Below are 71,163 nucleotides of genomic sequence, written 5' to 3'. Positions count from 1 at the left end.
TTGAAATCAAAGGGCCAGATCCCCAGTTGGCAAAAATAGCCCTAGCTACACAAGCTGAGGATCTGGTCCTTCGTGTTTAGTGTTTGCTCTTCATGACCTACTTCAATCAGTCCAGCCAGCCTGAGCTGTGGGTTCCTCTGGTGGTTGTACTCCAAGAGCTGCTGATGCAATGCAGGAGAAAGGTCGGGGGGGGGGGGGGGGGGGGACAAAAACAACAACAACAATCTCTGCTCACCCAGAGGTAATTATGTGGAATTAATGAAGGAACAGGCTATTTCAGGCCAGCTGAGGTTCTGGTGCCACTAGGCTTAGCGATTGTAGGTCACATGTCTGTACTATAAATATATCTTTTATTCTGCAATCCCTTTGGGACACCCTTTGAGGCTCAGCCCTGCCTTAATTTTAGTCAAGGGTCCTTCCAGGGATGCTGCCATTGTGTGAGATCGAGGGAGGGTGCTGTTCCCTGAGTTTAGGTTCATCTAGGGAAGGTTGTTAGGGTGGTTTGCTCCAGAGGTGAGATGATAGCTGGGCTCACAGCCCTGGAGACCAGATTCAGCTATTTAGCCCCAGAACAGGGACATCCCAGGTTGTGACCATGCCTGGTGCCTGCACAAACCAGGATCAGCTCGAGAGCTGAGAGGGGCTTTCAGTCTCTGATCCCATTTAGTCCATCATCTCTCAGCCAAGCCTGTCCAAGGAGGGAAGCAGGGAGCACACATCTGTGGAGTCTGCTGTCTGCTAGGAACTGCAGAGAGACCCGGCAACTCAGGAAACAGCTTCTGGATAATATAGTGATGGGGGCATGATAGACAGATGGGATTATCTGAACATTATCTCTCTGTCAGAGGAGGATCAAATGCATCACAAGTTGGGAAAAAATCCACAAAGACCAGCACAGTAAGTTTCCTATTTCAATTAAATATGTGAGGCTATTAATATACAAGGCACATGTGAGAACATAAATATGCATGACAATAGGAACTCTTGAAGAGTTTTACTATCAATTTAATCAAATACCGAGCACCAGTCAGACTTTTTTATTTGCTTATTTTTCAGCAGCAAAAATGGATTGTCCATAGAAATTGTGAAAACTCAAACGTTTGTTTCATCATGGCAACTGAGAAGAAAACAATTTTAACTGAAAACTGAAAAAAATTAACCTCTGCTATCCTTGGAAAAACAAAATATATATTGAGGATAGCAGAGACTTTCCATGAAAATGTGTTCAATTGAAAACCCAATTTGCCTTTGAAATAATTAAAGCAGAAAATGTCTGTCTACCCAGAACTGGAAACTTAGTTTTGCACCAAGGTGGGAAACATTAAGATTTTCCACTAATAACCACAATTTCAAACCCATTCGCTCTATTGCAACTGTTTCAAAGGGATAGCTCCAGGATGGTTAAACTGAATAAAGCAAAGTCGATAGCCCACAGAATATATTTTAAGCACTGTGAAGCTAAAAGACGGAGTTGAATCCCGCAGACAAAACCGTTCTATCTTGACACTGCCCAAGGAGAGACAGAAGGTCAATGGGATTAGAACCTAGATCTCCTGCTCTAGCACCATATCTGCTGTCCGATATTGCTGCCACCTAAATGGCAGTGCTGTTGAGCGGTGCACAGAACATACACATAGTATGGCACGGTCCACCCCTCTAAGAGCTTCCAGTCCTAATGGACAAGGCAGAGAAAGGGAGGGAGGCGAAACAGAGGCACAGGGAGGGGAAGTAAGGTCCAAGGTCACCCAGCAGGTCAGTGGCAGAACCAAGAACAGAACCCAAGTCTCCTGACTGCTACTGACCTGCACAGCACAGACACAAAGTCACAGAGAGAAACAATACAACCTAGCAGTAACTGAGCGATGCTCCTAGCCCATCATCACACTGAGATGGAAGTGCAGCTAGAATTGGTACCAGGAATCAATTGGAAAGAGGTAGCAGGCCGTCTGTGTGGAGGAATCATCACAGACGAGCTGCCACATAGGAAGCTGAGTGAGTCAATGTTGTATTTCTCTGGAAAGTGGGAATCAGGCTGTTGTCATTTTAGTATGTTAGTTTCATGCCCAAGTTGTGGGCTTGCTGTTTGTCACACTAGGAAACCATCTGGGCTAGAATTGTTGGATTTGGATTGTACTTTGTCCCATCCTTCATACTGCATTTTATCGAAGGCCAGAGCCTCAGAAGGCATAAACTGACCCAGCTCCATTGACTTTAAGTGAAATAATCCAGTTTTCACTAATGTGGTAATGCACCTGATTAGTGCTCTGGCTGATGGAAGTGATGGTGCGGTGCACCCTTGGTATTCACATCATGAGATATTACAGAGAGAGAATCAGAATCAATTCCTCTGGCACTCTAATCCTGACCATTGCCCTTCTCCTTCCCTCCCCAGACATCACACTGAGGAAGAAAATGTCCAACCGAACCACCGTGACGGAGTTCCTTCTCCTGGGATTCTCTGATGTTCGGGAGCTGCAGATTTTACATTTCATCGTGTTTCTAGTGATTTACCTGGCAGCCCTGATAGGGAATCTTCTCATCATCACAGTTGTTGTCCTCGACCACCATCTTCACAGCCCCATGTACTTCTTCCTGATGAATTTGTCCATCCTAGACCTCGGCTCCATCTCTATCATTGTCCCCAAATCCATGGCCAATTCCCTCATGAACACCAGGTCAATTTCTTATTCTGGATGTGTTGCCCAAGTTTTTCTCTTTGTCTTTTTTGTTTCAGCAGATCTTGTTTTATTGACCGTCATGGCGTATGACCGATACGTTGCCATCTGCCAACCACTGCACTATGAGAGAGTGATGAACAGGAGAGCTTGTGTCCAAATGGCAGCTGGTGTCTGGATCGGTGTTTTTCTCTACGCTGCACTGCACACTGGGATCACGTTTGCAGTCTCCTTCTGTGGAGGCAATGTGGTGGGTCAGTTCTTCTGTGAAATCCCTCAGCTCCTCCAGCTCGCCGGCTCTGACTTGTACCTCAGTGAAACTGGTACTATTGCCTTTAGTGTGTGTTTAGGCTTAAGCTGCTTTGTTTTTATAATTGTGTCGTATGTTCAGATCTTCAAAACAGTGTTGAGAATCCCCGCTGAGCAGCGCCGGCATAAAGCCTTCCTCACCTGCCTCCCTCACCTCACTGTGGTGTCTTTGTTCTTTTGCACTGCCACCTTTGCCTACAGTCATCCCACCTCCAGCTCAGCCTCAGCTCTGGATCTCGTGGTGGCTGTTCTCTATTCCGTGCTGCCAGCAGTGATGAATCCAATCATCTACAGCATGAGGAACAAGGAGATCAAAGCTGCACTGAGGAAACTGATAGGGTGGAGGTTATTCACCAGAAATAATCTGACCATTTTTTCCCTTTGGTTGTGATTTCATTCCATGTTTCTTTATACATGTAATCCTCTGATGACATTATTATCTCCATGAGAACATGCTTTGCCATTTGCTTATGCAGAAAGCTGTATTTAGACTGGTAAAAATGCAGACAAACACAACTCAAGTCAGGGGAGTTACTGTAGATTTACACCAGTGTAGATAAGATCAGACTCTATCTGTCTATCTATCTATCTATCAAGTTTTTTGTACAGCCACCCATCACCACACTCTCTGAGCACCTTCCACCTCAAATGAATAGCCATAATCAAGTCCCTAGTGGACTTCATGAGGTCTCTGTGTCTTCTCCTTTTGGGGGCATAAACTCTGCTTGGATTCAGCCTGCAACCTCGGACTTACAGAATGGATGAGATCAAACGAGGGGAGGGCATGTCTCAGGACCATCTTGTTTTTGAAGATCTGTAACTCTTGAGGGCTTAATGCATAAAGTTTCTGTGGTTAAGAAATCCCTTGGCTCAACACAGGTTCCTCGCCTTCCTATCATATTCTTCTTAAAGGGGTTCAACTAGGAACCCAGCATGAGCACAGCCTAGGTGAAGCTCTGGCAGAGTGTGTGTAGGTGTCTGGGGGCTTGGGAGAACTCAGACACTGGTTTTGAGTTGTAAGGCAGCTGGACAGTGGGCTCCAATGGCCAAGGGAAGGGCGTCAGACCAGAGGTCTGAGTTTGGCAGTGTTTCCTAGAGCCCCAGAGCTAGTGACGATGAGACTCTACCCAGACGCAATTACCTTGGAAGTATGTGGCACCCAGAGATTGGGTCCGCTTTCACGAGATGGGTGACTGTATAAGTGGGTACCGGGCCAGGTTGTAAAAGCTATCTCGTCTGGCTTTTGTTTGGTTTTATCAGTTGGTCAGTTTGGCTTCAGGGTTGTTTTTTCCCCCTTCTTTGGGGGAAGGGAAATGATTGGTTACATGGCTGTTTCAGTAGTTTGTCATGTATTTGGGAGGCCAATGTGTTCTCTCTTTGACTGGGTTTTCTGACAGATCTGACAGTTTGCTTCCCACAATGAAGGGGTGAGAAAGAGTTCTGTAGCTCTCTGGATGACTGAGTTTCTGCTGAAATTATTATTTTAAGGCAGCTGGGATTGTATTGTATTAGTAATGACATGTTAGGGCACCTAGGGCCTCGGATAGGTATCTTTTAATTATATTAAAGCTAAAATAAAACTACAGCCACACTCCAGGTGTCCAGACACCTGTCTCCCACCTCAGTCCCGGAGCAATTCACCATCTGGAGGGAAGATAGGGTTTTGTCTGCTAACTCATGTGTGGGGCCCAATTGGTACGTGTACTCAGAGACCACCCATTGGATCTATTCCCATTCAAAATGTGGGTTGTGTCCTAACCACTGAGTGTCTAACCCCTGAGCTGTGGGGTATTCTGATGTGGAGCTTCCCCAGTCTCTTCCATTGAACCTGTTACACTTTGGATAAATAGATAAGGAGTCACTGGGTGAGAGAGCAAGTGAGAGAGGAAAGAATAACTCTTCAGCCAGGTGGTTAGTATATATAAATAGCTAGATGTGAATGGGGACCGATTGGTAGTTTCAGGATGTATCAAAACTCATATTCCTCTCCTTGTGTTGGCACATACCAGTTTTGTCTCCTTTCTCTGATACCAGCGCTAGTCACAAATTGTCATCTCTGAGTGTGTGTGTGTGTGTGTATAATTTTCTCATGAAAAATTTAGACTTTTCAAAGAAAACCTCATAACAGTTTTGTTTGTTTGCTTGTTTGAAATCCCAGACCCAATTTTTTGGGGTCAAAGTCTGCCAAAAACTTTAGAAAAACTCTCTCTTTTTTTGCTCAAAATTTTTGGTTTTTAGGATTTCAGTTTTCCAGTGAAAAATCAATTCTCAAGAGAAAATTAGACACTTTCTGAAAAAAAAAATCATTTAGTAAAAAGTCCAATTTTCCACCATAAATCTTTTGATGGAAAATGTTTAACCAGCCATAAGTGCTACTGGTTTTGAGGTACTGACTGTTCTCTTTACTGAGCACTGAGTGTGAATGGTGTACAGCGTACAGTGCTGTGATGCTGTGAATATGTATCTCTTTTTATCTACTAACCAACAGAGTCTGACACCATTATTCACACTGAGAATTCCCTTTTCCATGGGCAGTCCCATTAAAATCCATAGAGCTACTCAACATGAAGAAAGGTGGTAAAATCTGTCCCAAAGTGTATACTCAGTGTCATTCATACCTATTGAATTTAATTTCCCTTACTCCTGCAGAGACAACACCACCCTGGAGAGTCAACTGCAGTTCTGTCAACTATGATCTAATGCCAGTTGTAAATTGCATCTTCAATTACACTTGAGCAATGCGGGTAGTTTGTATTGTGCCATTTCCATTAAAGCACGATTTGCCAGGACCCCTCCCTCATGCAGGGCACAACATTGATGCATGGGGGGTTGTGTAAGCAACCACAAATCGGGCATATTCCAACTTTCACCATATATATATATGTATAATAACAGGGTTTTGGATGCAATTTAAATATATTGTGAAAGCAATCAGTGGCAGATTACCTCACGGGCCAACGTGGCCTGTGCCCTGGCCCCCGGCCAATTTGGAGCCCATGGAAAAATCTCCCCCACTGTGGCCCCTGGGAGCTCTCGCTCCCCATCTTGGCACTGGCATAGAGCTTCTCCAGTCTCGTGGCTGCAGTGGGGGAGCCCCCGAAAAGGAGCAAGCAGGGGTTGTAGCCATGGGGGAAGGGGTGGAACAGGGTGGGGCCATGGGTTGAAGGGGCGGAACAGGGCCATGGTTCCAGCTCCAGGGCCCCCCACTTGCTCCGGCCCAGGGCCCCAGGCAACCTTAAGTCATCTCTGAAAGCAATGATCCAGTGTTCATAGCTTCATAGTGTTCAAGGCCAGAATGGACTGACAGATAATCCACTTTGACCTCCTGTATGCCATAGCCCACTAATCTTCACCCACATACCCCTGCATTGAGTCAAATGACTTAGTTAAACTCAGCATTTCAGTCTTTGGGAGACTAAACCATTGTGTTCCACAGGCAGAGAACAGGAGTGACCAAGGTGCCACTAGAGAATATTCTCATGGAAAATTTTGATTTTGTGAAAGAGAATTTCACATTAGAAAATTGTTCCAGTGGAAAATTCCCAACCAGCTGTACCCAGAACTCATGGAGAGCCTATGGACTCCAGTGGGAAGAAGATTGGGACATTGCTGGGGTATAGCATCTAGGCTTACTCAGGCTGAAAGAAGAAATATTCCCCTAAGCAAGAATGCATTCACATGACAGAAAAGCAGAGATGGGTCCAAATCAAGACTCTAATCCACGCTGGGATCCCAAATTCCTCAACATTCAAGAGAGGAGCTTTTGGATCTGAGGTCATGGATCTGCCCTGTCACTACAAAACCCACCACTAGCTGGATGGACAGACAATGTCCCCATTGCAGGTTGGCACAATCTCTTTGAAGATGGAGGTCATGAGTGTGTTCTGGAGACTGAACTCCCCTTTGCACTGTCCAGATGGGCTTCAAAGGTCCGAGCTGGCTTACTGGTCCTTCAGAAGACTGCCCAGTTGGAGATAATTAGTGACAGCTCAGATGAGTGGAAATCATGAAATCAATGGGAGTTAGGCACATCTGAGGACCCCAGTAGGAACCCAGCTGAGTATTTAGGTTTCTAAATACCTAAAACTTTAGATAGTTTTCCACATCTGACTCCTCATCTCCTTCATTGACCCAGTGGAGGTTTATATCAGGACGTGTCATCATTCCTCAGGACACTTTATCAGGCACAATCTCTTCCCATTCATGTCTCCGTGTTTAAATTCTGCAGAGTGTGTAAAGGCTCAGGGATTCAGGTGTCAATAGAATAGAGGACGCAGGCCATGTGGAGAATTCCCTGGGCACAACGCCGACTGGGAGCGCAGAGCTGTGATTATCCTCAGTGGGCATTGCAGAGGATTCAGTAGTAAAACACTTGAGATTGGGTCAAATTCATCTGGTGAGAGCCCACTGGATTCCAGGGAGTTACACCAGGAATGGATTTCGCTCTGTGGGCTTATGGAGGAAATTGTATGCAGCATGTTGTACACTCAGGGCTGAAACAAGATGTTTTATTGGCTGAAGACTATACACTGATAACACTGAATGACCTGCTTTTTGGACAAAGGGCTTTCTTCCTTGTCCCCTCCCCTGCCTGTTCTGTTTTCCTTCTTCATCAAACAGCCAGATCAGCAGCCCATTGAAGAGGCAGAAAGCTGTAATTTTCAAAGGTGCCTAAAGGAGTCAGGAGTGCACAACTCCAGCTGAAACACTGTGGGACTTGGGTGCCTAAATCCCTTAGGCTCCTTTGAAAACCTCAGCCTGAAGTCTATTTTTCAAAAGAACATGTAGAAGCAGAGATTGTGGCTAGATACACTTCCTCCACATCCTGCCCCTTGCCAATGTGCACCAGTCCTGCCCTGCAGGAACCCCTTTTGTGGGTGACAGGAGAATCCATTCTTATAGATTCACAGATTCATAGATACTAAGGTCAGAAGGGACCATTATGTTCATCCAGTCCGACCTCCTGCACAACGCAGGCCACAGAATCTCACCCACCCACTCCTGCGAAAAACCTCTCCCCTGTGTCTGAGCTATTGAAATCCTCAAATTGTGGTTTAAAGACTTCAAGGAGCAGAGAATCCCCCAGCAAGTGACCCGTGCCCCATGCTCCAGAGGAAGACGAAAAACCTCCAGGGCCTCTTCCAATCTGCCCTGGAGGAAAATTCCTTTCCAACTCCAAATATGGTGATCAGCTAAACCCTGAGCATTTGGGCAAGATTCACCAGCCAGATACCCAAGAAAGATTTTCTGTAGTAACTCAGATCCCACCCCATCTAACATCCCATCACAGGCCATTGGGCCTATTTACCATGAATAGTTAAAGATCAATTAATTACCAAAATCATGTTATCCCATCATACCATCTCCTCCATAAACTTATCGAGTTTAATCTTAAAGCCAGATAGGTCTTTTGCCCCCACTGCTTCCCTTGGAAGGCTATTCCAAAACTTCACTCCTCTGATGGTTAGAAACCTTCGTCTAATTTCAAGTCTAAACTCCCCGATGACCAGTTTATATCCATTTGTTCTTGTGTCCACATTGGTACTGAGCTTAAATAATTCCTCTCTCTCTCCGGTATTTATCCCTCTGATATATTTATAGAGAGCAATCATATCTCCCCTCAACCTTCTTTTAGTTAGGCTAAACATGCCAAGCTCCTTGAGTCTCCTTTCATAAGACAGGTTTTCCATTCCTCGGATCACCCTAGTAGCCCTTCTCTGTACCTGTTGCAGTTTGTATTCATCCTTCTTAAACATGGGGGACCAGAACTGCACACAGTATTCCAGGTGAGGTCTCACCAGTGCCTTGTATAATGGTACTAAAACCTCCTTATCTCTACTGGAAATACCTTGCCTGATGCATCCCAAGACCGCATTAGCTTTTTTCATGGCCATATCACATTGGCGGCTCATAGTCATCCTATGATCAACCAATACTCCAAGGTCCTTCTCCTCCTCCGTTACTTCTAATTGATGCGTCCCCAGCTTATAACTAAAATTCTTGTTATTAATCCCTAAATACATAACCTTACACTTCTCACTGTGAAATTTCATCCTATTACTAAAAAGAAAAGGAGTACTTATGGCACCTTAGAGACTAACCAATTTATTTGAGCATGAGCTTTCGTGAGCTACAGCTCACTTCATCGGATGCATACCGTGGAAACTGCAGAAGACATTATATTCACACAGAGACCATGAAACAATACCTCCTCCCACCCCACTCTCCTGCTGGTAATAGCTTATCTAAAGTGATCATCAAGTTGGGCCATTTCCAGCACAAATCCAGGTTTTCTCACCGTCCGCCCCCCCCCCCCCCCCAACTCACTCTCCTGCTGGTAATAGCCCATCCAAAGTGACCACTCTCTTTAAAATGTGTATGATAATCAAGGTGGGCCATTTCCAGCACAAATCCAGGTTTTCTCACCCCCCACCACCACCCTCCAAAAACCACACACACAAACTCACTCTCCTACTCTCATACACATTTTAAAGAGAGTGGTCACTTTGGATGGGCTATTACCAGCAGGAGAGTGAGTTGGGGGGGGGGGGGCGGAGGGTGAGCTGGGCCCATCTCAAATTAATTTGCAATTTCCTGATAGAAATAGTCTTCTTCTGTCAGCCACACAACCCTCAGCTCTTACATAGCAGGGAAGGCCCGGTCCTGATCCCACTGCAGTCACTAGCAATAATCCCGCTGACTGCAGCAGTTCCAGGGGTTGATCATAGAGGTGCACGCCGTGTGTTCAGTAGAGCAAATTTCTCCGAGGAAATTTCTTCACAGGTTTTTGTTTCATTTTTTCCCCATTCCATGGAGAGGTGGCCACATCAAGCAAAGGACATTTGTATGGATGGAAATGTAGGTGGGGAAGGAAATGAAGTCCAGTGTTGCACAGTTAGGAACGGAGAGAGCTACAAACATGGGCTGGGGCTTCCAAGCTGTCTTACCCCAGTTCAAACAGAGAGACCTTAATGGCATCCCTGTGTGTTCCCCCACTGGTCATTGGTGCTGATACGCTCCCCCCAGGGAAACCAGGAGGCACCCAAATTTCAAAGCTATCCGAGTAACCATTCAGCTTCTAGTGCACTTCCAGAAACTGAGCTTTAAACCATACAGAATGGCGGGAATGGAAATCCTCTAGCCCTCCTTCTGCATTGGCACAAGCGCACAATCCAACACGCAGACTTTCTTAAATTCCATTCTCATTTCGGGTCCCCCAAGATTTCGTGGGGGCCGTGCACTACCTTGGGTAAAATGAGACAGATTGAGACCAGTTTGACCTGCCTCACATCAATAGTTTGATCTCTAGCTTTGAGCAAAATAAACAAAACCTAGAAACTTGTAACTGGGCTCATATCTCCACAACCCTTCGCTCAAATGACCCCACATTTAGGTCACTAATCCTACCCTGCACCCTCCGAAGGCACATTAAATTTCAAAAGAATCTGACTAAGCATGTCTTCTGTTTTTTCCTTTTCTTTTTTTTTTAAGAAAGGAGGACCTTTAAACAGAAGTCATGGTGCAACCTCAACTAGAAGGGCGTTGCTGTGATGGTAATAATATTCATCAGTTCATTTACTGGTTGGGTACCCGTCTTGCAGGTTTCTATGAACCCTGCTATTGGAATATTCCAGGAGCATTGAGATGGGATTGTGATGTTCAGCAATGAGAATCTCAGAGAGAGGAACAAACAAAAGACTCAACATCACGGCACTGATATTTAGCTCATGTAACCTGGCCTAGTTCCATAGCACTCTGCCAATTTACATTCACTGAGGAACTGGTCTAATTGACTTCAGTGGGGCTGGGGCTGATTTACACAACAGCTGTTTGGGGGATCTGGACCCTTTGAGTCCAAGGCAGCTAGAGGTGATTTACAGAAACTGGGGCACTGACCCATTCACTTCAGTGGAGCTACCCTGATTTGAACTTGCTGAGGATCGGAACCACTGATTCCAATCGGTCTCGGGCTGATTTCTACTCTCTGGCTCTTTGTATTTCATCAGTTTCTCTGACATGAATGTCTCGTGTAAATTACACATTTTTAAACAGTGCATCTGTAGCCAAAGGAGCCTTTTATTTTAATATTGTCTGCCGGAAGGAAAACAATGTTACTACTGCGAAAGAAAGAAAGAAAGAAAGAAAGAAAGAAAGAAAGAAAGAAAGAAAGAAAGAAAGAAAAAGACCTGGGCTATTCATCCCAATAAAAGTTGAAGATCAGATGCAGAAAATCTCCACAACACTGTTCCCAGTTCTGTCCCAAGTGGGACTGAATCGCTCTGTCACACTTACAAGTTATACTTGTAATTCATCTGAGTGGACAAAGAGCTAGGAAAGAGGAGCCTGATTACGAATGTTTGACTCTTCTTTGGTTCAGTTTCACAGGCAAAGGATATAGGTTGGAAACTGCGTCATGGGCCAGATCCCCAGCTGGTGTAAATGGATGTAGCTCCCTGGAAGTCAATGAGTCAGATCCCCAAGTGGTGTAAATAGCCCTCACTACTCTGAAGTCAGTGGAAGTGTATCAACTTACACCAGCCCAGGACCTAGTCCTTAGTTTTTAGTGTTTGTCTCTTAGTGAGGAACTTGAAGCAGCCAGGGCAGCCTGAGCTGTGGGTTCCTCTGGTGGCTGCATCCCAAGAGCTGCTGGTGCAATGCAGGAGAAAAACATCTCTGCTCCCCTAGAGGTGACTATGTGGAGTTAATGAAGGAACAGGCTATTCCAGGCCAACTGAGACTCTGGTGCCAAGAGGCTCTTAGCTATTGTAGATCCCATGTCTGTGCTACAAATATCTGTTTTATTTTGCCATCCTGTGGGGACCCCCTTTGTGATCCAGCCCTGCCTTGTTTTTTAGCTAAAGGTCCTTCAAGAGATGCTGTCATCATGTGAGATGCAGGGCAGGTGCTGTTCCCCCTCTGGGGAGTTAGGGTCAACTAGGGCAGGTTGTCAGGATGCTTTGCTCCTGAGGTGAGAGCAGAGCTGGGCTCACAGCCCTGGAGACCAGATTCAGCTATTTACCCCCAGAGCAGGGATATCTTGGGCTGTGACCTTATTTGAAGCTGGCACAAACCAGGATCAGCTCGACAGCTGGGAGTGTCTTTCAGTCCCTGATCCCATTTAGTCCATCACCTTTCACCCAAGCCTGCCCTAGGAGGGAAGCAGGGAGCGCCCATCTGTGCTAGGAACTGCAGAGAGACCCCTGCAACTCAGGACATCCAGCGAAGGGATCTGACAACAGCTGGTGAATACGACAGTGTTGGGGGAAGGAGAGAGAGAGAGAGAACCAAACAATCCTGGCAGTGGGTGAATAGATAGATAGATAGATAGATAGATAGATAGATAGATAGATAGATAGATAATGACCAATGATTCCTAACACAGTCGGATCAAATGCATCGCAAATTGGAATAAAGACCAACAAAGTAAGTTTTCTATTTCAATTAAATATGTTAGAGTATTAATATATGGGGCAAATTTAATATCAGAAATATGAATTGCAATTAGAACTCTTGAAGACTTTTACTAACAAATTATGCAGATATCTAGAGATGATCAGATTTTTTTTTCCACCAGAAAAAATTGACTTTTCATTGAGGTTGTGAGAACCAGTTTCAGCCGAAAACTGTTGGAACCTGAAAATTTTTAGGCATAATGAAAACAAGTTTTCATTGTTATGGATATCAGAGACTTTCCATGAAAATATATTCAACTGAAAACTGAATTTTCCTTTGAAATAAAGTAGAAATTGTCTGACTACTCCTACCTGGAAACTTAGCTTTTTGCCAGGGTGGGGAACATGAATATTGTCCAATAACACCATAATTTCCAACCCCATTCCCTCTATTGCAACCGTGTTTGTCTGTTTCAAAGGGGTAGCTGCAGGATGGTAAAACTGAGTAAGTAGCAAAGTTGGTCACTCAGAGAATGTGTTTTAAACATACTAACCTCTCTAAACGAAAGCCCTGAGAGTCGAAGCTCCCAGACAAAGGCTGTCTTTCTTTATCCTACCCAAGGACAGGCAGGAGGTTGATGGAACTAGAACCCAGATCTCCACTTCTACCATCATAGCCTCTGTCCCACACTGCTGCCTGCTAAACAAAAATACTGTCAACATGTGCACAGAACATGCACATAGGAAGACACAATCCATCCCCAAAAGAGTTCACATTCAAAGTACACAAGACAGACAAAAGGAAGGGGAGGAAAGAGAGGCAGCGGTGACTGCTCCATGGTCACAAAGTGACAGAGGCAAGACTAGAACTGAAGTCTCCTGACTCACACAGCACAGAAATAAAGTCACAGAGGGGAACCACACAACCTAGCAGCAACTGAGCGATGCGACCAGCCCATCATCACCCAGCAATGGGAGTGCAGCTGGGATCTGGTGCCATAAATCAACATGTAAGTAGGCATCAGGCGGTATGTGGGATGTTGGGGTGGAATCATCACAGAAAAGCTGCCATGCGGGAAGCTGGGTGATTCTGTGCTGTATTTCTCAGTTAAGTGGGAATCAGACTGTGCTGGCATTTTAGTAGTTGAGATGAGTTGGCCAAGTTGTGAGCCTGCTGTCTGTAGCAATAGGGGCATAATTTTGGCTCAAATTGTTGGATTTGGATTGTACTTCGTTCCATCTTTCATCCTGCATTTGATCAAGCCACATCTTGGGCCAGATCCTCAGATGGTGTAAACTGACCCAGCTCCAGTGACTTTAAGGGAGCGATGCCAATTTACACTCCTGTCATAACGCACCAGAGTAGTGCTCTGGTTGTGAGCGGTGAGGAGCCCTCACTACTCCAGACAATGGAAGTGACAAGTGCTGTGCACCTTTGACATTCACATCATGAGACATCATGGAGAGGGGAATCAGAGTCATTCCCTCTCTCACTATAACCCTGACCATTGCTCTTCTCCTTTCCTCCACAGCCATCACACAATGAACTAAGAAAGAAAATGTCCAACCAAACCACCGTGACCGAGTTCCTTCTTCTGGGATTCTCTGATGTTCGAGAGCTGCAGATTTTGCACTTCATTGTGTTTCTAGTGCTTTACCTGGCAGCCCTGACAGGGAATCTTCTCATCATCACAGCCATAGCTCTTGACTATCACCTTCACACCCCCATGTACTTCTTCCTGATGAGTTTGTCCATCCTAGACCTCGGCTCCATCTCTGTCACCATCCCCAAATCTATGGCCAATTCCCTTATGAACACCAGGTCCATTTCCTATTCTGGATGTGTCGCCCAAGTCTTTTTCCTCATCTTCTTTGCTGAAGCCGACTTTGTCTTACTCACCATCATGGCATACGATCGATACGTCGCCATCTGCAAACCACTGCACTATGAGACTATAATGAACAGGAGAGCTTGTGTCCAAATGGCAGCCATTGCCTGGATCAGTGTAATCCTCTATTCTTCATTGCATACCGGGAACACGTTTTCAATAACCTTCTGTGGAGGCAACATGGTGGATCAGTTCTTCTGTGAAATCCCCCAGCTACTCAAGCTCGCCTGCTCTAACTCGTACTTCAATGAAGTTGGGGTTATTGAATTTAGTGTGTGTTTATCTCTAAGTTGTTTTGTTTTTATAATTGTGACATATGTTCAGATCTTGACCACGGTATTGAGAATCCCCTCTGAGCAGGGCCGACATAAAACCTTCTCCACATGCCTTCCTCACCTCATTGTAATTTCCATGTTTCTTTCCACTGGTGCCTTTGCCTACGTGAAACCCATCTCCAGCTCTCCGTCAGCTCTAGATCTCGTGGTGGCTGTTCTCTATTCCGTGCTGCCGCCAGTGATGAATCCGATCATCTACAGCATAAAGAACAAGGAAATCAAAGCTTCCCTGAGGAAACTGACTGGGTGGAGGTTATTCAACAAGAATAAAATGTCTGCGTTTCTCTGATGAACGTGGTTTTATCTGTGTTGTTTTAGCAAATACAATCAACTGATGACATTACTGTCCCCATAAGAATATGGTATGTGATTTTTTTTATGCAAAATGCTGTGTGTATAGCGGTAAATCCACACTAACTCCACTAAGTCAGTGGAGTTCTTCCAGGTTTATACCAGTATAAGTAAGATGAAAATCTATCGATGTCATGCTTTTATACTGCCACCCCTCACCATGTTATCTGAGTACCTTCCACATAAAATCATTAGCCATTAGACTTCATGGAATCTCTGGTTCTTCTCCTTTTTGTGGGTCAAAACTTTGCTTGGGGTATGATGGCTTTTGGGTTTCTGTTTGCTGGTGTGACAGAGTGGGATATGGCAGCATCAGATCATGAACTCTGTGTTTTGCTATCTGGGTAAATATTGACATGGTGACTGCAGAAGTCTGGGCTTGTTCAATAGCCGTCTATCGCTCTTTGTTCATGGCAGCTCTCCTCCTACCTGAGAAAGGTGCCTGTTACTTTGCTGAAGGACTATCACTCAGAGAAATCAAGACTGAAGTCTGGGTCCTTTGATTTTTGTTGCCTTTCACCTACAGGCCCTGCTGCATGGAACAAGTCTTTTGCTATATAGGGAGTCTGCAAGTGATGGTGCGGAGGGTGGGGGCATGGCTGGTGGGTCTGGAAGTCTTAATTTTAGCACATGACAAAGAGACAGGGGACCTATTTAAGTGCAGAGTCCTACCCTGTGTCAGGTGCCAGCCATAATCCCATGTAAGAAGGACTTGCAGGAGTTTGTTCTATCTAATCTAATCTATCTGTCTATCGTACGATCCCACACTGTCACCCATCACCATGCTATCTGAGCACCTTCCACATAAAATCGGGCGCCATAGCAAAGCCCCTAGTAGACCCTAAGGAGCCAGAGACTCCATTCCTTTTTTTGTTCTTCCCCTCAGGGTAAAAGATATGATTGTGGTATCAGTGCAGTTGTTTGGTTCTTGCTTCTTTCTCAGATTTTTTGAATTTTATTTTAGGGGGTTTTTGTTTTTTTTGTTTTTTTTTTTTACTGGTGGATTGATTTGTTTCTTTATGAGGTGGGAGTGCCTGGGGACAGGAGCGCTGGAAGCTCCCTAGAAGTGGTGGGGGGGCACCGACACCTGAACCAAGGCCCCACCCCCACACGGCCTCTTCCCCCGAGGCCCCACCCTCGTGCCACCTCTTCCCCCCAAGGCCCTTCCCCACGCTTGCTCCTCTCTGCCCCCTCCCCACCATCGCTCACCCTTAAGGCCAGTAAAAAGTGGGAGAACATACCCCTCCCACTTTTAAAAGTGATCGGGCCATGGCCCCCTGCCCCCCCACCCCCATCTCCATTCTGGTTCCTCTGCCTGGGGAGATGCTGAGCGTTTGGATAGACAGTGTTGCAAGTGTTTTCTCCTTTATTGGGCGTGCCCGTATCTCATTTCCTTGATGGGGTTTTCCGAGCAATGGGTGAAGTAACATCCTGTATTGGCCCAATTTCTGTTGTTGGGAAAGACAAATTTCCAAGCTTACGCAGAGCTCTTCTTCGGGTCTGGGACAGGTGTCACAGCTAAATACAAGTTTCAGAGTGGTAGCCGTATTAGTCTGTATCAGCACGTTTTAAATTTTCATCCAGATTTGGGATAAAAATCAATTTCAAAATATTGGAATTTCCTCTACAATGAAAATTCCAACCAGCTCCAATTAGGGCTGGGACTTCCAAAGAGGCCAAAGGGACATAGGTGCAAAAATTCTATTGAAACTCTCTCAGGTTCCTTTGGTAAACCCAGCCTACGTCTTTACGATCCTTTGAAATCCCCAGCCTTAATAAGTAAAACACTTTCCAAAAGGTAGAGGGATACAAAGGTAAAAGTTAAAGTTTATTTACACTTTGATGATAAGAGTGGTCTAGATATAAATATACAAAAATACAAATAAGTCAGGCATGAAGGGCAAGATATGTAAAGGTATTTAGGAACCTAGTGGGATTCTCAAAAGCATCTAGGTGTCTATCACCCATTAAAATCAATAGTTCCCATCAACAGATGATGACACTAAACTGGGAGGAGTGGTAGATACGCTGGAGGGTAGGGATAGGATACAGAGGGACATAGACAAATTGGAGGGTTGGGCCAAAAGAAATCTGATGAGGTTCAACAAGGACAAGTGCGGAGTCCTGCACTTAGGACGGAAGAATCCAATGCATCGCTACAGACTAGGGACCGAATGGCTCGGCAGCAGTACTGCAGAGAAGGACCTAGGGGTGACAGTGGACGAGAAGCTGGATATGAGTCAACAGTGTGCCCTTGTTGCCAAGAAGGCCAATGGCATTTTGGGGTGTATAAGGAGGGGCATGGCCAGCAGATCGAGGGACGTGATCGTTCCCCTCTATTCGACATTGGTGACATCTGGAGTACTGTGTCCAGTTTTGGGCCCCACACTACAAGACGTATGTGGAAAAACTGGAGAGAGTCCAGCGAAGGGCAACAAAAATGATTAGGGGGCTGGAACACATGAGTTATGAGGAGAGGCTGAGGGAACTGGGATTGTTTAGTCTACGGAAGAGAAGAATGAGGGGGGATTTGATAGCTGCTTTTAACTACCTGAAAGGTGGATCTAAAGAGGATGGATCTAGACTATTCTCAGTGGTAGCAGATGACAGGACAAGGAGTAATGGTCTCAAGTTTCACGGGGGAGATTTAGGTTGGATATTAGGAAAAACTTTTTCACTAGGGGGGTGGTGAAACACTGGAATGCGTTACCTAGGAAGGTGGTGGAATCCCCTTCCTTAGAAGTTTTTAAGGTCAGGCTTGACAAAGCCCTGGCTGGGATGATTTAGTTGGGGATTGGTCCTGCTCTGGGCAGGGGGTTGGACTAGATGACCTACAGAGGTCCCTTCCAACTCTGATATTTTATGATTCTATGATTCTATGAACAGTTATGTTTTGAGAACTATCAGTTAGCCAGTTTTTAATCAATTTACTGTTGTTTTTGTGTAGTGTTATTTTTTTAAATAGTGTGATGTTACCCTGAATCAAACCTTTAGAAAAATGCAAGTCTATTACATAAACACCATTGCCTTTATCAATCATGAATGTCACAGTTAAATCAAGTTCATTTGATAAAAAACATTCTGTGAAAACATATTGATCACCATTAATTGAACTTCTTTCTCCCTTGTAATTCCTTTTTGTTGAAAAATGACCATTTTCAAAAACGAAATTGTTTGTAAAGAACTGTTGATTTAGTGAATTTTTGTTTTCTTTTTTTAATTAAATTTTTCATTTCAATTTTTGACAACATTTAAACGGAAAACTTTATAAAAAACGTTATTGACTTGTTTCCATTTACCAACATGTAGGATCCCCAAACTTAGAACCCCTAAAAAGGGAAATAAGTTTGATTTTTTGAAATTCTTCACTAATTAAAAAAAAAAATCCACCATCGTTGTTCATCATTCTGTATTTCCTGCATGTTGTTCTTTAGTTTGCTGTTTAATAATTTTTCAGCTATTGAACAAGGGAACAGACACAATGTCGTGTGAGTTGGCCAAACAGTCATACATCACAGATAATGAAAATTCTGGAGTTGCTACAAATTTAAACTTAGAACAAACTTCTGAGTGCAGATTCAGTGTCACTAAGGTCTTGATCCTGCACACGCTTTATGCACAAGCTTTCTTTCCTAGTGTGAGTAGTCCCGTTAGAGTCAACTGGACGACTCAAAATAATATAATTTAGCACTTGAGTAAGGATCTCAGGATGGGGGCCTAAATGTGAATTTCTAAAAGTAATGTCCACATAGGGCCTGACCTAAAGGCCATTTAATTCAGCTGAAAGATGTTCGTTGATGCCAATGGGCTGTTGATGAGACCTCTCAAGAGATTTTAAGGGACAGATTTTCAATAGTATTTGTAGCTACCACTGAAATCAATGGGATTTTGGTGCCTCATCTGCTGAAGTGCTTTGTAAAAGCCCACTAAACAACTATCTGCATCTTTAGACACCTAAATATCTTTGAAAATATGCCCCTTAGGAGCTCATGTTCGGTAGATTTTCAATAAAAATTAGGCTCCTAGAAGCTAGATCTTTAATGGTATTTAGGGGCCTATCTGAATCTTTAGGTGCCTAAATTCCTTTGCAAATCTGGCCCTTAGGCACTTCTGAACATTTTACCCAAATACCAAAGTTGTAAATGTAAAATTGGAACCAGGATTAAAAGAACAACAACAAGGACAGTTACTACCAAAGGGAACATGAGCACAGGCTGAGAATCAGACCCAGTAACATCTAAGCCATTCAAAAACAACTTCATGGCCCACTGAATACCTTCCATAAAGTCTCCTTCACCTCTTTGTTTCTCAGACTGTCAATGAAGAGGTTTAACAGCGGAGTTACAATAGTATTCAAAGTGTTGACAGTCTTGTTCATGTCCAAGGCATTCTGTCTGGAAGGCCTGACATACAGGAAGATGGTGGAGCTGTACCATATAATCACAAGAGTGAGATGGGCAGAGCAAGTGGAAAAGGCCTTTTGCTGGCCTTGGGCTGATGGGATTCTCAGTATGGTGGAGAGGGTGTAAATGTAGGAGACCAGAATTATTGAACATAATTCCAGGATGACGATGATCGAGATGATAAAAGCTGCCATCTCAAACACATAGGTGTCTGTGCAGGAGAGAATGATGAAGGAATCTATGCTGCAGAAGAAACGAGTAATGACACTAGTGGCACAGAAGGACAACCTAACTCTCAGAGATTCTGGGATAGAAATAGCCAGGAAACTGCACACCCAGGAGCCAAGGGCCAGCTGAGCAGACAAGATGCTGTTCATGATGGTGCTATAGTGCAATGGGTAGCAAATAGCCAGATAGCAGTCATGGGCCATGGCGGACAAGAGGAAATGTTCTGTGCCCCCCAAGGAGAAAATGAAGTCCATCTGCAGGATGCAGCTACTAAAGGGGATGGTTCTGCTTTTCCCCAGGAAAATCGCAATGGTCTTGGGAACACAGGCTGTGGTGTATCATATCTCCAGCAAGGAGAGGTTGCAAAGGAAGAAGTACATGGGGGTGCGGAGTTGATGGCTGGCCCTCACTAGGACTAGGATGGCAACATTTCCTGCAACTGTCAGGACATACATCATGGTAAACACCACAGAAAGAGAGATCTGCAAATATTAACTACGGGGGAAGCCCAGAAGGATAAATTCCTATATCCTGGAGTAGATTTCCTTCTCTATTCCAGTCACAGGCTCCATCTGTCAAGATACAAGAGATCATAATTCAGGAGAAGCTTTGTTACATGGATTGTTAGACATCACAGGTACAATTTTCAAGGGTGCCTGTCAAGATTCCTTCCCCACTCTGAACTCCAGGGTACAGATGTGCGGACCTGCATGAAAGAACCCCTAAGCTTATTCTTACCAGCTGAGGTTAAAAAAATTCCCCAAGGTACAAACTTTGCCTTGTCCTTGAACCCTATGCTGCCACCACCAAGCATGTTACACAAACTACAGGGAAAGAGCCCACTTGGAGACGTCTTCCCACAAAGTATCCCCCCAAGCCCTACACCCCCTTTCCTAGGAAAGGCTTGATCAAATCCTCACCAATTTGTACAGGTGAACACAGACCCAAACCCTTGGAACTTAAGAACAATGAAAAAGCAATCAGGTTCTTAAAAGAAGAATTTTAATGAAAGAAAAGGTAAAAGAATCACCTCTGTAAAATCAGGATGGTAAATACCTTACAGGGTAATCAGATTCAAAACATAGAGCATCCCTCTAGGCAAAACCTTAAGTTACAAAAAGACACAAAACCAGGAATATACATTCCATTCAGCACAGCCTATTTTACCAGCCATTAAACAAAAGGAAATCTAACGCATTCCTAGCTAGAGTACTGACTAACTTTTTACAGGAGTTCTGAGCTGCATTCCTGATCTGTTCCCAGCAAAAGCATCACACAGACAGACAGACAGACCCTTTGTTCCTCCCCCTCCAGCTTTGAAAGTGTCTTGTCTCCTCATTGGTCATTTTGGTCAGGTGCCAGTGAGGTTATCTTAACTTCTTAGCCCTTTACAGGTGAAAGGGTTTTGCCTCTGTCCAAGAGGGATTTATAGCACTGTATGCAGAAAGGTGGTTACCCTTCCCTTTATATTTATGGCAGTGCTTAAACGATATAGAAGCCTAAATCCCATTACAAAATCATGTAAGTTGCTTAGGAGCCTAAGAGCTAGAGTTTCAAAAGTGTTTAGATGTCAACGGTGCAGACTGACAAAAATGCTTAAGCAGGTTAGGCACCTAATGTGGTTAGGTGTTTTTGAAAATCCCGCTAAGCATCTATCTGAAGCTTTAGACATCTTCATACTTTTGAAAATCTGGCTCTGAAAGATTAAAGCTCTTTTGAAAATTGGATGTAGGCTCTCAAGTCACCCAGGGCCAGATTTTAAATGGTATTTAGGCATGTAGTGGGATTTTCAAAAACACCAAGGCACCTAAACTCATTGGTTTCATTGATTCATAGATTGCAAAGCCAGAAGGGACCATTGTGATCATCTAGTCTGACCTTCTGTATAACACAGGACATAGATCTTCTCCAAAATAATTTGTAGAGCAGATCTTTTAGAAAAACATCCAATCTTGATTGAAAAATTCTCAGTGATGGAGAATCCACCATGACCATTTGTAAATTGCTCCAAAACTTAACTACTCTCACTGTACGCCTTATTTCCAGTCTGATTTTGCCTAGCTTAAACTTCCAGCCATTGTATGGTGTTATCCCTTTCTATGCTAGACTGAAGAGATCATGAAGGAATTTATAGACTGTGGTTAATTCACCCATTAACCTTCTTTTTGTTAAGCTAAATAGATTGAGCTCCTTGGGTCTGTCACTATAAGGCGTGCTTCCTAAACTTTTAATCATTCTCATGGCTCTTCTCTGAACCCTCTCCAATTGATCAACATTCTTTTTGAATTGTTGACACGAGAACTGGACGTAGTCTTTTTCCTCTTTATGCATCCAAGAATTGCATTAGTCCTTTTGGCACAGCATCACCCTGGGAGCTCATGTTCAGCTGATTATCCACCATGACCACCAAATCTTTTTCAGAATCACTGTTTCCAACAATCGAGTTCCACGTCCTGCAAGTATGTCTTACATGCTTTGTTCCTAGATGTAGACATTCACATTTAGCAATAGTAAAATTATATTGTTTGCTTGCGCCCAGTTTACCAAGCGATCCAGATTGCTCTGTAACCCTGTCCTCTTCATTATTAACTACTTCCTCATTTTTGTGTCATTTGCAAACTTTATCAGTGATGCGTTTATGTCATCTTCCATATCATTAAAAAATGTTAAATAGAGTTAGGATATGAACAGAACCCTCTTGGACCCCACTGGAAACATACCTGTTCCAAGACAATTCCCTTTAACAATTACATTTTGAGACCTAACCGTGAGCCAGCTTTTAGTCCATGTATTGTGTGCCATGTTATTTTTGTATCCTTCTAGTTGTTTAGTCAAAATGTCATGCAGTACCAAGTCAAATGCCATAGAGAAGTCTATTATATCAGCACTATTGCCTTTATCAATCACAATTGTAATGTCATCAAAAATGATACCTAGTTAGTTTGACAGGATCTATTTACCATAAACCCATGTTAAATGACATTAATTATATTACTTTATTTCTTTATTAATTGAGTCCCTTATCAGTGTAACTATGCTGGTTCTGGCGGGACCCAACGGAGAGTGCCCATTCAGGAGAAATTGCTTCAAGCAGGGCAGTTACAGCCCAAGGCTGGGGTTTCTGTGCACACCAAGGCAAACCAAACCAGCCAGACAGAGAAGACTTTGCTTTTACCCCACTGGCTAACCACAAGTCACACAAGCAATTCCCTTAGACACCCCAGTTTCCCAGTATCACCACCAGTGCCACAAGTTATGAGGACAAATGGTGATGAAAACCAAGACCCCAGTAAAGGGAAAAAGCTTCTCTCCATCCCAAAGGACCAAGCCCCAGACCCAGGTCAATATACAAATCAGATCTGACCCACAAATCACACTGTTGCCAATCCTTTAGAATCTAAATCCTAAAGGTTTATTCATAAAAGGAAAACGATATAGATGAGAGCTAGAATTGATTCAATGGAATCAATGACATACAGTGATGGCAAAGCTCTTGGTTCAGGCTTGCAGCAGTGAGAGAATAAACTGCAAGTTCAAATCAAGTCTCTGGAGAACATCCACAGCTGGGATGGGTCTTTCAGTCCTTGGTTCAGAGCTTCAGTGTAGCAAAGTCCCTCCAGAGGTAAGAATCAGGACTGAAGACAAGATGGAGGAGCTGCAGCAGCTTTTTACAGTCTCTTGCCATGTGGTCTTTCTTTCTTTGTGCCAAAGAGAAGCTGCCCATCACCTGGCCTGGAAACACCTGAGAGTTCTGTCCATAGGTAGGTCCCTGAATACCTTGCTGAGTCCCAAGGCGTGTCTGCCTTCTCTCAATGGGTCAATTGTATATCTGGTGGTCCTTAATGGGCCATCAAGCAGGCTAGGCAGAACTGACACCAACTTGCCTGGGGTGTCACGGAGAAGCGTAGCATAAGTTTGCAATACAGACAGTATAGAGCCAATATTCATAATTTTAACTACAAAAATAATACACACAAATAGACAGCATAATCAGAACCAGCAAACCATAACCTTGTCTTTGACACCTTATTTGACTCCCTTTATACAAGATTTGGTGCCACTACAGGACTTTGGTTGCAACAATGATCTATACGGTCCCAGCTCATGTCAATCACCTCACAATCAGCCACTCCGTTATCTTGCCTGACAGACCTATAATTACCTTGGTCCTCCCATTTACCCTTTTTGAATATTGGCACAACATTAGCTTTCTTCCAGCGTTTCAACAGTAAAGGCCCAGTGAGCTCCTCAGCTAGCATTTTTTAAACTCCTGGATGCGGGTTATCTGGATCTGCTGATTTTAAAATGTCTAACTTTAGTAGCTTCTGTTTAACTAGTGAGCTCCTGAGGTACTAGTGGGTTTGAGTGGGTTTTAGCCACCTCGAGGCTTTTGAAAATCCCACTACGTGCCTAAATACCTTTAAAAATCTGGCCCTTAGCTGCTGTAGAAAATTTTACCCCACCCCACACAGTGACCAAATTCATTTGGTCCACAGATTTCCTAACATCTGGAGAAACAAATGATACTTTGTATTGAATTCTGTTCTTCTCAGTCCTCCTGATGAGAAACAATCTCATCATCCATGGGAGTGGACGCTTCCTTCCGTATGCAAATAGCAGCAATTGGGAAATCCAGGACTCAGAGGGTGAAAACCAACACATCAAATCAGTTTTTCATCTCTACCCCAGTCTTGAATTCTGTAGGTCACAAGAGATACTCATGGAGTTAAACAGTTAAAATGCATTATTGGATGTTCCTTGAATGTTCAAGTCAGAATCCTAGTGCCTGAATAATTATTACCACCTCCCCTATCTCCCGAAGCCTCAATCAGCTACGACTTACAACTAGAGTTTGTCAAGAAACAGGGCAAGGGAAGGGAAGGGGATCCTGATCATTTCATCATTTTTCCCATTGACATTGGAAATGTTGATGGCACTTTTGACCTACTAATTGTTCATTCAATCTTCAGCCAGTGCTCTTCCTTGTCAAAAGTCCCTCCATGCTCTTAGCTGGGATTTTCAAAGGGGCTTAAGAGAGTTTGGTACCCAATACCCATTGAACTCCATTAGGTTATGGACACACAGTATGTAGAATTTCCCTTGATTCTGGATGTCCATATTTAAGGGATGATCTTGACTTGCACTCTGGAGAATCACTGATATGCAAATCCCATTTTAACAGATCTACGGAATTTAGCATGAAGAAGAATAGGAAGAAAAATATCCCAGTTTCCCTGAAAATTTCCTTTCTTCTAATATTAAGGTAAATGGGTCAGTCTTGTCCTCTGCTATTTTCTCCTTCATGAATCTCTGCTGTGCTCTGCGGCAGGCAGGACTTGTCTTTGTTCCTCAAAGGCTCTACGATGAACATTTTACATTGGTATATTGCAAGGCAGAGAATCCTAATCTCTAGTTCCAGCACAACATTGCCAAACTTGAACTCCTAATCTTTTCTCCTAGATCCTCCCCATTTTCCATTCTCCAGCTCATTTCAGAACTCAGCTACCCTTCCCAATACACACCTTTGGAACACTGGGGTTATTTATGTGTCTTCTTCTGAGTCCAGGACCATGATTTTTGTCTTTGGTGAAGATTTTCAGAGGCAAAGAGGGCAATTCTGTGGCCCAACTCCCATTGAAAATCCTTTGACAATCTTCCCTTTTGTATCGAACATGAAAACTGATTTTACAGTTTGCCCAGGATCAAATTCTAACAACCAAGGAACAGACGTCATGACTAGGCTTGGAAGGATTAGATTTGTATTGGTGAATGTTGGTAAATGTCGATTTCACCACACACACACACACACACACACAAACTGATGAAAATGTATTTCCATCGATAATACTCAAAATTTACAGATAGGCAAAGTAAGAAAAATACTGCGGGAGAACTTATTAGAGACAAAATCCAGTGATTTAGACTTTTGAATTAGGCTTACAAATGGATTAGTGAATGAACAGTAAAAACAGGTATGATCTGTTGAATTAAGGATATTGACTTTCTATAGTTTAACACATGATGTTGACAAAATTTGTGTTTTAATGGTTTATAGAGCTTTCACTTTTTGAATCTCAGTGTTAACTATCATTTGTCTGACAGTCTCCCACGCCCCACCCCCATAATTTTGTACAACTATGAACACTGAAATAAATAAAAAGTGGAGAAAATGCTTAAAAACAAACAGTGACAGTACCCATCAAAATTATAAATAATAAAAATAAAATGCTGCCAAGCCTATCCATGACATATTAACATACAAGTGAGAACAGAACAAGAATTTCATCAAGAATTATGTACCAGACAGTGCTTAATTGTCAATGCTCATTAAGTATAATCCCTAGCTTTTGTGCAATGGTTTTCATCAGTAGATCTCAACGCATTTTACAACTGGAGTCAGGGTCATTGTCCCCATTTTACAAAAGAAGAAATTATAAACCAAAATAAATGTACCTGATTTTGCAGTGCCGGACCTTAGAGGCACATTCCATGCTCAGCTGAGACGGAAATAAGACTTTGCCCTCAAGGATAAACGATTGATTGTCACTGTGCAATGGGATTTTCAAAGGAGTTCAAAGCAATTAAAAATTCAAATCTCCTTGTGATTCAGTGGAATGTAAATGCCTGATTCCCACAGACTCTTTTAAAAATCGTACCCATAATGATTATCCTCCTTATGCTAATCTGAGCTAGTCTGGCAAAGATAATAATACCTTGTACTTATAAACATCTTTACATCTTCAAATCACTGTCCAGTCCTAAGCTATTTTATTCTACAACAGGTTGAAAAGAACTCCCTTTGTAGCCATAACTTCAGTGTTGTTTGGAATGGGCCCAATGCCCTTCTGTAGTAAATAATTAAGCATTATCAATCCTCTGCCATATGAGGAGACATTAGGGCAGAGGGGTAAAGGATCTTGCTTAGGGATGCATCGGAAGTCAGGGGAAAAGCCCGGAACAGAGACCATCTCCTGCCTTCTAATACCCTAAACTTCATAGTTACAGAGGGCCTGATCCAATGACAGAGGAAGTCAAAGTTATTCTATTCATTCACTCTAGTAGACTTGGGAAGAAATTCATGGTGCTTTTTCACCTGTAGATTTCAATCCATTTTACCAAGGTGGGTGAGTGGTATTATTTCATTTATTTACAGATGGGGAAACTGAGGCACAGACAGTTAATCTGGCTTTCACACAGTAAATGAGTGACAGAGCTGGGACAAACTCCAACTCCTTATTTCCCATCTACCAGACCAGGCCAGAGCTGAGATTTCAAAAGCTGCCTAAGGGATTATGGGGCAAATTCTTAAAGGCTTTTAGGTGTGTAGTGGGATTTTTCAAAGCAGCTAGGTGTCTAATACCCATTGCAATCAAGGATTTTTAGGTGCCGAGATACTTCTAAAAATCTCATTAGGTGCCTAAAAACCTTTAAAAATCTGGATCTTAAACAAACAAATGCCCGTGAAAATGAATGAGGAGTGGGTGTCCATGTGGCATTTGTGGCTATGAAAACCTAAGTCTACCTCTTAGAGAACTATCCAATCCATTTTTACATTCTTATCTATGCGACTCAATAAATTACAGCAGCAGCGAGTTCCACAGATCTATCATATAGTTATTTTCTCTTCTGCATTCAAGAGTTGAAAAAGATGAGTGAAATTTAGAAAGTGAGAAAGTAAGTGAGAGAGAAGGAAGTATGTTACAGATCAACCAATTACTCACTGGGAAACCTATTCCTTCCAACCAGATATGGCCCAGTAGGTCACATTACCAAGTATACAAAAAATAGGTCTTAATACAAGTGGTTTAAAGTATATTTCTGCGATCCTCTCTCTCTCTCTCTAGTGGACCTAACTTATTAGCTTTTGCTGACAGAACTAGCCAGAACAGACCTCCTTCACACATTATATTCTCTCCTTAGACTGAGGCGTTCTTGGATTCTGAGGAAAAAAATGCATTGCGAGCCATATTTTTTCCTCCAGCTATAAATCAAACATTTAAAGGTTTCATACACAAAATCTTCCTACTATTGCATAAATTTCTATATTGATTAGAATCTCATTGCATTACCATTTTGTCATCACCCTGCTGTCTTTTTCCCTTACCTGCTTCGTTTATGTATGGCAACTCAACAGGTCCAAGAAAGAAGACGAATTTATGTTCCTCAGAAGTGCTCTTGGGATTTGGTCTCAACAGAATTTCACTGTCTTCTCAAGAATGTGCCAAACCCCTGGCTTAGTGAGGACGGTGTCCTTGTTTAAAGAGGAGCACTGGAAGTTAGGAGACCTTGGTTCTGTGTCTCCATTGACTTGCTGATGGACCACTGTGAAATTGTTTAAGTTCTTTGTTCCTCAGTTTCTCCATTTGTAAAAGACAAAAGGCCAGATTTCTCAAGGTATTTAGATGCCTATTGAAATTTCCAGAAGCACCTCGGAACCTACAACTCATTGATTTCTGTGGATGTTAGGTGCCTCTGTCCTTCTAATAATCTCACTAGGTGACTAAATACTCTTTAAAATCTGGCCCTAAGTGGCTGCCCAAAGTTAGGCAACTACGTCCACATTTAGGCAACCTAATAGGTGGTCTAAGATACAGAAGTATAAAGCACCAGAAGCTAAAGACATTCAGACATCTGAAGATAGGCAGATAGGCACCTAGTGGGAATTTCAGAAGTACCTATGCAGGTTAAGCACATAACTCCAATTCAATTCAATGGGGTTTAGGGGCCTAGGCCTTTGAAAATCCCACTAGACACCTAATAACCTTTGAAAATCTGGTCCTGAGACACTTTGGTGCTTTTGAAATATTTGCCTCTAGTCTACACAAAAAGTTGTACTGACATAATGAAAGGTGTGATTTTATACCAATTTAGCTAAAAGAGTGCAACTTTGTTATTATATTGGTTATTGGATATTATATTGGTTTAAACCTCATGTATATCAATTTTTAGGTGCAAACTGAACTGATATAACCAGTTTTCAACCTAAAGAGTCCACAAAGGCACAAAAGTTGCAGTGGACTAAATAAACATATTGAAGTTAAGTTGCTGTGTCTTCTCTGTATAGACAAGCCCTAGGGCCAGATTTTTAAAAGTATTTAGACACCTAGTGGAATTTTCAAACCTTCTAGTTGCCTAACATCCATTGAAATCAATGATTTAGGTACCAAGGTGCTTTTCAAAATCCCACTAGGTGCCTAAATACCTCAACTAATCTGGCCACAAATCACTTTTGAAAATAGGATTGACAGTTAAATTTTCAAGTGCAGCTAATTGCCTAAAGAGCCAATGAGACTTAAGCTCCTAAGTCACCTAGGTGCTTTAGGAAATTTTACCCTAAGGCTCCCTAGTGTGCTTGAATGGAGTATAGTTTGAATTCTAGGGACTTCAATGGAAGTTAGACACCAAGGTGCTTTTGAAGATCCTGCTAGGCACCTGTTTGTCTCTTTAGCACCTTTATACCTTTGAGGATCTCAGCCCTAGTGCTTAGCTATCCAGTTCCACCGGGTTGTCATTGTGCTCATGAAATCCTGAACTGTTCAGAGCATTTGCCATCCACATGGGTGTGAAAATTACTGAGCAATATCAGGCATCATCCTGGTAAGTACAATGGGAATTTGCTGGGCTAAGGACTGAATAAAATTTAAGTCAGGGGTAAAATAATTGCTGAAATTATGCACCTGATCTCCCTTCCCCTTCCAGAGATTTAGGCTGGGATTTTCAAAGGCGACTAAGGGAGTTAGGTTTCCAACTCCCATTTCAATTAATGAAATTTGGGCACCTAAATTCCTTTAGGCACATTTGAAAATACCAGTCCACTTTGGCATGGACTTAATTGAGGCAGGACTGGCCCCTAAAGCAGAAGCTACTCCCCATAATAGTGTAATACATGTGAGAAGAGAATCAGGATCTGTGACTTTATGGCCCTCAACTCAGTGAGAGATTCATGATAACATCGTTAGGCTTGGCAACATGGACACCCCATTCTAAGTGATAGGTCAGAGCTCCTAAATGTAAATGAGCTGCAAGGATGAGAGCATGTGTGTTTGTGGCTAGAATACAGAAATTGTGACTTATTCCAGTTCAGAGCCAGTGGGCAGATTCCGTACGCCTTAGGGTGAAAATCGTCCTGTGCAGAGAAGTACTTACCTTACACCTAACCCTCACAGAATCACTTAAGGAGGTCTTCAGTAGTGCAGCGGCTGAATTCGATTCCTCATCTCAGCATGGGACACAGGACCAAAGACATAGGTTGACAGAAATCTACAGCTGATATAGTGAGTTGATGACCTGTATGATATGAATTAGTAAGTCTTTGCTCACATTGTGGTGGAGAAATATCAACATTGCATTTGTCACCAGTTTGCACCCTGTTGTTGGAGTCTAAGGAAAGCATCTGTAACAGTGACCAGTGCCTGGTGTTGGAAGAGTCCTACACATGGGTCTAGTCTGGTGAAGAAATGTGGACAGGCCAAGGTAATACTTATGCTAAGCTCACTGGCTTCAGCCAAGTTTTTGCTCGACATGAGTGTTGCTTGCGAAATTCGTCCGTGTGGAGAGACTTCTTTAAAGAATGCTTACAGCGGCTGGGTAAGACAAAGGTGTTTTGCACTGTGTTGAAGGACATAGATAAAAGGAATTTAATCAGTACAATACATAAAAGGTATTGCCAAAACGTCCCTGTATTGTGAAAAACAGAAAAGTCCCTATATTTGAGTGATACGATCCAAGTAAATAAACCAATTGGAAAAGGGACACGATGACATAAAAGTAGCCTGGACAGAAAAAGTTTTGTAAACTGAAGCCTGCACATGTATATACTATGGGTTAAGTAAGACACAATGCTTAATGTTGATTGGATGGTCAGATAACGTGTAAAGGTATAAATATGCTAGAGTGTAAGGGAATAGTCAGACCCTCATAGGAAAAATCAACAGTGACTACGCCCCCAAGAGAAGGTAATTGGGCAATATCTTTTTCTGTATATCTGTCATTCATTGCTTTTATGGTAATTGTAACATGCAGGGCCTTGCTTTTGGTTCAAAGAAAGGTTTGAATGAATAAACCTGACTGTCTCAGTCTCGAGTGTATGGTAATCCTCACCGAATTCTCATCCTTCAGAAAGAGCTGTAAGAGGCCACATGCAGAAGCAGTTATGGGAACAGCCTGCCCATACTGGAAGTTTCTTCTGTTAGTACAAGCAAAAGTGAACAAGAACAAATGTAATGCATGATAGCAACTGCGAGCTGAACAGAAATTTCAGCCACCCACGGGATCATAAACTGTTCCTCAGAAAGTACCTCATGTGTGACTTTTTCACATGACCTCAGAAAGGATGTAAACATTCTGTGGAGAACTAATCATAAGGGAGTTTGCAAACGTACAAAATAACTCTTCCTCTCCCAAAGACCTTGTATTTTCCATCAATATCTGAAGCAACCACCGAACTTGATCTGAGGTTAGAAAATTATTTTAACTTTGTTAAAAGGGTATTATCTAGACCATCCCTGACAGTTTTCAGAGTAACAGCCGTGTTAGTCTGTATTCGCAAAAAGAAAAGGAGTACTTGTGGCACCTGACAGTGTTTGTCTAACCTGCTCTTAAAAATCTCCAAAGATAGGGATTCCATAACTTCCCTAGACAATTTATTCTAGTGCTTAACTACGCTGACAATTTAGAAGTTTTTCCTAATGTCCAACCTAAACTGCCCTTGTTGCAATTTAAGCCCGTTACTTGTTGTTCTACTTCACAGGTTAATGAGAACAATTACCTCCCTCCTCCTTGTAACAACCTTTCATGTACTTGAAAACTGTTATCATGTCCCCTCTCAGTCTTCTCCTCTCCAGACTAAACAAGCCCTTTCCCTCCCCCCCCCCCGCCCCAATCTTCCCTCATAGCTCATGTCTTCTAGACCTTTAATCATTTTTGTTGTTCTTCTCTGGACTTTCTCCAATTTGTCCACATATTTTGGCCAGCACTAGGAACCTGGTATTTTTTTCTGAAGGTGTTTGAGAAACTCGGCATATTACAGTTTTGCTGTATTTGTGGGGCTTGCGGTCTGTTGCTTAGCACAGGTGTCTAGGAGTGAGGGTACCTGGATTCTGTGCCGAGCTCTTTTAGGGATGTGTAGAATAGCTGTTGTATCAAAGGACCAGGAACCAGTACACTTGGGTTCTATTCCCATTCTTTGAGGGGTGTTAGGATCGTGGTTGGAGCAGAGCGGGGGCTGAGAATCAGGGCTCCTGGGTTCTATTAACGGTTCTGGTTGAGAAGTATGTTCCACTGACTAAACGGGGAGAAGAATTGCAGACTCCTGGCACAGCTGGTCAAAAATGTTTGAAATTCACAGTTTTGAGGAAATTCTTCATCAGAATTTAAAATTCTGATAAAAAAGGGATGCATTTTTTGTGATTTTGTTTAGGAAAATTGCTTCCTTTGTTCTTTGGTCCTCTCTGGCCCCGAGCTTTGCTGTAATTGGCACATTGCATGGCCTTGCACACCTCAGTCTCAATTGGTCAAAGGAGGTTGCAACTGACTCATTTTCAACCACCCAAAATGAATGCTGGTTTATAGATGTAAATGGTTATTTATGCTCCAAAATTGAGTAGCTGTCCTCTGAACTGCAACTTTGTATAACATCCCCACTCCAACTTGGGACTTCAGCAGGCTTAGAACCTGAGACTTTCTGCACAAAAAGAATTAAATGTCCTCTTGCATTGCAGGAAGGAAATTGACAGGTACAAATCTCATGTGTTCAGTATTGACCTAAGTCTGCTCCCACTGACTCAATGACAATAATCCTATTGACTTCCTTCCTCGGGAGCAGAAATAGGCCTATACTGAGAACTTTTGAAAAGCTCACCCTATTTAGCAGGGATTTTCAAAAGAGACGATGGGGTTTTGTTCACTTCTAAAGGAATCTCAGATTGTGCTGAATGCCTAACACCCATAGGTCTCATTTGAAAATGATTTGGCTCCTGAATCCTGAAGAATTTACAGGAAAAATGTTGTTTCTTCTGTTGACATTTTTCAGGGTTTTGTCAAAAGGACAACTCCCATCCCCCCCCCCCCCCCCCCACACACCCAGAAAACAACTTTTTATTTGAACATTTTCAATTTAAAACAACAAAAATATCAATTAAAATAAAATCAATCTTGGGCTTTGGATGCTGACCGTGGAAAAAACATGTTTCATTGACAAAAACTAAAAATTGTGTTTTTCAAGGAACACCTGAAAATGGAATTTCTATCCTGAAAGTTTCTTTTTGGTCCAAAAGCTACTTTCCACTGGAAAAAAAGTTTCCACAGGAAAATTTAGGACAAGCTTAAATTCACCCTGTGAGCAGGAAGGCTCCAGAAATGTAATAGCAATAGGATATTTTCAGCCTTAAACCATTATTTCCTGCCTCTTTTAATTATCTGCTCTTTCTGTGCATCAAAATCATCTGTAACCCACAAAGCCACGGTTGTGTTTAATCAGTTTAATTTCATGTCTTCATTTGTTTTGGCAGGTAAAACAGCTGACCGCACTGGAAAAGGGCTATCACACCAGTGTGAAGGAATTTATTCTCCTGGGATTCCCTGGGACCCAATATTTGCAGATCTCGCTCTTTGTGCTCTTCCTTATCACAGGAAATGTGGCGATCATAGTCCTAGTGGCAACCAGCCGTCACCTTCGCACCCCAATGTACTTCCTTCTCTGCAATTGCTCCTTCCCGGAGGTATGGCAGACCACAGCTTGCATCCCAAAGACGCTTGCCAACCTTGTGTCCCAAAGCAAATCCATCTTCTTCGTCAGCTGTGTCCTACGGATGTATTTTGTTTTCTCCCTAGGATGCACAGAGATTTTCTCTTGGCTGTCATGGCCTACGGCTGCTATTTGGCTATATGCTATCCTTTGCTCTATAGCTCCATCCTGAACAGCACCTTGACTGCTCAGCTGGCTGTTGGCTCTTGGTTGTGTGGTTTCCTGGCTATTTGTGTCCCAGCATTTCTGATCACCAGGTTGTCCTTCTGTGCCCTAGTGTCATCCATCACTTTTTTGGGGACATAGCACCGTGGATAGTTCTTTCCTGCACAGATACCTACCTTATTGATCTGGTGGCCTTTATCATCTCCTTCATCTTCATCCTGGGCTCCTGTGTCATAACCCTGCTCTCCTACATTTACATCATCTCCACTGTACTGACAATCCCATCAGATAAGGAATGGAGAAGGGCCTTTTTAACTTGCTCTTCCCATCTCACAGTTGTGATTATCTGGTTCGGTTCGACCATTTTCCTACATGTCAACCCTTCCATGCAGAACTCATTGGAATTGACCAAAATAGTCACCGTCTTGAATACTATTGTCACACCCCAGTTGAACCCTTTCATCTACACACTGAGGAACCCAGAGGTAAAAGAAGCCCTGAGACATGTATTCAGGGAAGCGATGTTTTTCAAAATGTGCTGGAGGTCATTGGCTGTCACAGAAAATGTGGTGAAAGAAAAATGAGTCTGCACATGGAAGATATACCAAAGTTGATAGGGTACTGAAAAAACAACAACAATCCCTGAGGGCCAGAAGTCTAAAGATAATTAGCTGCCCAACTCCAATGGAAATCAGTGTGAGTTAGTTGACTAAATACCTTTAACAATCTGGTCCTTAGTGTCTCACATCCTTGAACATTTACAGCCAGATTGTTAAATGTATTTAGGTGCCTAATGGGATTTTCTATGAGTTTTAAGGGCCTAGATACTTTTTAAAACCCCACTAAGCACCTAAATACCTTTCAAAATCCAGCCCTCATGCATTATTATCCTCTTACTTTGTATTTAATTTAAAATGAAACAAATTGCACATGTGCCAATTATTTATTTCTATTAAAGCCTGGCCTGTGGAGAGGATAGAGATATCAACAGGCTTGGCAGAATTCAATTTTTATTTTTTATAATTTTGACAGAGAATATCAAGGTTTATTTGTGAGCATTTTTTAAAAAAAATATTGTCTATTTGTATTTTCACACTTGTGGGAAATTGCTGTGGCGTGTCAGACGACAAGGTGGGTCAGAGAATAATTATTTAACGACAACTGGTTTTTTGGACCTTTTTTTTTTTGGACGGTTGACGTTCTGCGTGGCGAAACTGGCATTTCCTGACATTTACTGATAAAAATTTAACCCTTCCAAACTGAGGTAAGATAAACCCACAGGAACCTCAAATCAAGACCCCAGTGGATTTTGAAGGGGATTCAGAATAAAGTTCTGGTTCCAGTTCCAGACTGGGTAAAAACCCAGATAGGTATTTTTGTAGGCTTCTTTTTTTCTTTGTTTTTAGTACACGGGCATTCCAAAATTTTGGAAAGATTGATTTCACACGGATTCTGCCGGTTTGGACAGAAAATATGTGAGAATAGCTTACAAAATTTTGATGATGTCAAAACTGAATCCAGAATCTTAGTCCTGATTCACCTTTAAAATCACAGTGTGAGTGGAGGGGGATCCCCTCCTCCCACTCCCTGATACCCCCTCACCCTCGCTGCGAGCATCTCAGCAAGGAGAGGAGACGTCGTTAGAAATCATGAGATTGGCTTTAAATAATAAATGTTGGTTTCTTTTGATTTGCTGTCTGGTTTTTGAGTCTGTAGGGTGCACTTCATGTTTTTATGCTTTTCTCTGTAACCATGAGTGTGCCCTGGTGGCAAGAGGACTGGACTGCAACTAGGAGAATGAAGTGAGCTGTAGCTCACGAAAGCTTATGCTCAAATAAATTGGTTAGTCTCTAAGGTGCCACAAGTCCTCCTTTTCTTATTTCTATTCCTGGCTCTGCCATTGGCTTGGTGGATGACTTTGGACAAGTAATGGTGTTAGGGGGCTGTATAGTCTACAGTCAATCAGGAAGTGAGTGGGTGGGTGGGTGTGTGGGCAGGGGGAAATGGGAACTGTGGATGGGGAAATTGGAATCATGTTTGGCTAAGGGCAGGAATGGGAAGAGGGAGACAGGTGTAAGGCTCTGTGGTATCAGAGCTGGGAAGAGGGACACTAAGGAAGGAAACTGGAATCATGCTTGCTGGAAGTTCACCCCAATAAACATCGAATTGTTTGCACCTTTGGACTTCGGGTATTGTTGCTCTCTGTTCATGCGAGAAGGACCAGGGAAGTAAGTGGGTGAAGGAATAAGCCCCCTAACAAATGGCTTCTCTCTGTGCCTCAGTTTCCACATCTGTAAAATGGGGATAATGATTCTCACCTCCTTTATATAGTGCTTTGTGATCTATGGATGAAAAGAACTACCGAAGAGAGAGGGATAATGATTATGTAAAAGAAAATATGAAAGCTGATCTGTTGATTCAAGCAGTTGAGATTTGAAGAAAAACAACAAATATTGTGAGACAGACATTAAAAATCATAAGAAGATCCTAGCCCCACTGACGTCAACGACAGAACTTAATTTCAGTGGGGCCAGGATTTCACCTTACATTGTCCAGAATTTTATCTTAACCCAACATTCAAACCCTTTGAGGCTTGCCTGCTGTCTTGGGCCAGACCTTCAACTGCCAATTTACAGTAGATTGGCATCCAGTCTACCAAATGTACTTAAAACATACGGATGTGCTATGTACAATTATTATCGCTTCATAAAATAACATGGAACTGGTTAAGATTTTGTGCCATCTGATTTACCTAATATTCACATAAAGATCATTGTAAGTGGTCACTCACTGATTCACATAAGCAGTGTCCATGTTTCCATTGAATCTTGAGCCCATTGAGTTTCATGAGTGTAAATTCTAACGTTTCCATGCACTCACAGGTGTTAGAATCATGAAATGCCTCCGAAATGTGGTGCTTTTGTGGATAGCTATCACTTTGGGCCTGGTGGAGGCTGTTTCAAAATGTTAAAGGTTATGAAAGTAATATGTGCAAGGAAGATTATGTCCCCAAATCGTTCTTAACCAATTTAGTTTATTCTGTGAATTCTACTTTTGTGAGACACTATGCACTTGATTAGTCTGAATATATTTATTGTTGGAATACCTAGATAGTACGATAAATTAGATTAGATAGATAGATGTGTCTGGGGACACAGAGAGAGAGAATTTTTGTTAACTGTGATCTCCATACAGTTAATACACCTTCATTTCCCCTGATACTTGAATAGAATTTTACTGGTAGCTTTGGTTTCTCTTGGCAAACATGGATGTTTCAAATGGTATTTCTAGATTGTGCTTCACTGGACCATCGGAGCACCTGAAACAATTCAGGAAATATCATTTGATGTTTCACAAGATAAAAGAATAATTCAAGTTACTGATTTCACAACATACTCTACTCAGTGTACAGTGATAGCAAGACACAGAAACACAGCAATTAATGTGAATGAGGGACCTGATCACCTCATACGATATGATTTTTATTGTGCACTTTTTGTCTAATATGCAATATAAATCTCAGGCTCATGGTTTGAGGATTTGAGTATTTAAATTAAAGACTTATTTATCCTTCCTATGGAGTGATTATCAAGTTGGGATACAAGCTTGGGTAATGATGTTACAAAGGGACATTGGACCAAATTCACATCTGGTGAAACTCACTTGACTTTGGAGAATTTGCCCTAGTGTCTCACAGGAACAGAGTGGGTGGACAAAAATCTCCTTCAACATGAGCCCTATATAAATACAAAAGAGGGATACACATTACACTTTAAAGTAAGAGGACTGCAGTTACAGTGCAATGGCCCTCTGAGCTGAGCGGTGTCTGCGCCTAAGGCTGTGACTTCCTCTGCCTCCATCAGAGGGGAAGGGCCCGTCCCCCTCCCTGCACCCAGACGGGGCCGGTGGCTGAGTTGAGAACCCAGCTCCCACCCCAGAGCAACCAGCTCAGGATGGCACGAACTCTCCTTCTGCTTCTGCTGGGTAAGTGACCTCCCTCGGCCCGCATCCCTTTGTCTGTCTATCTGGAGATACCCCCGCCCAGCATCCCTCCATCCCTCTGCACCCCCATCCCCTCCCTGGAGCTCTCTTCTCTTCTCTTCTCTTCTCTTCTCTCTCCAGATTCTCCCCAGGCTGGAATCCCCCGCAGGTAACAACCTCTTCTCTCCTTGCTGAGAGGCTCGCAGCGAGGATGAGGGGGTATCAGGGAGTGGGGCGTGGGGATCCCCCTCCTCTCACACTGTGATGTTTGGAATTGCAAGGAAGGGGGGATCCCTGGGTGCCCCCTGTGTCATCCCCTGGGCGGGTCAGGCTGCCCCGTTCACAGGTGCCTCCTATGAACCTGCCCCAGCAGCAGCTATGGTCCAGAGCCACTTCCGTGGGGGTGGAAGAGCGACCCCAGCTGATGCCTGCTTGTGGGGTCCATTTGGTGGGTCCCAGCTCTGGCCGTAGGGGAGAAGATGCCCCCATACCCCTGGGCACTACCTCACTGACAGCCTCAGCAGCGAGAGAGAGGTCTGGAGGGGCCATGGAGACTGACCTCCCACCTCCCCATTACAATGATTCCCCCCTGGCCAGAGGTCCGTGGGAGTGGGGCTGTGTGTGGAGGGGGGGCCTCTCTCTGCCCCAGCTCTGGGCTCCCACCCACAGAGGACTCAGGGCCGGGGGGGCAGATCCAGCACCATCCAGCGGGACATTAAAAGCAGGTTCTGCAGAGACCCCAGAGGAAACGCAGTGGGTGGAAAAACTCCCCCCTCCCTTCCCCACATCCGGCCGAGCTTCCTCATGTCTCTCGGATGCCTTCTCGCTACTGAGAGGAAGGTGTGATGGTCAACTGACGGGTTCTCCCCCCTCTTCCACCACTGCCCCTGGATGGAGAGTGTGGGGTGAATACCCTGATGGGAAAGGGGTATCTTGGAGTTGAAACATTTGCATCCACAATCCTCCCCGCTTTTTGCACCATAAAGGGGCAGGAAAGAGCAAGGGGCAGTTTGGAGAACCCCCTCCCCAGCCCCAGTTCAATGGGGGGACATGGCAGGATGTGTAGAGCGAAGAGTTTGCAGACAGTCCCTGGCTCCCGGGTGGACGGGCGGCGAACTGTGCAGACGGTCCCTGGGTTATAGAAGCTGGGGACGGGGAGCTGGCAGATGCTCCCTGGCTGGGGGGTGAGGCGTTTGCAGACGCTCCCTGGCTGGGTTGGGTGGGGGGTGAGGTGAGGTGTTTGCAGACGCTCCCTGGCGGGGGGCGGGGCTCCGGGGACACTCTCCCTCCCAGCCTGGGTCAGGGCTTCGCTGCTCAGGGTGCGGATCGGGCCCCAGTCGAGCCCCCTCCCCTGGGGGGCCTGGCCCCAGCCCCCCCTTCCCCTCCGTGTCCAGGGCCCCCCACCCCCTGGTCTGGGCCCATCCCCCGACTCAGGGCTTCGCCCCTGCAGAGTCTCCCCGCCCTGGCTGTGGGGCCCTGCGTGCCGGGGCGGGTTTGGGGGTGTTTGGAGGGAGGTGACCCCGAAACGTTTCTGCTCCGCCCCCCCCATCCACCCTCCCTTTCCGCTCTTCTCCCTGCGTGGGTTTCCCAGGGGCCATCCCCGTGGCGCCCGGCCGGTGTGAAGACACAAATCTCAGCCCTCCCCTTTTGCACCGGGGGGCACCGGCCCTGACCTGCTCCCCACAGGCTCCTGGGGTCCGCTGGGTCCCATGAGGGGTCGGAGCTCCCCACCCCCGCCCACCCCCGCACTGCGGCTCCCTCGCACCCCAAGAAGCAGCTGCTGCAGCAGGAGCCGCCGCCTGTGAATCGGCCGAGGTTTCACGCCGACTCCCTTCCTCCGGGCGGGGAATTAGGCATCAGAGTTCAGTGCTGGGACCAACCGACCCGCCCCGCGCCCCACTGGAGCCCTGCCCTGGCCTCAGCCCTTTCCCAGCCTAGGGAGCGCAGCCCAGAGAGGCGGTAAATACCTGCGGGGGGAACGTGGCCTGTCCTGTGGCTGGGAGTTGCAGGCAGATGAATTCAGGCGAGGAGGGAGGCTCACCTGTCTGGCGGGGAGCGGGGGGGGATTAGCTGCTAGCCCAACTCCCCGGGGGCTTGGGTGGATTCTCCATCCTGGGCCATGTGTGACGCTGGGCGGGAGGTTTGTCTAGAAATCTGCCTACGTTCCCCCCCCCCCCCGCCCCCCAGGTGATCCCAGTCTCCCCGTCCCACCTTCCAGCTGGGAATTCTCCAGGCGGCTGGAGTGGTGACGAGCAGAAACGAGGCTCGGAGAGTGGGGTTGGGAGCCCCTCTCGCTCACGGCAGCTCTGGCGTTCCTCGCCCCCATCCCACCCTCAGCTCCCCGCTCCTCCGCAGAGACTCCCTGCGCGCCTCAGAGCCAGATTTCTGCTGCGGGAGAAATGAACCGGCTGCCGCCCTCTTACCCCGTCGAAAGGCAGCAAATCCAAGGCCCAGGCCGAACGGCTCGGGGGCGTGGAGGAAGAACGCCGGGAGCCCCTGGGCGGCCAAGGGCTGCATTTCACCCCCGTTGGGGCGGGGGGTCTATGGCGACTGCTCCAGCCTGGGGTGAAAGCTGAGTAAATAGCAGGGCCGTGTCCCTGCCAAGAACGGCCAGGAGCTGGAGCCTGCTCCACAAACCTCTGCTTCTCTGCAGGGCGACAGTGGGGAGAAGGGCCTAGCCGGGTTAACAACCCCCCAGTGACCGAGCCGAGTCCCCTGCAACCCCTGTCGCTGTTCCAGGGGCCCCCCCAGGGGCTGGGGATAAAACCCAGCAGTCCTGGCTCCCAGCCCCCTCATTCTAATGCACGAGTCCCCCATCCCCCTTCATTCCGTCTGTCCGTCTGACCCCTGCACCTCTCCTTCCTTCCATCTGTCCATCCATCCCCATACACCCCCCTATGTTTCTCTCTCCATCCCCCAACTGCCAGCTGTACCTCAGTCCCTGCCTGCCCCTCCCTGCGGGGGGCTGGCAGAGTTGGGGCAGAGCCGTGACTCTGATCTCGGGAGCTTGGGCCTGTGGGACTCCCTGCCACAGGACCTGGCTGAGCAGAGGGGTGGGGCTGGGGTCTCAGAGCCATCGCTGAGTGTGTGTGTGTGTGGGGGGGGGTGTCAGGGCACCCTGTGCCCATCAGTTTCCATGGGAACCCTGTATCACCCCCCGACCTTCCCCTCACACAGATCCCCGACCCCGGAGCCAAGATGATGAGTTGTGGCCTCCTGACCAGCTCCAAGGAGCCGGGTGAGTCAGGGCTGCGGGGCACGGTGCCGTGAAGGGGAGGGTGGCCCCATGGCTGACGTGGCTCCTCCCCCAGGTGCCCGTGGGGGGCCTGTGGCTGACATCCCCCTCCCCCCAGTGCCCCTGCACCGCAGGTCGGTGTCGGTGTTGATCCGAGGCTTTGTGGCGGACGTGGGCTGCCAGCTGCTCTGCAGGAACGAGGAGCTGGGGCCCGTGGAGGCCGTGTTCAAATTCCCCGTGGACGCTGAGGCGGCTGTCGACGCCTTCTAGGCCTGGCTGCGGGGGGCCTGGATCCCGGCCCAGCTCCAGGAGAAGAGACAGGTGCTGGGGGCAGGGGTCCTGGGGGGGAGAGAGGAAGGGGGCCGGGCTGGGGGGGTTTTGGGGTGACCCCATCTCTCCCAGCAGGTGCATGAGCTGTACAGGGATGTGCTGTCGGGGGGGCAGGGGATATTGGGGGACAGGGATCTCGGGGTGACCCTGCCTCTCCCGGCAGGCACAGGAGCTGTACGGGCACGCGCTGGCCGGGGGGCAGAGCTCGTTCCTGCTGCAGCAGGAGGTGGCCGGGGGCGACGTGTTCAGCTGCTCCCTGGGGAATTTGCCCCCCGGGGAGGAGGCGATGCTGACCCTGAGCTACACCTGCAAGCTGCCGCTGGAGCATGACGGGGCCGCCCGCTACGTGCTGCCGACTGTGCTACACCCTCGCTACACGCCCCACAGTGAGACCCACAGATCCCCCTGCGCCTCTGCTACATGCCCCACTGTGAGACCCACAGATCCCCTGTCCCCACTCTGCGCCCTTCAGTGAGACCTACAGATCCCCTACCACCATCACTGTGACACCAACAGACCCCCCCACGCGCCCCATGGTGAGACCCACAGATTCCCCCCCATACTCCCCTGTACCCCAGCTGTGTGCTTCCAGCCATGCTGCACCCCTTTTACATGCCCCATGTTGAGACCAGACCTTTAGGTGCCCTAGATCCCGCATAGCTCCCTGTACCACATAGCCCCCAGAACCCCAGCTACACACCCCACTGTGAGTGACCCCGCAGCCTGTACCCCCTGAAACCTCCATAGCCCCTTCTACGTACCACAATGAAAGACCTACATAGCCCCCAAAATGCCCCATAGGCCACTACTGTGTTCCCTGCGGTAAGTGCCCCCTCCCCCCCCGGGTCTGCAGTCCCCGCCCCAGGGTATATGACCCACCCCAGCCATCCCGAAATCCCCTGATATCCCAGCCCAATACCCCCCCCCAATAACTCATACCCCCCATCCTCCCCCCACTCTCCCAGCCCCCGGCCCTTACCCCTGTGTCTCTCTCTGCAGGGTGGGATGGGGAGAACATCACCCAGGAGGTCCCACGGGTCCTCCAGGGGGAGCTGCCCTACACCCTGAGCCTGAGCGCCATGCTGCAGTCGCCCCACGGCATCGACCATGTGCTCTCCAACTGATCCTCACCCCCCTGAGCTATACAGTCGGGAACCTAACCACTGTCCAGGAAAGGGCTCACCCGGACACCTGGGTCCCAGCCATCCCTGCTGGGAGGAGGGTGCTGGGGGTGGGGCATGGGGCATAGGCTGAGGGGTGGGTTCCAGGGAACGGGGCTGTGGTCGGGGGGAAGGTCCCAGGGGGTGAGAGATGTGGTGTAGGGCGCGGGGTGGGTCCCGAAAGGGGGAACATGGGCCAGACTCTTTGGGTGATTGAGGGGGTGGGGGATCGAGCAGTGGGGGTGGGTCTCTGGGGGCAGTCATGGGGCTCTGAGGGGGCGGCTCACAGGGGCTCGATCTCATGCCCACCCCATTTGCAGGCTTGCCCCCATCTCCCCACAGGCTCCCTGAGGGGCGACCCGGCCGTGATGATGACCCTGCTGCCCAGAGTGCCCGAGGTGGTGCCGGCCCAGAGCCAGCTGGGGAGTTCGTCCTCCTGCTGGGCCGCTCCGGCAGCACGGCCTGCCCCATGGATGCAGAGACCTGTCCCGCCAGCGCATCAACAGCACCAAGGGACGGCCAGGCGGGAGCCTGCGCTAGATGGGCCCGTGGGGCCGTGTCGGGGGAGCAGCCCAGGCTGGCTGGGCCCGTGGGGCTGTCTCTCCATCCGTCTGTCTGTCCCCAGGAGACCCTGGTCCTGCTGTTGAAGAGTTTTCCCCTGGGCTGTTATTTCAACATCTATGGCTTTGGGTCTGAGTTCGAGTCCTTCTACCCGTGAGTCCGAAGGGCAGGGAGGGGGCTGGCTGGGTTAGGGGGCAAGGCTGGTTAGCGGACAGAAAGTGTCTCTTGGTTAGGGGGCAGGGCTGGTTAGGGGACAGGGGTGTTGGTGGGTAAGGGGTCAGGGCTGGTTAGGGGGCAAGGGGTGTCGGTGGTTGGGGGTCAGGGCATGTCTGTTTGTTGGGGGCAGGGCTGGTTAGGGGACACGGGTGTCGGTGGGTTTGGGGGCAGGGCTGGTTAGGGGACAGGGGTGTCGGTGGGTGAGGGGGCAGGGCGGGTTAGGGGGCAGGGTGTGTTTGTGGGTTGGGGGTCAGGGCATGTCTGTTTGTTGGGGGCAGGGCTGGTTAGGGGACAGGGGTGTCGGTGGGTTAGGGGGCAGGGCTGGCTGGGGGTAGGGTGTCCCTGGCTCCGGCTGTCCCAGCCCCAGACCTGTCGGCGCCCCCCGCAGGCAGAGCGTGGAGAATACCCAGCAGACCAAGGCCGAGTCCCTGCAGCGCCTCCAGCTGCTCCAGACTAACCTGGGGGGCACCGAGTTCTTGGAGCCGCTACGAGCCATTTACCGCAGCCCCTGCCGGGACGGGCACCCACGCCAGGTGCTGGGGCATCGGGGCCAGCCGGAGGGGCATCCTGGGGAGGGCTTGGAGAGTGATTGTGGGGGCGAGGGGTGATGGGGGGGGGTCTCAGAGAGGGATGCGGGCCTGCGGGGACAGACTCACAGACTTTCAGGACAGAAGGGACCATTGTGATTGTCTCATCAGGCCCCAGCTCCTCGCCCGCCACCCCCCGCCACCCCCCTTGACACTGCTCAGCCCCTCGCTCCCCCCAGGGACAGCCCCACCCCTCAGGCTGAGTCACCGGCACCCCCAAACCCTGAGTTACAGGCGTCAGGTCACAGCGACGCCCCCCAGTTTCTCCGGTTCAAACCAGTGAGTGCCCCAGGCTGCTGAGGGAGACCAACCCCCTCGGGGAGACCAACCCCCTCGGGTCTCTGCCAGTCTGAGCCAGGGGAAACTCCCTTCCCCACCCCACACGTGGGGGTCAGCTTGCCCAGAGGATGGGGGCGAGACCCCCCCCAGCCAGCCCCCTGGGAAGGATTCTCTGCAGTAACTCTGAGCGCCCCCCCACTCCCAGTGCCCCGCTGCCGCCCATGGAGTGTTTGCTCCCAGCTGTCGCTCTGGGCCATACGCCATTACAGGCCCCTCCTTGCCCTCCCTCCCCCCCCATCCCGCTCCCCTCGGAGGCTGTTCAAGGGGGAGACCCTGGGAGAGGGGGATCGGAGAGGGGCTGGGGGCCCTGGGGGGAAGCCGAGCGGGGCCAAGGGGTTGCTCGGAGTGGGCCTGGGGCTCTGGGCCAGATGGGGGGCCGGTGCCTCTGGGGGTGTGAGCAGGGCATGGTAGGTAGCAACTGCGGGGGTGGGGGTACCTCTGTATAGAGCTGGGAGAGGCAGCGCTTTGTGCTGTGCCCAGCTCTGGGGGGTGCCCTGCAGCCGGGAGGGGCAGGGAGGTCACTGGTGGGGGGGTCAGGAGGGAGCTCCTGGAAAAGTGCCCACAGCAGTCGGTGGGTTCTTGTCTCCAGGGGCCGGTGAACAGGTGATGGGTTGGGGTCATGCCTCGGGGTTGGGGGGGTCACAGAGATAGGGGCGGTAAGCAGTCCCCGTCTGTCAGCCCCTCAGGGGAGATCTCTGGGAGGGGAGGGATGGGGCTGGGGGTCTCTGGGAGGGTCAGTGGGACAGACTCTCCATGGGGCTGCTCCCAGTCCCAACAGGGAGGGGGTGTCTCCAAGGGGGTTGGGGTCCCTGGCTCTGACAGCATCTCTCCCCCGCTCAGCTGTTCGTGTTTACGGACGGGGAGGTAGAGAACACCTAGGACATCATCGCAGAGGTGCAGCATCACCGGGGAACCCACAGGTAACTGGGGGTGCCTAACCCCCCCCAGTCCTGCCCCCATTAGCATTGCCATCATGTGGACCCCCACCACCATAGTGCCCAGCATCTGCCCAACCCTTTGCCTCACCCTGCCTCCTAGCCCCACCAGCATGGGGAGCCCCCCCAGTCCAGCCAGCCCTACTGGCCCCCCTCCAACTGCCCTGCCCCCACCCAGCACTGGATGGGCCCCACCAGCTCGGCCCCTCCCCCTCCGGTCTCTGCCCCACCCCTCAGGTGCTTCTCCTTCGGCATCGGGGATGGGGCCTCCACGGCTCTGGTCAAAGGCTTTGCCCGGGCAGTGGGGGGCAGCGCCGAGTTCATCACCGGCCAGAACCGCGTTCAGCCCAAGGTGAGAACCCAGCAATCCTGGTTCCCAGCTCCCCCACTCTAGCCTACTAGATCCCACTCCCCTCCAGAGCTGGGGATAGGACCCAGGAGTCCTGGCCCACTTTGTGTGTGCCGGTCCCCCACCAGGTGCCTCAGTCTCTGAAGTGGGCCCTGCAGCTGTCGGTGACCGGGATCTCACTGAGCTGGGATCTGCCCCTGGGATCCAGGCAGAGCTGCTGCATTGGGACCCGGAGGTGATCTTTGCTGGGCAGCGGTGCCTTGTCTACGCCCAGCTCCGCAGGCAGCCCCAGGTGGGAGAGCAAGGTCCCCCGAACTGGGGTGCCCCCAGGGCTCGGGGTCAGTGACTGAGGCAGGAGCCCCACAGTCCCCTCCTGGGCGACAACTCTGGCCCCTAACGATGGCCATTGGCTGGAGCTCCCTGTGCTACCCCAGCCCCATTGTTCTGAATGGGGAGAGTTCACTCTGACCCCTAACGATGGCCATTGGGCTGCAGGTCTCTGTGCTACCCTAGCCTCATTAATTTCAGTTGGGATTGTTAACTCTGACCTCCTAACGATGGCCATTGGGCCAGGGATCTCTGTGTTACCCCAGCCCCATTGATCTGTGTTGAAATTGATTAAATCTGACCCCTAACGATGGCCACTGGGCAGCAGGTCTCTGTACCAGCCTGGCTGCATTGATCTCAGGGCAGGTCTACACTGTAAGTTTTCATCGGTGCAGCTGCACCATTGTAGCATGTCTGGTGAAGACGCTCTAAGCCGACGGGAGAAGCTCTCCTGCCGACGTAGCACTGTCTGCACGGGGGGCTAAGGTCAGTGTAACTACGCCCCTGATGGGTGTGGATTTTTCATGCCCCTGAGCGATGTAGTTCTACCAAAGTATGTAGTGTAGACGAGACCTCAGTGGGGATCGATAACTCTGACCTCTAATGATAGCCACTGGGCTGGAAGTCTCTGTGCTACTCCAGCCCCATTGAGCTCAATGGGGATTGTTATCTCTGGACACTAATGACGGCCATTGGGCTTACTAAGCCAGCCTCCCAACTGGTGTTCATTGGGTGTATTTGCCCCGTTTATTCTGTAAGCTGGGTCTGAGGGGTCCCAGGGCATCTTCTCCCCCCTTGCATTCCACCTCTGACCACCTTTCTTTCCCCACAGCTCCCAGACATTCCCATGGGGGGCATCACCCTGCAGTACCGCATCCAGGACCAGACCTAGAAGGAGACGCCGCAGTTCTCCCTGCAGCCACAGGATGGAGACAGGTGACAGCAATGCTCCCCTGGCTCCCATCCCCCACCCCAGGCAGCTGGGTCCTGCCCCCCTTCCCCCACGTCCTCACCCCAGCAGAACAGAGACAGGATGGGACCAGCGCCCCTTCTGTGACCACTAGACCCCACTCCCTTCCCGGGGCCAGGATAGAACCCTGGAGTCCTGGCACCCACCCACCCCCATCCCACTAGAACCTGCTCCCCTCTCCGTAGCGGCTGGAACCCAGGCATCCAGGGCTGACCCCATGAATCTCTCTCCCTGGCACAGGCTGTCCGTTCACCGGCTGGCCGCCAAGTCGCTGCTGCTGGAGCTGGAGGGGGCCGTGGGCACGGGGTCGGAGGGGGACAGGCGCCGGGCACTGGAGGCCAGCCTGAGCTCGGGGGTCGTCTGCTCCCTCACGGCCTACGTGGGGGTGGACGTGGAGCGGGGGCAGCTGGTGAGGTGCGATGTCCCGCTGGCAGGTAACCCCCAAAGCGGCTGGGGCTCCTGGCGCCAGGGGGGACCCAGCATGTGGGGGGAACTCGGGTGGGAGGGGGAACCTGGCACTGGGGGCGGTATGGGGAGGTGGGGGGAACCTGGCGCCAGGGAGGGATCCCAGCACAGGGGGATCCCAGTGTAAGAGGGGGGGACCCAGAAGGGGCATGCGCGGGGCATCATGTTTATGGGGTAATGTACCTTTGCCCCTCTCCCTGCCCCCCTGACTCCCGGGGGCTGTGCTGCCCCCTCCCTGCTCCAGGGTGACGGCGACCCCAATCCCCATACCTCCGGGGCATGGGGAGACGGGGAGTAGCACCGCCCCCCACCCCAGCCGGAAGAGAGGGGTCTGTGCCAGACAGACGGACAGAAGTAGACAGGCATGCGGATACCCAGAGTCAGACAGGGACAGAGACCGAGAATCAGCCGACAGACCCAGACGGGGACAGGACGGAGAGGCGCAGAGAGAGAAACAGACCCAGTCAGACAGACAGACCGACCCGGGCAGATGCAGGGACAGGAGGGGCGGGCACATTGCTGTCATGAGCAGACCTGGCTAGTAGGGGCCTCTCGCCCCCCAGCATCCTGCCCTCATCCATGGAGTGCAGCACCCAGCCCTGCATCCCCTGGGGCTGGAGGAGGGGTCCTGGCTGAGGGGAGAAGAATGGGGCTGTGGGGACTGGATCTGGGGGTCACAGCCAGGGGGGAAGGGGCAAGAGCTGGAGATCCTGGCTGTGATGGAGCTGCGGGGAGAGGAGGATGGGGCTGGGTGTGGGGGGGTCCCAGCTCGGGGAAAGGGGCTGGGGGGTATGGAGGAGGGGTCCCAGCGGTGCGTTGGCTCTAAGTGTCTCGGGGGGGACGGAATTCTCTTCCCTCCCTTTGCTTCTCTGGGTCTGTTTTCGTGTCCGTCTGTCTCTGTGTCTGTCCATCTACTCGCTAAATTTCGATTTCATCATGGACTATATGGAGGTGATAGACTGGGTCTCCGTAGACCCCATCTGCGAGCGGCCGGCGAGCGGAGTGCGCCTGGACGAACCGAACCAGCGCAGCGTCTTTGGGCGCTTGTCCCGTGACTTGGCTGCGGCACGTGAGTACCTCTGCCACGCGTGCCTGCAGCTCCCGAAGTCCAGCGCCGGCCATCTCCTCCCTCGCAAGCGCCTGTCCTGGCTCCGTGGCCTCCCAAAGCTCAGCCGGGGGGCCCCAACAAAAGGGCAGACAGTCCTGCAATCAGGGGGCCCCACCGGAGACGGCACCCCAGAACGGTGAAGGGGGCTGGGAGTCAGGACTCCGGGTGTGGGCAAACGCCAGGGTGACGCTTCATCGGGTTAGAGACCCATGTGCCCTGAAGGTCACGGAGCTGTGCAAGTCTTTAAAAACGACATAGAAAACGAAGGAAATTCCTGGGTGAAAAACCTTTGTGTCGCTGAGGGAGGGGGATTTCTTGGCTGTTTTTTTTAGTGTCGTGAAGCAAATTATCTCGAAAGAAAATGAATAAAAAAATAAGGAAACCCCCAAGCAAAAAACTCTGTGAAGGTGGAATTTGGGGTGTGAGTTTGTGTCAGTGAGCTCAGGGTGTGTGTGTGGGGCGGGGATCAGTAGTTTTTTTCATAACAGGAATGTCTCTGAGCAGTTTTCTCTGAAATAAAGCCAGAGGGAAATTCCCAGGCAAAAAAACCTTGTGAAGCTGGGTCTGAGCTTGGAGGTTTGTACAGGTGAGTTCAGGGGCAAAAGTCTTTATTGGCACCTTCTGGTTTATAAACGAAGAAACCCACGAAAGGCAGAAATTTTAAAGTTATCTTAAAACCTGCATTTGGAGAGTCTGGAAATACAAAGTGACCCAGATCGCTTTAACTCTGCCCCGTAACCCTGGCCCATGCATGGCTATACTATCATATAGACTCTGTAACATCCCATCCCCCGCTACCTCTTTAGACTCTTGTGTCCCTCTGCGGACGTAGGTCTGTATCGCAGGTTGTAGTGGGGGATGGTTTCGGGGTCAGACTGTGTTTGAGAAACACCGTGGGGTTGTGGAATTAATGCCTGGGCAGGAACAGTCACAGGGAGTTGGGTGCCCATCTCCGATTGAAAGTTAATTGTCATCCCATGGGTGGAAGAAGGGGCAGAGTTAAGGATGACTGTGGTGGGGTTAAGGGTGCAGAAGAGCAGGTTAAGGACACCCATGGAGGGACAGAGTTAAGGCCACACAGAGGGTGACCGTTAAGGCTGTTGTCTGTCCCCCAGCCTGGACAGGCCATGTCGCTGTTCTGTACCCACAACCCTGTGCCAGCCCCATCTCCCTGTGTCTCTCCCCAGAGCGGGCACCGGAGGAGTCTCCCTTGCTGAGGCTGGTGTCTCTGCAAAATGCCGACGTCTTGTGGAACCTGGACCCCTGGCTGGCTGCTGTGCGGGGGGTGAGCGAGACCGACGCCGGGGGAGGATACCCAGTGAGGTGAGCGGGGGTGCAGAGGAGAGGGGAGAGATCTGGGGCAGGTGCCATTGATTGGGCCTGTTCTCTGCTCCCAGATGAGATTGGTGGCGACCCATTCGGGGGGGGGAGTCTGAGGGTGACTGGATTAAAGGACCCCTGAACCTGGAGCCCAGTGGGCGAGACGGGCCCAGATTTGGGGGGCTGGGAACCCCCTAACGGGGTCGGAGCATTGGATCGAGGGGGCCCAGGGCCAGATGGAGGCGCCCAAGTTGGGCCCTGTCTCAAGCCATCTCTATACTCTCTGGACATGGCACTGGGCATCTGGGTGGAGGGTCCACGGTGCTGGAGCAGGGGCTATAGGAACCCTCCGAGTCGGGGTGGGGGGATGGAGTAGGGGGTCCCTAGGGAAGGGGGAGGGCTGGGTGAGGGATGGAGGTCAGGGAAGGGGGCCAGGCTGGGCGCTGACTCAGGCTGTCTCTATCCTGCCCCCCACAGGACGTGACCCCCAGCATCTGGGCCACGGTGCTGGCCATGGTCTGGCTGCACGACTGGGCCATGGGGTAGCGTGACGAGTCGAGCTGCTGGAGGCCAAGGCTGTGGTCTGGGTGCAGGACTGAGCAGGTGAGAGGGTGCCTGGGGGGTGGGGGGCAGGGACAGTGTCCAAGGTCTCGACCCTGAGAGTCCCTGCCCCATGGGGCCCCTGGGCCCCAAGAACCTCCATCCTCACGGCCCAGAGCCATGAGCCTGCCCCCCATGTCCTATAGCCCAGCCCCCTTCAGGGCCCTGAGAGCCTGAGCCCCCGTCCCCAGCCTCTCCCCATCCCAATCCCAGCACCCTTCCGGGGTTTCCATGACCTGCCCCCCAGCACCTTTACTTCCCAGCTTCCCAACCCCCACACCAGTCCCCCACGTGCTGTGAGCTCTGTTCCTTTTGCCCCCAGGCCCTCCCCTCGTTCCCCGGGCTGGTGTCTCTCCAGTGCCCCCCTCTCATTTCGGGGGCCCGGCTGAGTGAGTGCCTGGAAGCCGCCAACGCCCTGCTGGGCTGCAGCGTTGGCCCTGCCATCTTCGGGCTCTGAGCCCCCTCCAGGATCCCCGCACCCACTCCCCAGACTACCCTGGGCATCCAACTGGGAGCCCGAGGACCAGCAGGGGACACTGGGTGCAGACCCACCTGGCCGGCCTGTGCCCAGCCCGGAGCAAACCCCCAGCTGGGATCCCATCTCTGCCACCAGTTTGGATGCATCTGCCTCCCGCTGGCTGAAGAGGAGCGATGGCTGCCCCCCGGCTCCACCCCACTCTGACCCACTGTTGAGTAACCCCCACGCTGCTCACAGCCGCTGCCTCCTCTCTGCATTGTGGGGGAGTCCTCGGGATCGCCTGCATCAATGTCGCACATCTCTTCGCTTTTTACAAATGACTGAGGGGTCCCTCTGTAAACAGCCTCCGGCCCCCACCCCAGAGGTGGCTGCACTGACCTCGCCCTGCATGAGCCATCCAGTGTCAACCTAGTCCCATCTGCACGGAGTTCAGCTACTGGACAGCCAGCCAGACCAACAGGATCTTTGCTTGTCCAAACACAACCTCACTTTGTCGTAATGGCAGTTTTCTCTTCGCTGGACAATCCTGAACACAAACACGAGCACAGTGATTGGCTTAATTCTTCATTTCCTCTCTGCCTAGGTCCAGACTAGAGCTGGTCAGTCATTTTCCAGCTGAACAGTGCTGTGTTGGCAAGTGCAATTCTGTGGTAAAGGCTGGAATCAGGCAGCAGATGGAGGAAGCTTGCCCCGTGCTGCGTGTTGTGAATCCCTCCCCATTCACCAGCTGCTGAATTCTCTTCCACAGGAAGAAATGCTTCAAAACCTGACCGTCCATCTTGATGGTTAATGCTCACTCTGTGTCCATCCTGGGCAGCACCGGGCCCTTCTCAGGACATCCTGGGACTCAAGCAAACGATGAAAGACCTCAGCTGGTTAATTCCCTGGAAAGAAAGTGCTATTTTTATCAAGAAACTGCAGGAACATACGGAAGAAGCAAACAGTTTTCCCACTTCATGTTAGCCAGCACTGACCTCCTTTGAACAGCTTTCAGCATATGACTCTGTGCTGGGTGGTGTCCCTATTTCAGCCTTTCCATGTCTGAGAAGGCAACTCAGCAAATTCAATTTACAGCCACATTGTGCAGCGACTCCAGGGAAGGATTAAGATGCCAGGTAATGGATTAATTGCCTTAAGGCCTGAAGGAATGCTGCCCTGGGACGGAGATTTCCCCAAAGGCCAGACGGAATTCAGAGATCTTAATTCTCACTTCCCGCTGTGAATAGTGGAACTTCAATACCAGCAGTGACACCCTGGTCCATTGAAATCAAAGGCGGTTTTGTCTTCGACTCCAACGGGCACAGTATTTCAGCCCATATTACGAGGCTTTTGCAAATTGAAAATCCCAACCTACTATCCTGTTCCAAACCCAGTGAAGTCAGAGGAAAGGATCTTTCAGAGAGAGCTGGGGAACCAGCTCCCATTGAAAACTCCAGCCAGAGTGAGTCTTTCCAGTGGTCTTTAGATAAACTCCGTTGGTAGAAGCTGATTGCCTAGCTCCCTTCGGCGCATTTGGATATCCCAGCTTCCAGCTGACTCCAGTGGACTTTGAAGCAGACCCAGTCTGTATTTCTGAGCCTTTAGATAGATAGATAGAAAATCCACACACAGAATAACAAAATAAAATCATACGACCGTCTGTACTCACACGTATGTGACCATAAATAGCCTCACGTACTGTAGCACACCCATTAATGTATGAACCCTCCAGCCTGTAATACCCCATCCGTTCCCGTCTGGTCCTGGGTCCGAGGTCCTCTCCTTGGCTCTGGCTGGGCTTGGCATGCTAGCAACTAGAGCAGAGGACTGGCCCATGGCGTTCCCGGGTTCTGTTTTGGTTCCTGGAGGCAAATGTGGCCTAGTGGGTTGAGTAGGTGGGACTGGGACTCAGGACTTCTGGCTTCTACTGTGGTAAAAGCATCACAGAGAAACCAAGACAAGAAACCGATGTAAACACGCTGAGCATAGCAGGAGTCACACGTCAGTCTTATGGGGCCCCAGCAGGTCAGAGTCTTTCCAACGCTTCCGCCAGCCCAGAAGGTCCTGTCCATCGATGGGTCCGAGTCAGTTCAAGCTCATCCTTTCAGAGCAAAAGTCCTTTCTTTGTTTCCTCGTTTCTGGAAAAGCCAGCTTGACCCAATGTGTGCGAACCCCCGTGAGGGCATGGAACTTCTGGGGAGTGGATCAGTTTGCGGTGGGGTGTCTGCACTGCATTATAAACCCAGGCTTGTGGACTCGGTGTTTCCAAGCCCGTGCTTGAGTGTCCACACTGCATTGGAAGCCTGGGTTTACAATGCTGGGTCTGGGTTAGCTGTGCTAACATGTCCATACTGCACTGTGCAGACCTTCTGACTTGGGTCTGCGGCTTGACCCGCGTCCACACTGCACAGTGACAGGGCTTGGACACGAGTCTCAGTGGGAGTCGGGCTCTGACCCATCCCCCGAGCAGCATCCTAGGACCCTGGCCCTGAGTGCTTCCTGCGCTGAGTCAGACTGACCTGTGTGCACGCAGAAGGGGGCCTTGGGCTCAGACATGAGTCAGAACCCGGGCGTAGTGTGCAGTGTAGACATAGATGGTGAGTTGCTTTGCTTTACTCACCCCTCCCCTGGTATTTTTGGTTCCTGGAGGAGCTGGTATAGCCCTTTCCCATGGAGTTATGTACAATTCCTGACCCACAATGATACATAAACTTAATACAGTGTGGTCCTCAAAATATTGATGGGGTGCGATATCTAAGACTGGCCTGCAGAGAGCATCCCAGTGATGCCCTGGATTGGGGAACATGGGTGCTGAGTTCGATTCTCAGCTCTGTCACTGAATCATAGCGTGATCTTGGGTAAGTCTCTTCATTGCTTTGTGCCTCAGTTTCCCCTTTGAAAAATAGGGATGAGGATGAGGATGATATTCCCACTTCCAGTTGTGCTATGAGGATAACTCGAAAAATACTTGGGAGTCAGACACGGCAGTGCTGGGTGCGGTATAATGCCTAGGGTAGATACATGATGGGTAACATCTTGGTCAGTTACTGCAGCAGAAATAGTTCTGAGCAAGATTACCCTGAGAGAGAGAGAGAGTTTTTCCTAATATCCAACCTGAATCTCCCTTGCTGCAGATTACGCCCATTGCTGCTTCTCCTCCCTTCAGTGGCAATGGAGAAAAATGGATCACCGTCCTCTTCAGAACAGCCCTTCGCTTATTGGAAGCCTGTTGGCAGGTCCCCCTCAGTCTTCTGGTCTCAAGGCGAAACATGCCCAGTATTTTAACCTTTCCTCACAGGTCAGGTTTTCTAACTCTGGTCATTTTTATTGCTCTCCTCTGGACTCTCTCCAGTGTGTCCACATCTTTCCTTAAGTGTGGTGCCAAGAACCGGACACAGTACCCCACTGCGGCCTCGCCAGGGCCGAGTAGAGCAGGATGGTTACCTCCCGCGTCTTACGTACGACCCTCCTGTTAATACAGCCCAGAATGCGACCAGTGCTAGGGCCTGTGTTACACACGAGGGAAGATGAGATGGTCCCATAGTTTCCAAGGCCAGAAGAGACCAGGGAGTCATCCCCTCCCGTCCAGTCCCTATAATGCTGCTTCCCTCTCATTCCTTATCCTTTGCTGCCCTCTGGCGACCGCATGAAGCAGCCAGAATTTCATGGAGATCTGCTGTATTCTCCATCTTTTCTCTTTACCGGTTCGCTTCCAAATGCTTCCCATTTGTCAGTCAAAACTCCTGAGCAGCAAGGGCTGGTTGGGGTGCTTGGACTGTGGATGGGATCGCAGCACCCCAGGCACCCGCTGAGATTTGCCTTTGTATTAAATCACCAGCAGGGAACGCACGTAGGCCCCAATCCTGGTGAGACAGGGCCAATGGGAGGTTGGCCTTTGATCTCAGTGGGGACAGGTTTTGCCCCCACTGTCTATCTAGGTAGGTAAATGCCTCTGAGCACTGTCGTGTCTGAGGACACGCAGGGATGAGATGAGTCCAGTGGAGCTACGGCTGGGTCACACCACCTGGGGATCTGCCCAGCGACACCAATGGAGCGACGACTGATTGTGGGCCAGATCCTCAGCTGAAGCCAGAGTTTAAGGTTGATATTTTCCAATCCTGACAAGGTGATTTGGGCACACAATTCCCATCACATTTAGTTTGAAAACATCAACCTACGTGACGCGCTCAGTGCCACACAGGGAGTCTGGGGCAAAGCCAGGAACTGAGCTGGAAGTTCCGGGGGCCAGTCCAATGCCTCCAACACACGCTCAGCCGTCACCGCCTCGCTGGGGTCCATAGGTGAGGGTCTCTGGCCTGTGCTATGCCCAGAACAGACGATATCACAGGGGTCCCTTCCGGCCTTGGGACAGCTGGGAACCTATGAGTCTCCTAGTGAAACTGATCCGTGGCTGTTCAAAAGAATTGTTTAGCATTAAGCATCCTGCTCCTCAATGAAAATTGCAACCTCTGCTTTTCCCAAATGAACAGCTTTAGGAAGATTGATTTGTGGCCAACATTTTCAAATTGGGGGACCTAAAATTAATAATAATTAGGCTGGAATTAGGCACCTAAATCCGACTGAATTTCAATGGGATTTGGACATCTAGCTTCTATAAAGCTGCTTTCAAAGTGCCAAACTTAGCTCTCATCTGGCCCAACCATAGACCTCAGCCCCATTTGGCGAAACTGAGGCACAGAGAGGAGATGGGTCATACTTTCAAAAGCATCTAATCCTAGTATCCAGAGGGACAGGTTTTTAAAGGTATTTAGGTGCTTTGTGGAATTTTCACAAGTGCTTAAAGAAGTTAAATGCCTAACTCCCCTAGAAATGAAGAGAAATTGGGCATCCAAATCCCTTTGGCAGTTTGAAAATCTTAGCCTTAATGTCTCTGTTTTGGTCTGGGTGTGTTTTTCAGGATTGCTGGGCAGCCCTGGCTCCCAGACAGGTCACTGAGAAATGCAGGTGCCCAACACACCTACAAGTCTGGCCACTTTGATTAGTAAGGATTTTTGCTGGCTAACTTTAGGCACCTCAGTTTGAAAACTTTTGCCTCAGTGATTTGGCTGAGGTTGCAAAGACAGTCAGGGCCAGCTCCGATATTAAAGCTAAGGTCTCTGGATCCCCATCACGTGTCCAGACTATTCTTACGAATTCTTCTTCTTCTCCAAACTTACACCAGTGAGACCAAGGTTAGAAACTGACCTCTGGAGACAAATCAGGGTCTCAGGTGCCCCAATGCATTAACCCCACTTAAGTCACGGAAGGTGAATTCTGATTCACACTATGAAGACCCAGAACTGTAACAGAAGTTTAACATTTTTGGTGATATATTGCTCTGTGTGTATGTATATATGTGAGGAAGGGGGAATTTTTGGTAATATTTTTATGACCTCACTATGTGCCTCGGTTTCCCCTCTATGGCACGTGGTTACCCAGTGCCGGGAAAAGGACTCCGTGTGTTTTCAGGAAAGGCTAAAAGACAGAGGAGTGTGCCTGTCAGCTCCCTGTCTGGGTGGCAGGAAGAGTCGTTAAGGAACTGGTTGAAACTGACCCAGGTGAATAAGAGGGCCAGCGAGACAATGCCAGCGCTGCCTGGATTTCCCCCCTTCTTGCAGGGAAGCTGAGCAAAGACATCCACCTGCCAGCTGGAGAACGGAGGACTGGGAAGGGGTGAGCTGGGGGGTCAGAGGTGACTTCCGGACGCGCTCTCTCCTGGGAACTGACTACGGAGGTTCGACAGACACGCAGACACAGCCTGGACATGGGGTTCACTGCGGCTGGGCGGGACCCCGGGCTGACCAGAAAGGACGACGTTTTCACCTTCATTTCTCTGTGCTAACCTAAGAGCTTCCTGGGCTGTGTCCACGTGACTGATAAACCCAGCTGTTTTGCACACGCTGCCCGAATGTCACCGCGAATCCTGGGGAAGGCGCTCGGGTCCCTGCACAGTGGACACGTCTCTCTCAGGAGTCTGGCTCCGCTGGACAGAGCTCACGGGATGAAGCAGGGGGGCTGGAGCCCCAGAGGGTCAGTCCAGGAGGTGGTGAGACCACGTGGCCTCCCCTGAAGAGAGAGTGAGACCCTTTGGGGGTCTGGTCCATTGAAGGGGATCCGCCAAGGGCCTGTTCCAAAGCTGGGGGCGCAGCATGGATCCTGTGGATCTGGGACAGTATGTGTGTGAGGGTGCTCCCCCTGCCAGAGGCCGTGGGATCTCCTGTGTATTTGTTTCAGAGTAACAGCCGTGTTAGTCTGTATTCGCAAGGAGAAAAGGAGGACTTGTGGCACCTTAGAGACTAACCAATGTATTTGAGCATAAGCTTCCGTGAGGTACAGCTCACTTCATCGGATGCATACTGTGAAGTGAGCTGTAGCTCACGAAAGCTTATGCTCAGATGAATTGGTTAGTCTCTACGGTGCCACAAGTCCTCCTTTTCTTTCTGTGTATTTGTGTGTGTGTGTTTTGTTGTTGTCCCCGGCTGGAGGGAATGAGACCTGCTCAGTGTGTGGGTGCAGGTCCATGCATCCTTGCTGTCCTCTTCTCTCGCTCGGGTGTGGGAGGCGGGATGCGTATTTCCCTTCTGCGCCCTCTCGGAAGGAAGGACACTTGTTCTGTGAGAGTGGGTGGGTGAGGGGGGAGAAGTGCAAGCTGCTTTGTGATGCATGGAGACAGCTCAGTTCTGGCCTGGGCCTGGCCTGGCAGGGGCTGCCGGAGCTCAGAACTCCACAGAAATACCAGAGCTCTGAGGACGCAGGGCCTGGGCCAGGCTCCCTCGCCTGCGTGCTGCAGACAGGGCAGGAGCAGTGCAGGAGGAGAGCTGCCGGTCACAACTGTGGTGCATTGACAGAGCTCTGGTGGGGGGTGGACTTGGATCGCAAAGGGTCAGGACGGACGGGAACTGTCAGTGCTGTGTGTTTGGGGCAGGGCAGCAATGACAGCTCCTTGCTGTGATGTATGGGCAGCGTCAGGACGGGCACAACAGGGGTATTGTCAGTCAGGGCTGAGATCCCTCAGCAGAGCTGTCAGGGAGTCAGGGCTGGGACCGCAGGGGGCTGCGGGTCGGGATGGAGGGGCAGCAGCACAGCTGTGTGTGTGTGAGCCCAGAGATGGAACGGGGTGGGGGAGAAGGGGGCTGTGGGTTAGGACCGAGGACATCGGCAGAGGTAGGGGTTGCGGGCAGGACAGCAATGCCCCTCAGTCACTGAGGCCTAGAAACCTGGAATTGCCTTTTGCTCAATGCCCCTGGGCTGTGACGCCTTTGCTAACCTCGTGGGAAACTGAGGTTTGTTTACATGTCTGTTTCACTGCACCCCCCCACCCCCCAGCAAGCCCCTCACATTCCCTTACTACCTGAGGGTCTGATGGAATTTACGAAGGGGGGGATCACCTGTCACAGGCACTGGGAATGAACGTCTTGACTCCTTTGGCTTTACCCATCAGGGCTATCTGCATAGGAACAGGCCTGTCCCTTCCTTTGTCTAACTTTAATCAATGCCTCTGAGTTTCTGTTCTAATCAGCCCCACGAGACTGCCACCGAGACTGGCATTTCCCGGCAGTGTTGCCATTCTAATGGCCCGCGGCGGGACCCATTAAAGCAACGAGTAACTTTGTTTCTGCTGCTGGCCCATAACTCCTCAAGAGGGTTGTCAGCTCGCCAGGCCGGGCCCAGCCCTGTGCTGGGCTGAGCCCTTCTCTGAGTGCTCATTAAGACAAGCGAAGTTCTAATGACCAGCGTGTCCTCCTGTCGGTCTCGGTACACTCACAGACGCTGCAAGGCTCATTGGAGAGAGTTCTTTTTAGAAGGAGCTTTGCTAACAGGAATGGTTTTAATGAGCACAGAATGAAGCAGCCTTTTGGGTTGGTTTGTTTTTCTGTTTGTTTTTTTAAATATTTTTGTCCTAAGCAGAGCGTCAGTGAAATTAATGTGTTTCAAATGAAATGGATCCAGGCTGTACAGCAGGTCACCATCGCCTCCTGCAGCACCCCTTGCAGCTGAGGGGGGCTTTGCTGGGTGCTGCTTCTGTCTTCCCCCCGGAGATCACGTTGACTTTAAGGCTAGTAGGGACCATCATGATCATCTGGTCTGCCCTCCTGCACATCGCAGGCCACGGAACCTCACCCACTCCTGGAATAGACCCCCAACCTCTGGCTGAGTTACTGAAGTCCTCAAATCTTGATTTAAAGACCTCAAGTGACAGACAATCCACCATTTACACTAGTTCAAGCCAGGAAGTGACCCCTGCCCCGCACTGCAGAGGAAGGCAAAACCCCCCCAGGCTCTCTGCCAGTCTGACCTTGGGGAAACCCCCCCAAAAACCTGCATGTTCCCACGTCAACTTTTGAATTAATCACACATGTATCTCTGTTAGTTAACGTCCATTCACCTTAGTTCATAGCACTGTCAGGGTACTCACGGCAAGAGAATCTCTCCTGTCTCATGTCAAGGAGAATAAACACATGCAAAAAAAAACAAAAAACAAACCCAAACATTGACATAATCTCCCCTCTATTAGGGTTGGATTTTAAAAGGGCTTTGAGAGGGATATAGAGGCCCAGCTCCCCTGGAATTTCAGCTGGCCCCCATGAGGCCCTTTGACAATCCTGGGCTCTCTCATTTTCTTCACTAACTTGGTGTTTATATCCTGGGAGGCAGTAGCTGGGGAGCTGGGAACCTGCTGTCTATTTCCATGCCTACCACTGACCAGCTGGGTGACCCTGAACAAATCACATGACTCCTCTGTGCCTCAGTTTCCCCATCTGCAAAAGGGGGTTTGCCATGCTTGTCTTTCTTGTAAGGACTTTGAGCTCAAGAAAATTGCACTGGGTATGTGGGTGTGATGGGGTGTCCACCCCACACAAGCCCTGAGTGGGTTAATGTGGGCTGGGAGGGGCCAATTAACCTTCGATGCTGCACCTGGAGGGAAACCAGGGCTTGATAGGGCCTAATGGCAGGTGAAGCCCAGCTGTGGGAGGAGCTGGGCGAGCATTATCAAGCCAGGAAGCCCATGCAGGAACAAACTGCTGGGAGGCAGGATGTCTGCAGTTGTTCCTTGGAGAGAAAGGGAGTTGGCCTGGGACAAGGAGGAGATCCAGGGGATAAAGAAGCCCTGGAGTTGTGCCCTGAGCCAGGAAGTCTGACAAGAGATCTAGAGGAGTGAAGTAGCAAAGTGGCATGGAGGAAACTCCAGGGGTGAACCCAGGGGAAGGCAAGGAGATAGAGCGCTGGGCTGCAGCAACCAGGTCTGAGACTGAGCAGGCCTAGCTTGCAAGTCAGAGGGTGCCTGGGTCCCCCCACCGGTAAAGTGGCTCAGGACCTGGCGTTGGGACAGAAACTGCCTGAGAAGGCAGATGGATAGCTTGTCGGCTGGGACTGCGTTACCCTGGGGTGCCACATAGTGACCTGGCCGGAGGGCTGAGTCACAAGAAGGGAGCACCCTGAGTTATAGGGAGGGGTAACAATGTGAGCAACTCATGGAAGAGGGCACCAGATGGGGAGAGAACTGATTCCCAGACCAGCTAGGAGGAGGTGTGCCTGCGTTGAGTCACTCCCTTCCCAGGGAGATCAGGCTGAGATTTCAAAAGTGCCGAGGGGATTTGGATGTCCACAACCAGCTGAATGGCAGTGAAAGTCTGTGTGTGTCTGTACTAAGGTCAGGGCTAGCTCATGCGCATTTACAGAGATGTCCTGGTCAATCCAATTTATGGTCCCCACACAGCTCTGCAGTATTTTTTTGGCCCTGCCTGCCTGCCTGCCTATGGGGGTCTGACCCCTTCTTCTAGTCTCCTCCTACCTGAATCAGGTTCAGGTGGAGCTAGCCTTTCTGTGGGCCAGGATCAGGGGAGCCCTTGCACCTCTGGATGGGGGAGCTGAGAACAGGCAGGTTTGGGGCATGTACCAAGGACACACTGCTGAGAAGGAGGGTGCTTGACACACCAGAAACTCTCCAGCCCTGGGGTGGGGGGAGGGGAACCCCCACTAAAGTGAACAGGGGCAGTTCACGTGCCTCAGAGCTGTGCTTTCAGGCTGTATTGAGCCCTCCTGGGTGTTCTCTTTCAGCTGAGAACCTCTCAGGGAGATGAGTGGGCCACTTCCCACCTCTCTGAGCCCAATCTGCTGAGATAGATGGGGGGATCCCCTCCCCTTCATTCTCCCCCAACTTCATACAGTAATGGAGTGCCAGGGCAGCTCTGCCCTAGCCAAGGTTGGGAAGCCCTTCTTGTTAAGTGGATGACTCCAAGTGCTCTAAAATTCACATGCTTATGCAGATTGTCTTAAAACTTGCCATAGCAGTCCTGGTAGCAACTGCAAACATTGTGAAGCACTGCTATTGCACTAAACCAGTGGTTTTCAGCCTGTGGCCCACAGACCCCTTTGCAGTCCATAGTCTGCGTAAGATTTCCAGAGGGGTGCATCCCTTCCTTGGAAATTTTTTAGGAGTCTGCAATGAATAAAGGTTGAAAGTCACTTCACTATAACCAAAGTATGGGGAGGAACACTGCGGAATCACAGAGCAACCGTGTGGCTGAGGGGAAAGTTTGTGCCCTTCCATACCATTGCGTTCAGCAAAACTCAAACTTTTTTTGGGTAAGGTAAAAGCCTCAGTTACCTTAACTCTGCCCTCAGTGCGTGCTTCCCTGCCTCCATGACCATAATACACACGCTGCCTCTCTGCCTTGTCACGGCAATGGACGGGTATATCTACAGCTGCCTGGCCCTCAGTGCTGAGCCAGGCCCTGTAAAATGTAACCAGACTTTTACAACTATGATGCTTCTCGGGGTGCCCAGGGCTGGGAGTCACCTTGTTACCCCCTGCCTCCAGCACGAGGGAGTCCTGCCTGTGCTGGCTGAGTGAGAGCTCCTGACACAACTGGCCGCTCAGACGCTCTCCTTTGGTCTCCACCGGCCCTGCAGCCTCACGGTCGATGCACCCCAGCTCCTGAGTCCCTCCAAAGTGTCCCCTTCTGGCATCCACCCCGATCACTGGGTTCCTTAGTTTCACCTTACTGCCCCCGGTCCTCTGTCACACAGCACTTGAGTTCAGTCACAGTAAAACAAAAGGGAATTTATTTAATAAAGAACAGAGATTCACACAGAAACAAGAGTGAGTGACAGAAGCAAATGGCTACAAACAAAACAAAATCATAAAGCACAAACTAGGGCCTAAGCTTACTCATGGTCACCTTTCCTATCTAATAAAGTAGATTCTCACCCCAAAGTTCAGTCTGTCACAGGGATTGCAGGCCCCACGGAGCTAGGACCTGGTCTTTCATAAAGTACCCCTGCTCGGCCAGGTACCTCCTCAGTGAACGAGTGCAGTCTCTTTCTCCTGTCATGTACGGAATCAGTCTTTTGTCTTTATTCCCAGACAGGGCCGTCCCCTCCCTGTCATTTCGTCTTTTTTGCTTCCATGGGGTTTTGATGTTTATAGTGTCTTTGGCTTTCCGTTGATTGTTCTGGGTTGGTAGACAATTGAGCGAAACATTACATAATAGATGAGCCAGGGAGGGATGACAACTCCCAGTTAAATGGGCCATCACCGAGACAGGATTCCCTGCTGACTAACTCTTACTCCAAGACCATAAGGGCAAAACTTTTAGTACAGCTACATTATTCCCTATATGTACACCTCGCAATAATTGAGTAGCAGTACATTACAAGCTTTCAGTAGACACCTTGGATGCTACCCTTTATGGATAAACACGTTGAAAAAGATGTATTAGTTGTAGTGAGTTTGTCAGTTCTGAGACAGGAGTTGCTTGTAAACAGCAAACTCTTTGCCAGTTGGCACCAAGGGGCCCCTGTGTCACAACAATCCCTTCACTGTTGCATGCATGATACCAACTAACCCTATGCTTTCCCTACCCGTCATTAAAGCCGCAGACCACTCTCACATCCTATCTCACTGCTGTCAGTACCCATTCCAATACAGAATCATTTAGGTCAGTAGTTTTCAAGGACCTCTCAAGGTTCCTTCCCACCCTGCATTTCTGTGATTCACACAGGAACGTAGAGTGGAGCAACTCCAAGCTTGTCAGCAGCAAGGAAAACACCCTTGGGGTTCACAATGCCTGAGACAGATACTCAGGCTCCCTGGACAATGAATGGGGAGCGACAGGACTAAGACTGGGAGTCACAAAAGCCAGCGTGCTCTGCAGGCAGGCGCCTAAGGTAGCCCCTGGGAGATGCTAAGAGGAGTGTGTCCCAAACCTGCCCCCTCAAAAAGTTCAGCACCTAAATCCTGGGCTGGAGGGAGGTGCATACTTCTGACTGGGGCTCTCAGCCCCTCTCTTTGAATCAGACACAGCTGCCCCATAACTCTGAGCCTCAGGGGTTACAGCACTCCCCAAGGACATCCCTGCTCTAAAGGCGTGTTCATTATTTAAAGTCAATCAATTATGACCCTACTTGGAGTGTAGCTTTTAGAAGGAGACTCCAGCCTTCCTGTAAAGTCTCCAGATGATGGCAACTCCACCACATCCCTTGGTAAATGGTTCAGAGTTGTGATGTCCATGGCAATTGGAATCTGGGTTGAATGACTGAAAGACATAATCCTTCCTGCAATGTCTGTCACTAAGTCCAGTAATTTTGTCAAGTGTCCGTCGCACAACATGGTGGTGCTGACCTGTGCTCCAAGAACGATTTGGGGATCTGGAAAAGCAACCTTACAGTGAAAGACTCAAGAACCTCAAACTATGTAACTTAACAGAGAGAAGGTGAGCAAAGCTTCCACAAAGAGTTGACTTGAAGTCAACTACAGGGAGGGGTTGATGGTTGCCAGGGACTCTTTAGTCTCCTAGACAAAGGCGAAATGAGAGCCAATGGCTGGCAGCAGAAGGGAGACAAATTTGGGTGAGAAAGAAGGGGCACATTTTTAACAGTGAGGGCAATTGGCCATTGGAACAGTTTGTCCAGGGCTGTGGTGGATTCTGGGTCATTTGCAGTCTTTAAATCAGGGCTGGATGCCTCCTTCTAAAAGGTCCTCTCTAGCTCCGGGACAAGCCAGGGGTGTTGCCAGGGGTGGGCTCGGGCTAGAGGGGGTTCACCCCCTGCCAGATCTGAGCGAGCCTCCCGCTTGGTGAGAGCCCGCTGGCTGCCCAGCAGGAGGACGTGCAGGGAGAGTCCCCGTGGCCCGGTGTGGTGCCGCGGGCAGAGTCCATCCTGAGCGTGCCCAGCGTGCCAGGCCTGTCCCCGGTGTGGGGAGTAAGATGGAGGGAGGGGAGGGGAGGGGAGGGGGAAGGGGCTGCAGGGGAGGGAGGGAGACAGACACAGCCAGCTGCTGCCATCGGCACTGCCACACGGCTCCCTGTGCTCCCAGCCCCCCACCGCCCTTCCCTTTCCCCTCCAAACCCCCATCATAGACCCCCCAATTAATCCCTTCCCACAGTGCCCCTCAACCCTCTCCCATAGCCCCCCAACCAACCCTCTGCCATAGACCCCCCAATACCCTCCTGCAGTTCCCAGCCAACACCCCCACCACAGACCCCCATATAACCCCCAACCCTCCCCACAGCTCCTGTTTAAATCCATCCAACCCCTTTTACCCCATCCCCAAATAAACACATCCACGCACCCCTGGAGAAACCCAAACCCCACAAAACCTCCTTCTGCCACATCCCCCACCCACCACACTACACCAACCCCCTTCTCCCCACATATATCCACCTCATGGCACACCCCTCCAACTACACACCCCCAGAAAACATCACCCTGACAGCACCCCCTCACCCCACCCAGACCTCCCCCCGCCGCTGCTCGTCATCCCCCCAGCCCCCTCTCTCTTTCCTCAGCTGAGTAGAAAGGAGCACAGTGCAAACCACCTCCAAAGATTTTGACAGAAAACTGAAAACAACAGAACTTTTTTTGAGAGAGAGAGAGAGAGAGAAAAGGTGGGTGAGGTGTTATCTTTGATTGGTCCAACTTCTGTTGGTGGGAGAGACAAGCTTTCATGCTTACACAGAACTCTTCTTCAGTCTGGGAAATGTACTCGGTATCACAGCTAAGTACAAGGTGGAACAGATAGTTTATCATAGCTCACACACATTTCAGGGGACCATTCAAGTTGAAATGTCCCATTTAGTCGGGGATCGGTCCTGTGTGGAGCAGGAGGGGTTGCACTAGATGACCTCCTGAGCTCCCTTCCAACCCTGAGAGTCTATGATTGGGGACAAAACTGTGTGAGCGAACACACTGCAATGTCACTCCAAGCGACAAAAGTCTCCTGTTTTTGCAGCAAAATAAAACCGCCTCAATGAGAGGCGTAGAGCTTTTTGTGGCAACGTTTTGGCAATAAACTGTCAGTGTGGACACCACACTCAATGATCTTTCCCAGTGTTGTTCCTCGCTGTGAGCAGACTGTCTCCAGCTTCCACCTTCCTGGGTCTGACCTCGGATCATTCAGCATCCCCTTCCTCACCGTGTGTCTCCCGCAGTAAGTCCGCACAGGCGGGGCTCCCGCAGAAGCCAGAGGGCCCTGCACCCCAACTCTGCCGTCAAACGTAACTCTCAGCCAGCCAGTAAAACAGACGGTTTATTAGACGACAGGAACACGGTCTAAAAGAGAGTTTGTTGGTACAGAGAATAGGACCCCTCAGTCAGGACCATCTTGGGGGGCAGGGAAGCCAGACCACATCTGCGCCTCCCTCCGTTTCCCCAGCCAGCTCCAAACTGAAACTCTCCAGCCCCTCCTCTGGCCTTTGTCTCTTTCCCCTGGTCTCTTTGTTCTCTGACACCTTCAGTTGGCACCTTGAGGGGAGGGGCCCAGGCCATCAGTGGCCAGGAGACAGGGAATTAGCCAGTGTCTATGCTGAAGGACACTGGCCCTCTGGGGCTCTGCAACTATCATACCCCCTTATCCCCCCACCAAGATACTTAAGAAATGCATAGGGGAAACTGAGTCACCCACAGAGGATTCAGAGAAAACATAAAGAACAGTCTCACTTCGTCACAGTGCTACATAAAAAAAAAACCCTTAATAATAATAAAAACTTTTTTGTTCTACACATAAAAGCACACAACTCATATTTTAATATCCATAGTCTTAAACTTTCTGATGCGATGGATGTGCCCTCTCTCCACCACCGCAGCAGCCCCCAAGCTGGGGTTGGGAAGAAGTGGGGTTCTCTCCCCCACCACAGTAGCCCCTTATTCGAGCTGGAAAGGACGGGGGGTGGGGCGGGGGGCTCTCCCTTGCCAAAGCAGCCACAGAGCTGCAGCTGGGAAGGAAGGGATACTTTCAAATCTGGGGGCGGTGGAGAGGCTTTGTTTGTGTTTGTGTGTGTGTGTGTGCGTGTTCTCTTGGGAAGCAGAGAAGCATCAGGTCAGAAAACCCCTCCTCCATTATAGTCTCCAAAAAAAGTCTCTCATATTACAAAAATTGTAAGTAAAAGCCAGGCAAGGCATGTTAGATTATCTTTTGTTTTTGCTTGTGCATTTTTCCTTGGCTGGAGGGAGGTTTATTTCTGTTTTTTGTAATTTTGAAACTAAGCCTAGAGGAAGTTCTGATGGGTATTTGAATCTTTTGTTACCCTGTAAAGTTATCTTCCATCCTGATTTTACAGAGGTAATTTTTACCTTTTTGTTTTTAAATAAAATCCTTCTTTTAAGAACCTGACTGATTTTTCCCTTGTCCTAAAACCCAGGGGTTTGGGTCTGTACTCACTTTGTAACCAATTGGTTAGGATATTGTTCTCAAGCCTCCCCAGGAAAGGATATTTTGGGGGGAATAGGAACTCCAAATGGTCCTTTCCCTGATTCTTTGTTAAATCACTTGGTGGTGGGAGCATACCGTCCCAGGGCAAAGAATTTGTGCCTGGGGGAAGTTTTAACCTAAGCTGGTAGAAATAAGCTTAGAGGGCTTTCATGCGGGTCCCCACATCTGTACCCCAGAGTTCAGAGTGGTGAAGGAACCTTAACGGGGGGTGGGGGGGTGCAGGCTCTGGGGTGGGACAGGGAAGGGGATGAGGAGTTTGGGGTGCAGACAGGGTGCCCCGGGGCAAGGGCCAGAGAGAAGGATTCCCCCAGCCCTCTCCATGCAGGCAGCAAAGAGTTCCGGGGGTGGGCCCCCTACATTCCCCCCCACATCCCCCTCCCGCACCACACTCACCTCACACCACTGTCACTGCACTTGCTCCTAGGGCCCCTCTCAGGTACAGGAAGCCCACTCGTCTCCCCCGGGGTGGGTGTCACCGAGGGGGGAAAGCCTTGGTGGGGGTGGGGCTGCCCTTGTCCAGCGTGGAGCAGGAGCGGTGACTGCAGGCGGGGGGACCCCCTGTGCTGGTGGAGGGTCCCGCCAGAAAATGAAAGGGTCTGAGGGGGAAGGGCAAGCTCAGGGTCAGTCTGCCCTGGCAGTGGTAATTGGGGGGCACTAGGGCCCTGCGATGGCAGGTGATGCAGGAAGGCAGCATGGAGCTGCATGGGAGAGACAGGGATGCTCTGGGCTGGGGGGGGGAGGTGCACAGGAGCAGCAAGTGGGGGCCAGGGGACACTCGGGGGAGGCACATGGGGGCGGCAGGCGGGGCCGAGGGAGAGACCCGGCCCCGAACCCGGGTGGATCCAGGAGCCCAGGCCCTCAAGATTACTGGAGCCCAGGCACCATGGGCCCATACAACTTGCCGCCCCTGTCCCCATGGCCATGGCGGCAGCGGGTTGCTGGGGCGGCAACATGCTCTCCAGGAACCCTCCAGCCTTCCCTATCAGCTCCGCAGCAGCAGAGCCCGGACTGGAGCAAGGGAAACGCAGAATCCTTCCCTCAGGGCTGTCCAGGGTGACCAGATGCCCCGTTTTTATCGGGACAGTCCCATTTCAGGGGACTTTTTCTTATATAGGCGCCAATTACCCCCCACCCCCTGCCCCGTTTTTTCACAGTTGCTATATCTGGTCACCCCAGGGCTGGCGCATTGAGAGCAGAAGTCCCTCTGGCAGTTAATGTTGCTCTAAACAAAGCGGGCGAGGGGTGTGCAGCTTCTTGACACACCATGTAAAGTGATCAGTTTGTAGGGAGGCATAAAGCCCTACACTGATTGCTCTGAGAGGATTCCCCCGAGCAATTGGGGAAGGCAGGACTTTATTCCTTACCTCTTGTAACGGGGCAACAAAGGGTTAAGGAGCGGCTCTGGCCTCAGCCAGCCCCACTCCAACACACCTGCAGGGCAAGCACAGACTGGGGGGAGGATTTAAAAGGGAGCAGGAAAGCTCCCTTGTGGGTAGACTTGGCAAGAAGTGGAGGGAGAGAGGCTGTCTGGGTCTTTGGAAGCACTAGGATCTGGAGAGAGGTCTCTGGATCCTCAGGATGTGCTGGTTAGGAGACATGTGGTTCCTGCCTAGGCCACATAGGGGCACCATTTAGGGGGGAGCAGGGGAGGGCTCTTGCCCCCATGTTTTGGCCCAGAGGCCTGCTCACAGGGCATGCCCTAGGCCCAGATGAAGCTCCTAGCTTCAGCACAGCTTGAGTGTGATAAGTTCTGTGTTGCTCCCAGCTTCCCCCTTTGAGTCTGGGAGTTTGTTTATAAACAGAGGCAGGGTGATTAAGATCACAAAAGGCTTGTCATTCAATTCAATTAAGGATCATTGGATGATCCTGAAAGCATTGCCAGGCAGGCCAGTTAAAAGATAGGAAACAAAGGTTAGGAATAAATAGTCTGTTGTCAGACTGGAAAGAGGTAAATAGTGGCTTCTCCCAAAGGCCTGGCTGGGGACCAGTGCTGTTCAGCATATTCCTCCATGATCTGGAAAAAGGGATAAAGAGTGAGGTGGCAATATTTGTGGATGATATGAAATTACACAAGATAGTGAAGTCCAAGACTGACTGCAAAGAGTTACAAAGGAATCTCCCAAAACTGGGTAACTGGGCAACACGATGGCAAATGAAATTCAGTGTTGATAAATGTGAAGTAATCCAAATGGCAAAATATAATCCCAATTATACATACAAAATGACAGGATCTAAATTAGCTGTTAGCTGGCAAGAAAGGGATCTTGGAGTCCTCGTGGCTAGGTTCTGTGAAAACATCAGCTTAACATGCACCGCTAATAAAAAAAGCGAACAACATGTTGGGAATTATTATTGGGGCTCTGCCTCAGCCTGCAGCGCCCTTGCTGGGCTTGGTAACCCTCTCTGGGTGCATGTATGCCCCCTTCTTTGGGGCCAGTAGAGGAACCCTCTCCCACCTTGACACAGGTAGCAGCCCAGGCCTCTGTACTCAACAGCTAGGTCTGCTCTTTTCTCTTTGCTGCAGGTTTCCCTGGGCACATCCTACCTCTCTTCTCAAGTTCCCTTCTCGGCTTTCCTTGCGGCTTTCAACTTCCTACCTAGTTCTCATTCCAGTTCATAGCCCAGCTGAGCTTTATCACTGCTGAACTCTGGTTCTTTTGGGACCAATACATGGTCCCTCTGAGATAGGACTCATTCTGTAATCAGTTGAGCTAAGCCCCAGGCTCTGCAGCCCAGGGGAAAGCACTCTCCTTTCCCTATTACACACCTGCTCTGCCCAGCCCTGCTCTTATTGGGTTGAGGGGGTGAGTCTTGCCCACATACTCAGTGTTTAGCTGATGGCCATATTTGGGCTGGGGAAGAAATTTTCCTCCAGGGCAGGTTGGCAGAGTCCCTGGGGGGGTTTCACCTTCCTCTGCAGTATAGGGCACGGTGCACTTGCTGGAGGATTCTCTGCACCTTAAAGTCTTTAACCATTATTTGAGGACTTCAATAGTTCAGACACAGGTTAGGGGTTTATTACAAGTGTGGATGGGTGAGATTCTGAGGCCTGGATTGTGCGGGAGGTCAGACTAGATGATCATAATGGTCCCTTCTGACCTTAAAATCTATGAGTCCATGAGTTCAGACCTCTCCACTTCAGACCTGGTTTCCAGATGGGCTAAGTTCACAAAGGCTCGACTGGCTGCAGTTGGAATTTTCTTGGTTCTGGTGATTCTGACATTCAGGCCCTTCATCATTCAGAGGCTGACAGGTTTGTTGAGAGGATAATGAAACCCCATCGCTGATCAGAAGGAGGTCAGAGTCCATTCTCTAGGAGCTGAAGGTTCATTTGTCCTGCTGCGGGAAGTGGAGCTGGAGAGCGGAGATGTTATGTGAATGAGACTGCATGATGGAGTTGGAGACTGAGGGACGGGAGCCTCCTCCCAGAAACGCTCCCACGAGATCAGGTTTGAGGACATCTCTGGGGAGGCTCTTGCGAGGAAAAAAACAAGGGTGGCTCATTGATGGAGATGTCTCTGTCCCAGAGATGGGGGAAGCTCCCAGCCAGGCTATGCAGCAGGGATCCCATTTCTCCCCCAAGAAACCCATATGCCCAAAGAAGTCAATGGCTCTTACCTCCATGAGGGAGCGGGCTCTTCCCTCTCAGCCTCTTTGAGAACTACCACTGCTTGGTTTCCTAGGACAAGGTGAAGTGTCCCCACTGCTCCCTGAGGTGGCTCAGCTTCTGACTGCACCCATCTGGGAGGCTGTCACACACCCCGGAGCCTAGAAGACATGGGGGGAGGAAGCTCCTCTTCATGTCAGACTCTGAGAGCCCAGAGAAGAGCCAAAGGAAGAATAAAGGGCAGGAGATGAAGCTAGCCCGGAACCTCTGTCCCATCCTCACCTCCTCAAATGTGGAGCTTCCTGAGCTTCAGTTGGGCAGACAGTCTGTAGCCCTGACACAAAGGTCCTTCTGCGCCATATGGGGCAGGAAGATCTCTGCCTGGGAGCACGGGGAATGGGATGGGGGTGAGATCAAGGAAAGAGGGGAGGGGTATGGGTGTGAAGGAAAGAGCTCCTGCCTCAGATGAAGGAATTTGGGGGGCCGAGGGAAGGACCAAGGTCCACAGAGAGGGGAGAGAGTTTCTGTGAGTGCCAGGGGCCTCCATTTCCACTTCCACTAGCCCCCCATTTACAGTGAGACAGAGCAGTACCTGCAGCAGGGAGCGGGACTTGCTGAACAGGGAGGGGAACTTTTAAGAGCATCAGATGAGCCACAGCCCTTGCAGCGCCTCGGGCATCTGGTGCAAGTGCCGGATGATGTGAAGCTGGCCCATGACCTTGGCTGTGACATCCTCGTGCTGCAAGGGAACGAGAACATGTCAGAGACTGAGACAGTCCCCAGGAGTGAGGGAGGATTAAGGGCACATGGAACCAGCACCTGGTCCCTGAGCTCCCACTTCACGCCGCCCCTTGCCTCCAAACCCCCCCCCCCCACTCCAGCTCCATTCTCTCCCCACTCATCCAGTCGCTCACACTTATGGCCAGTAAAAACTGGTGGGCCCTGGTCCCCCCAGTTCCGGCACCCCTGGAGGAGAGTGGGAGAGGATGAAGAACTCCTTTCAAATATAACCCCCCCACACCTCCCCCCGACCTCAAAAAAGCACAATTTGCCAGCAACTGCAAAACACGCACCTAACCTATCTGGGCCAGTCACGTTGTGTTGTGTGTGACATTCCCGTCCTGGGGCGGTTTATGTCTTTGAGAATGTGAACCCTGCAGGCCTGGGTGTTTCTCTACGTAATGTGACTTCAGTGCTCCTGATGAGAGCCATTGTTTGTAAATGTTTCAGTAGCAGATATATTTATCATTCATGTACATACAGACATTTATTCATAATTAGAACTGGTCAAAAATAGCAAGGGTGGAGAGGTTCATGAAAATTGAAGAAGGAACCACTCCCCCCCCCCCCGCCATATTCTTCAAACTTATTTGCAAATGTTTTTAATGATCAAATTTTTGTTTAGTTTTGGTG

At 49.4% G+C, this 71,163-nt stretch overlaps 2 protein-coding genes and 3 pseudogenes across 2 annotated transcripts; 4 read left to right on the top strand and 1 right to left on the bottom strand.

The window, feature by feature from the left end:
• The first annotated feature begins 2,412 nt into the window (after nucleotides 1–2,412).
• Nucleotides 2,413–3,375, top strand: LOC142069218 (olfactory receptor 14I1-like). Its single transcript, XM_075119725.1, has one exon. It carries the CDS (start codon nucleotides 2,413–2,415, stop codon nucleotides 3,373–3,375), a length of 963 nt encoding a protein of 320 aa, XP_074975826.1.
• A 10,560-nt stretch (nucleotides 3,376–13,935) lies between these two features.
• LOC142068917 (olfactory receptor 14A16-like) lies at nucleotides 13,936–14,889 on the top strand. The gene has a single exon (XM_075119035.1). It carries the CDS (start codon nucleotides 13,936–13,938, stop codon nucleotides 14,887–14,889), a length of 954 nt encoding a protein of 317 aa, XP_074975136.1.
• Nucleotides 14,890–19,209: 4,320 nt separating this feature from the next.
• On the bottom strand, nucleotides 19,210–20,037 carry LOC142069217 (olfactory receptor 6F1-like; annotated as a pseudogene).
• A 10,066-nt stretch (nucleotides 20,038–30,103) lies between these two features.
• Nucleotides 30,104–34,075, top strand: LOC142069216 (olfactory receptor 6F1-like; annotated as a pseudogene).
• Nucleotides 34,076–38,753: 4,678 nt separating this feature from the next.
• On the top strand, nucleotides 38,754–49,973 carry LOC125621470 (von Willebrand factor A domain-containing protein 5A-like; annotated as a pseudogene).
• The last annotated feature ends 21,190 nt before the right edge of the window (nucleotides 49,974–71,163 follow it).

Source organism: Caretta caretta, chromosome 14, assembly GCF_965140235.1.
Source record: "Caretta caretta isolate rCarCar2 chromosome 14, rCarCar1.hap1, whole genome shotgun sequence".
Taxonomy (NCBI): Eukaryota; Metazoa; Chordata; order Testudines; family Cheloniidae; genus Caretta; species Caretta caretta.
Note: the sequence above shows the minus strand (reverse complement) of the source record. Positions and strands in the feature narration are given on the sequence as shown.

What these genes read in the sequence shown, in the direction of transcription:
- LOC142069218 (XM_075119725.1), top strand. Translation starts at nt 2,413, where the DNA reads ATGTCCAACCGAACCACCGTGACGGAGTTCCTTCTCCTGGGATTCTCT.
- LOC142068917 (XM_075119035.1), top strand. Translation starts at nt 13,936, where the DNA reads ATGTCCAACCAAACCACCGTGACCGAGTTCCTTCTTCTGGGATTCTCT.